Source organism: Pyrus communis, chromosome 17, assembly GCF_041283825.1.
Source record: "Pyrus communis isolate YQ-2024b chromosome 17, ASM4128382v1, whole genome shotgun sequence".
In the NCBI taxonomy this organism is placed as follows: domain Eukaryota; kingdom Viridiplantae; phylum Streptophyta; class Magnoliopsida; order Rosales; family Rosaceae; genus Pyrus; species Pyrus communis.
The window spans coordinates 11,833,764-11,905,852 of NC_142581.1; the positions used below are offsets into that span (position 1 = coordinate 11,833,764).

A 72,089-nucleotide genomic window follows, 5' to 3' on the forward strand; every position below is an offset into this window, starting at 1 on the left:
CGGCCCATCGACAGCAAGAGCTATTAGTTAACTTTGATTAGGACTCGACTCAAGACACACCCATTCTTAGAGTACGGGACATGACAAATGTTTGGGCAAGGCCCATTTTCATTTTTGGTTTTGATTTTTGGTACAAATATTTTAAATTGCATTATTTTATTTATATATGTATTTTTACCATTACAAATTTTGGGGTGAGTTATTTCCACTTTCTAATTTTTTAACTCATTACAAGTGTTTGAATCGTATGTTTTCATTATCTATTTTATCATCGTCTTAATATACGTAGACATATATTTTTGGACTTTATGTTATTACGTAATCATATATGTATTTTCAACTTTATATTTTTATATAAGTTTTATATTATACTATTATATTAAGGAAGGAAGAAGGTATGAGAATCATTGCAATCCGATCGCAACGGAATGGCATTCTCTTTTTTGCAACCGCTCTAACTGGATTTCTTCCTTATATATATACATACTTTCTCCCTATTTTCGAGTATTGTACATATAGCAAGTTATTTCAAATTTTGGGGACAAAATTTTTTTAATGGGGTAGATTGTAACGACCTGTCCTCAATTATCACGGTTTTTATAAATGTATAGCGTGAATTTACAAAAATGCCCTTCGAGACAAAAAAACATTGACTTTGATTGACCACCTTGTCATGTCATGTAAGATCCATTTTCTTGGCGTATCCTTGTAGCACTCGTTGCTACGAGCATGTAGACGAAAATGGAATCGGATTTGGAGTTATGAGGAACATTTTACGGAACTTCGAAGTCGAGGGGCAAAATAATCATTTTACTATTCGAGAAATTAGGATTAGATATTTTTACTATTTAATTCATTTTTAGCATGTGGGGCCCACACCTCATTTGTCCTTCTGTCACGTGTCTTATTCTCCCTCAATCTCTAGGACTCTCTCGAGCCACGGTGAGTTCTCACCCTCCCTAATGTAGATAAGTGTCTAGAATCCTTTAGGTAGTGTTTTAAGGTTAGATTAGGGTAGTTTTTAAGTTATACTTGCTTGTTGGACACAGTGATGGTGTGGGGGAATTCCCCAGTTTTCCAACGAGAACCCGGCGGATTTCGAGTCATTTTCCTATCAACTCCAACCATTTCACGGCCTCTAATAGGTATATTTCAAATCTTTGTTCCCTGGGCTTCATTTTGGTATATTAGGTTTAGTGTTGAGTGGGAGATGACCGGAGCTTAGAAGCTCCGGCTTTCTTCTTCGTGAAGTTAGGTAACCCATAATCCGGACCAAGTCAACCCGACCCGCAACAAACCGGCCCATCAACCCAGCTATCAGGCCCAATCCAATAACCCGGCCCAACCCTTGACCCATGTGACCTAAAACCCATAACCCCTTACCTTCAGCCCAGTAACCTAGGCCCAATAACTAGCTCAGCCTAACCCAATCAGATCCAACTAAACCTAGTCCACTAACCCAGCTGATCCACTAACCCGGCCCATTAACCCATTAACCCGTGGTCCAAACAACCCAAACCTTGGACCAGTAACCCTAACCGAACCCAACCCGTTGACTGTGACCCATTGACTTGTTGACTCGTTGACCCGACCCCATTAACTTCTGTTGACTGCTGACTTATTAATATTGACTTTTGGGTTAACTTTTTCAAATTTCGACAGGGACCCCTCCTACGATAATTTTGACGTCCTGATTCCAAATCCGCTATCTATTTTTCCAAATTCTAACTTCTTGGTAAAGTTTTGCCAAATGACCTCTATATGTGCTTAGGTGCATCAGAAAATTATATAATAAATCAAAATATTACCCAAGATAAGATTAGGTCATCGTTCACCGGACCTTGATATATATATATATATAATCTAATTGGCAAGCCTCATTCAGTCTCCTTACTCTATAAAAGAGGAACTCATCTTCAGAAGAAATATAAGTTTTTAACTCAGCAAGATATCTCTCTGCTCATCTGCAAAGGACAGAGATTATTTTCCAAACACTTGTAATACATATATTATTCAGGATGCCTGCGAGCTCCACCTTGTTTACTTGTTTCATTTGCCATTAGGCAACATCAGTTTGTAATCTGCATTGCAGTAAGTTTTCAATAAAACTTATTTTCAAAATATATTTGCATCATTACATTAAATTCATTATTTTGATATGCTACTCTGTTTTTATATGTTTTACTTCCGCACTTTAAATTCTATGGACGGCTTTGCCGCCTGCTGTTGTTAGTTCCGCCCCATTTGGTATCAGAGCCAAGTGGTTGGTAATTGCATTAGCATTTATTTAATCTGTTCATTGCTATCCACATACTTGTATCTTATCTACATTTCTTAATCGTCGGTCCTCAGTTCTTCTTTCTTCCAGCCAAACAGTAAGACGTGGTCCAAACAATAAGCCCCAGGAGAGGCATGAGCGAAGCGCATGAGCGGGGGAAGAGTCTAGACATACGAGGAAGGTGAATCTTTTAAGTCTTGCATATAGTATACTTGTTTTGTGCATATCATGAGTAGATTATTTAGATCTAATTCAATAGCCAGCACTAGCTCTAGATCCAACTTAGGAACTATACCTGACATTGTCAATGAAGAACAAAAACTGGATTTTCAAACAGACGAAAGAATTGATTTTTCCGACTGGAATATTCCAAAAGTTTCAACCCAAAATATTTACAAGAAAAAATGGTCTTTGACCTCTTTTAAATCCGAACATCACATCAAAACAGTTGAGAAGGCTTATGCTCTTAGCAAAGAACATGAGACTTGTCAATTATTTTCTCCAGAACAAATCAAAGCGCATCGCAAAAATGGTCATAACTATCTTCATATTGGTTTAGTTCAAATCGCAGTTAAACCATTAACGCGAAAAGGTCTTAACACTTCTATCCTTTTATGTTTACGCGACGCTCGATTTACTGATTTCAATGATAGTATACTAGGAATGATCAAATCAAATCTTTACAACGGACCTATCCATTTTGATTGCTTTCCCGATCTCACAATAAGTCTTTCAGATCCACATGTTTTAAAAGCTCTTACTCTTAATATCAAAACCTTCGGGTACCAAGTCCTGGAAGGAACACAACCTTTGACACTTATTTTTAGAATTTATTACAAAGTCACTGGCACAAACATGAATTTTCAAGCTTTAAACAAAAGTCCTCGCGACCACACTCTTTTGATCCAAACAACCCAAGAAAGCGCAAACATAAGAGTACCAAGAACCATTAGGTGGTCAGACATCAGTCTCCCCTCAGATTGGTGTTTAATTAATGAAAGTAAGCCGGTTTCCGTTCAAAACAACCTCGTTAATCTCGACAACATTGAACAATATTTTGACGGCACAGTTAAAATCAATTTTGATCGTCCAGCAAGAAAATCTTATGAATCAGTTTTTTCACACAAATCTTTTGCTCCTAGCAAACAGTCTTTTTCTGGATCCACGTCAACCGATAGACTGGGTCGAGATCAAGATTTGATCAAATCGTTAGTAAACAAAAAATTAAAAGAGCAGGAAACTGCACAACAAGAATTAATCAATGATTTACTCAAATTAAAGTCTGTCGACACTTCTTCACAAGTTGCCCATCCTGTTTATCATCCTCCAAACCAAGAAGAACCAACTTCTCCAACTGCTTCTGATTTTGAAGCAACATCGGTGAATCACCAATTACTTGTTTTAAACAAACCACACAAAATCCGATGGAGGAAGCTTAAAGCTGACATCGCTTATGAGGAAAACATCCCCAGAAGAAATATTTTTAGAAAAAAGTATTGTGATGAAGAAAAGCTAGTCATTTATGCTGAATGGAAAGCTTTTGTATAACAATACCAATTTGAAATATCTTTCTTTGATTTTATTGAAAAACATTATGAAACAAAAAATAAAGTTACGGTTGTTACCAAAGAAAATTGGGTTAAGGAAGACAAAACTTTGATTTCCTCCAGTCATCCTCCCAAAGAAACTATTTTAATTTCCACTGGTAATACCAGCATTCCCGCAACTCCTTTCAAAATTCCAAAAGAAGATTCTGGTTTTAAACCTGTCATTGAACAAAATAATTTTACAAACCAAAGTCTTCACACTATTGGAAAACAGCTAGATAAAATTGAAACAAAAATTGACAAATTGTCCCAACCAAAATCTTCTCAAAAAGAAAAACCATTAGTGAACTTTACTGATGTTTCTTCAAGTTCTACTGCTTTAAAGTCTATGACTACTTTACAAAAAATTGATCATATGCTCACTGAGCTCAAAAAAGAGAAAGTTGTTAATGTTTTGCAAAACAATGATGTTTCTGTTGAAGAAGAAAATACATCTGATCCAGATACTTCTCAGGACACGAAAACTAGTTCTGCTATTCAAAATATTGAAAATGCTTTTCAAAACATTGATCTTCAACCAACTTTTGATTTAAAACGTATTCGTACTCATTTGGTCAACCCTACTTCTCTTACAAAAAACTGGTATCCTAGGCCAACTCCTCCTGACCTACAATTTGAAGAACGAAATATCCAAAATCAATTTTCGGTTTCAGTTGACAAACTCTATAAATGGAATATAGACGGCTTGTCAGAACAAGAACTTTTGAACAAACTTCAACACATGTCCATGGTTGCTAATAGCTATATTTCAAATCACAATTTTACACAAACACAAATCGTTGATCTTCTCGTCACTGGTTTCACTGGAATGCTTCATTCTTGGTGGGAGAAGCACTTAACTTCTCAGTCCAGAGATGAAATACGTTTTGCGGTAAAAAAAGATGAGGAAGGATTTCCCATTTTTGACGAAACGATAGGACAGGGAATACCCGACGGAGTAATACTTTACTTTATATCATTATAGAACACTTTATAGGAACACCCAGCAACGTTACTACGCGTATTCACGACCAACTGAGTAATTTAAGGTGTCCAACCTTAAGTGATTTCAGATGGTATAAAGATGTTTTCATATCCAGAGTTATGCTTCGGGAAGATAGTAATCAACCTTTTTGGAAAGAAAAATTTGTCAATGGTTTACCAAATCTTTTTGCTCACAAAATTCGAAATGTTTTAGTAAATGAAGAAGGTGTCATACCTTATCATACCCTTACTTATGGTAACATAGTTAATGTTATTCAAAAGGAAGGATTGAAAATGTGTATCGACATGAAGATTTCAAAACAAATTCATAAAGATAAATCTATTGCTAAATACGAACTTGGAACATTTTGTGAACAATATGGTTTACCTCCAATCGCTCCTTCGAGTAAAAAGAAAAAAGCCCAACAAACCAGCAAGTTTTCTAAACATCAATCCAGATTTTATAAAAACAAAAGATCTTCCAACAAACCTTTTCAAACAAATAAATTTTATGAAAAACCATCTTCAAACAAAAAACCTTTTCGAAAGTCTAAAAAGGATTTTCAAAATAAAAAGGGAAAATGTTACAAGTGTGGTAAATTTGGTCATTATGCAAATGAATGCAAGGTTAAAAAGGTTATTAACCAACTAAAAATCTCTGAAGAAGAGAAAGTTCAACTTATTCAGGCTTTAGAAATTAGAAATACCGACTCTAGTCAATCTGATAAAAATCCCGATTTTTCCGTCTCTGACTCTAGCAGTTCTAGCGACGTCTCCTCGCCAAACATTAAGTTTGGGTGCACGGACATTTGTTGTAATAAAATTTCAGTGCTTAATAAGCAAGAAGAACAAGAAGAGTTTTTAATGGAATTAATTAGTAAAGTCGATGACCCTGATTTAAAATCTTTTTATTTGAAAAAACTCAAAAATTTGATTTCTTCTCATGAACCTGGCACTAGTCAAACTTCTTCTCAAAAGATTTCTCTCAGCATCACTTTGGAACGGTTTAATAAACCAAAAAAGGATTTAACCATCAAGGATTTACAAAAAGAAATTAATCAAATTAAATCAGAAATTAAGTTTTTAAAATTTGAAAATACCGAAATTCGTTCACAACTCAGTAGAGTACGTACGCAAGAACTCGTCCAAGAACAAAATGGTTCTTCCTCAAATTCCGATTCCGACGCTCACTCGGCTAAATCTTCTTCTTCAAAAGAACTTGTTTTAAGTCTTTTAGACAAAATAAGAAATCGAAAATGGTATTCTAAAGTTACGATAGTAATCGAAGATTTTCATTTAGAAACCATCGCTTTAATTGATTCAGGTGCAGATTTAAATTGTATTCAAGAAGGGTTAATACCTACTAAATATTTTCACAAGTCTACGGAAACACTTAGCGCTGCAAATCAATCCCCGATGAAATTAAACTATGAAATTCCCAAAGCTCACGTTTGTCAACAAAATGTTTGTTTTAAAACTCCATTTGTTTTGATCAATAATATTTCTGATCCATTCATTTTGGGACTCCCTTTCATTGCATTAATCTATCCTTTCAAAGTTCATCATAACTGCATTTCTACCAAGGTTTTTGGCCAAAACATTACTTTTGAATTTTGCATGGAAACAGATCTTAAAAAGTTAAAACAACTTCAAAAAGATAATGTTTCAAAAACCCTCAACCAGATTACTGCAAAATCCCAGCAAATTGCGTTTTTACAAGACGAAATTAGACACAAAAGAGTTGAAGAACATCTCACAAATAAAGTTTTATTAGATTCTATTTCCCAGTTTTCTGATAAGCTTACTAAAGAAATCTGTTCAGATCTCCCCAATGCTTTTTGGCATAGAAAACAGCATATTGTTAAATTACCTTATATTAAAGATTTTGTTGAATCAAAAATCCCCACAAAAGTATGACCAATTCAAATGAATCAAGAAGTTTTAGAGTTTTGTAAAACTAAAATTAATCAACTTTTAGAAAAAGGAATTATCCGTAAAAGCAAATCTCCATGGTCATGCCCTGCTTTTTATGTCCAGAAAAACGCAAAATTAGAACGCGACGCTCCACGACTGGTTATTAACTACAAACCTTTGAATGATGTTTTAGAATGGATCCGATATCCAATTCCTAACAAAAGAGACTTGATAAAGAGACTTTCTCAGGCAACTGTTTTTTCTAAATTTGATATGAAATCAGGCTTTTGGCAAATTCAAATTCATGAATCTGATAAATACATAACTGCTTTTGTAACTCCTTTCAGACATTACGAGTGGAATGTGATGCCTTTCGGCTTGAAAAATGCACCAAGTGAATTTCAAAATATCATGAATGAAATTTTTAATCAATACAGCCATTTTTCGATTGTTTATATTGATGATGTATTAATTTTCTCAAAATCAATGGATGAGCATTGGAAGCATTTGTATGCATTTGTTAGGATCATTAGGTCCAATGAGTTAGTTGTTTCGGCATCTAATATTAAGTTATTTCAAACCAAAGTTAGATTTTTAGGTTACCATATTTACAGGTCTACCATCCAACCAATTGATCGAGTCATCCAGTTTGCTAATAAATTTCCAGATCAAATTATTGATAAAACCCAGCTTCAAAGATTCCTTGGATCTCTCAATTATGTTTCAGAATTTTATCCTCATCTGCGTCAACAATGTAAGCCCTTCTTTGATCGTCCCAAGGAAAATCCTCCATCATGGTTACAAAATCATACTTCCATTGTCAAACAGATCAAAAATCATGTCAAGACTTTGCCTTGCCTTGGCATTCCAACTCCCGGCTCTCTCAAAATAGTCGAAACCGACGCATCTGAAATCGGTTATGGAGGTATCCTTAAACAGAAAAATTTCTTCCGAAGCTCCTGAACAAATTGTTCGTTTCCATTCAGGAGTTTGGAATTCTGCTCAACCTAATTATAGTACTATTAAAAAAGAGATATTATCTATTGTATTATGTATTAGCAAGTTCCAAGATGATTTATTAAATCAAAAATTTTTGATTCGTGTCGATTGTGAATCTGCAAAACATGTTTTACAAAAAGATGTTCAAAATATTGCATCAAAACAGATTTTTGCACGCTGGCAAGCCATATTAAGTATTTTTTATTTTGATATTGAATACATTAAAGGCAGCCAGAATTGCATCCCAAATTTTCTAACCAGAGAATTTTTGCAGGGGAAGAATGGGTACTAATCCTAACCAGCAAAGAAGGCTTCCAGCCACCCTTACCCAAACCCCAGTACCAGTAAAACAAGAGTCTATTCCCGACTCTTCATCGGCCCTCGCCATTACAAACAGATTTACTCCCTTAGGATCAACAGTAGGAAATATCCGACCAAATTACCAAACGGCCTTAGCCACCCCTTATGATCCCTACTCTTCAATTCGTTCTCCAACACTTTCACAGCCTAAAACACCTAGCTATGCTAAAACATCTCCAAATGTCCAAAATCCCAATTCAGAAAAGCTTTTTAGCATCCCTCTTCACATTGACAAAAACCAACCCCCAGAGCGCATTGCCAAATTACTCCTTCCACCAAATTTTCATTTCTTACCAACTGAATCCTATAAAAGCCTAAAATATTACCAGGCTATCCTTTCAGAAACAGAAAGCATTGCTATTAAGCCAATTTACAGTACCACTCATCAAAACAAAATATTGTATCATTCACTCCATATTGGAAAATTCCTTACCGAACTCGAATGGGGAATTCCCCTTTATCACACAAAACCCCTTCATACTCAGCATGTTCTCATCCCAAACAACCATTACAATTACTATGATTGTATCCAAGCATGGACCAACATTTTTCTCCACCAGACAGAAGACTTTAGTCGTTCATGGTTCATAACCTTTGATAAGAATATTTAGGTTGCGGTTTCCTGCATGGTTTCCAGATTGGTGAGCTTCCCATGGCCCAAGCTCTTCTATCATTCCAGATGACCTTCGTCATATACTCACAAACAATTTCCAGCCCAGTTTTGACAGAAGTCGTTTCGACAACAGAGTTACTATTTTTTCACTACTCATGGCCAAGTATAAAATCCCATTGATTCTCAAATGGAACTTTGAAGTAGACACTGGTGGTATTTACAGAACCCAATGGGTAAAATGGTGGAATAAATTCAATCACCAAAAAATTATTGATCTTGTAAAAATGAAATTTCCCCAGGCATCTTTTCAGGCACTGCCAATCAAAGTTTCAACTTCGTCCTCACAAGCTTTGCCAGTTTATCAGCAATTTCCTGAGTTGCTAAAAACCCAGGAGCCAATTCAATCCCTATCAGACATTAGTCCGTCTTCTTCCCTCAAAGGAAAACCTTCTAAGTCCTCTAGCTCAAAGAAAAAGGAGAAATCTGATAAGTCCTCCCAGCTTCTGGACTTGGCTCAACAGCTCATGGCTGAAGCAGCAATGCTACAGAAAAGAAAAGGTTCAGGTTCAGACTCTAACGCTTCTGATGCAGGGTCTCAGCCTCCCGCCAATTGGGTTGATCAGGTGGATCTTCAAGACGCACAAGATCCGTTCGATTTTTGAAACTGCTTTATTTGCCCATGTGATTGTGTCAGCCCAACAACATCATCAGCAGTAGCTGCTGTCATCTCTTCCACAAAAGACAAGGCATTATTCTTCAATAATGAAAAACAAAAAGGTCACTATTCATTTAACTTTTGTAAAAGAATCAAAGCATCTTCACTATTCATTTAACTTTTGTAAAAGAATCAAAGCATCTTCAATATTCATTCAACTTTTGGAAGAGAAACAACTTTACACAGTCACCTTTCATCATTCAGCCAGCTTTGCCAGCTTTCTTCAGAGAACAGCGGGATTCCAGGATCTATTTTTACAAGCCTCAATCATTCTCCTGGCTCTATATAAGAAGGACTCATCTTCAGAAGAAATATAAGTTTTTAACTCAGCAAGATATCTCTCTGCTCATCCGCAAAGGACAGAGATTATTTTCCAAACACTTGTAATACATATATTATTCAGGATGCCTGCGAGCTCCACCTTGTTTACTTGTTTCATTTGCCATTGGGCAACATCAGTTTGTAATCTGCATTGTAGTAAGTTTTCAATAAAACTTATTTTCAAAATATATTTGCATCATTACATTAAATTCATTATTTTGATATGCTACTTTGTTTTTATATGTTTTACTTCCGCACTTTAAATTCTATGGACGGCTTTGCCGCCTGCACTTTAAATTCTATAGACGGCTTTGCCGTATGCTGTTGTTAGTTCCGACTATTGATGAATAATAACCATGTCTTGCGGAAGAAATGATAACAGCTACTGCTGATGATGCTGTTTGGCTGACATAATCACATGGGCAAATAATGCAGTTCAAAAGTCGAACGGATCTTGTGCGTCTTGAAGGTCCACTTGATCAGCCCAATTGGCGGGAGGCTGAGTCCCTGCATCGGAAGCATCAGAGTCCGAACCTGAACCTTTTCTTTTTTGTAGCATTGCTGCTTCAGCCATGAGCTGTTGAGCCAAGTCCAGAAGCTGGGAGGACTTATCAGATTTCTCCTTTTTCTTTGAGTTGGAGGACTTAGAAGGTTTTCCTTTGAGGGAAGATAACGAACTAATGTCTGATAGGGATTGAATTAGCTCCTGATTTTTTAGCAACTCAGGAAATTGCTGATAAACTGGCAAAGCTTGTGAGGTCGAAGTTGAAACTTTGATTGGCAGTGCCTGAGAAGATGCCTGGGGAAATTCCATTTAGACCGACGATTAAGAAATGCAGATAAGATACAAGTATGTGGATAGCAATGAACAGATTAGATAGATGCTAATGCAATTACCAACCACTTGGCTCTGATACCAAATGGGGTGGGACTAACAACAGCAGGCGGCAAAGCCGTCCATAGAATTTAAAGTGCAGGCGGCAAAGCCGTCCATAGAATTTAAAGTGCGGAAGTAAAACATATAAAAACAGAGTAGCATATCAAAATAATGAATTAAATGTAATGATGCAAATATATTTTGAAAATAAGTTTTATTGAAAACTTACTGCAATGCAGATTACAAACAGATATTGCCTAATGACAGATGAAACAAGTAAACAAGGTGGAGCTCGCAGGCATCCTGAATAATATATGTATTACAAGTGTTTGGAAAATAATCTCTGTCCTTTGCGGATGAGCAGAGAGATATCTTGCTGAGTTAAAAACTTATTCTTCTTCTGAAGATGAGTTCCTCTTTTATAGAGCAAGAAGAGTGAATGAGGCTTGCCAATTAGATCCGGGAATCCCGCTGTCCTCTGAAGAAAGCTGGCAAAGCTGTGTAATCACGTTGTTTCTTCTTCAAAAGTTGAATGAATAGTGAAGATGCTTTGATTCTTTTACAAAAGTTAAATAAATAGTGACTTTTTTGTTTTTCACTATTGATGAATAGTGACTTTTTTGTTTTTCACTATTGATGAATAATGACCATGTCTTGCGGAAGAAATGATAACAGCTACTGCTGATGATGCTGTTTGGCTGACACAATCACATGGGCAAATAATGCAGTTCAAAAGTCGAACGGATCTTGTGTGTCTTGAAGGTCCACTTGATCAGCCCAATTGGCGGGAGGCTGAGACCCTGCATCAGAAGCATCAGAGTCCGAACCTGAACCTTTTCTTTTTTGTAGCATTGCTGCTTCAGCCATGAGCTGTTGAGCCAAGTCCAGAAGCTGGGAGAACTTATCAGATTTCTCCTTTTTCTTTGAGCTAGAGGACTTAGAAGGTTTTCCTTTGAGGGAAGATGACGGACTAATGTCTGATAGGGATTGAATTGGCTCTTGGTTTTTTAGCAACTCAGGAAATTATTGATGAACTGGCAAAGCTTGTGAGGACGAAGTTGAAACTTTGATTGGCAGTGCCTGAGAAGATGCCTGGGGAAATTCCATTTTTACAAGATCAATAATTTTTTGGTGATTGAATTTATCCCACCATTTTACCCATCGGGTTCTGTAAATACCACCAGTGTCTACTTCAAAGTTCCATTTGAGAATCCATGGGATTTTATACTTGGCCATGAGCAGTGAAAAAATAGTAACTCTGTTGTCGAAACGACTTCTGTCAAAACTGGGCTGGAAATTGTTTGTGAGTACATGACGAAGGTCATCTGGAATGATAGAATAGCTTGGGCCATGGGAAGTCCACCAATCTGGAAACCATGCAGGAAACCGCAATCTGAAATTCTTATCAAAGGTTATGAACCATGAATGACTAAAATCTTCTGTCTGGTGGAGAAAAATGTTGGTCCATGCTTGGATATAATCATAGTAATTGTAATGGTTGTTTGGGATGAGAACATGCTGAGTATGAAGGGGTTTTGTGTGATAAAGGGGAATTCCCCATTCGAGTTCGGTAAGGAATTTTCCAATATGGAGTGAATGATACAATATTTTGTTTTGATGAGTGGTACTGTAAATTGGCTTAATAGCAATGCTTTCTGTTTCTGAAAGGATAACCTGGTAATATTTTAGGCTTTTATAGGATTCAGTTGGTAAGAAATGAAAATTTGGTGGAATGAGTAATTTGGCAATGCGCTCTGGGGGTTTGTTTTTGTCAATGTGAAGAGGGATGCTAAAAAGCTTTTCTGAATTGGGATTTTGGACATATGGAGATGTTTTAGCATAGCTAGGTGTTTTGGGTTGTGAAGGTGTTGGAGAACGTACTGAATAGTAAGGATCATAAGGGGTGGCTAAGGCCGTTTGGTAATTTGGTCGGATATTTCCTACTGTTGATCCTAAAGGAGTAAATTTGTTTGTAATGGCGAGGACCGATGAAGAGTCGGGAATAGACTCTTGTTTTACTGGTGCTGGGGTTTGGGTAAGGGTGGCTGGAAGCCTTCTTTGCTGGTTAAGATTAGTAAGCATTCTTCCCCTGCAAAAATTCTCTGGTTAGAAAATCTGGGATGCAATTCTGGCTGCCTTTAATGTATTCAATATCAAAATCAAAAATACTTAATATGGCTTGCCAGCGTGCGAAAATCTGTTTTGATGCAATATTTTGAACATCTTTTTGTAAAACATGTTTTGCAGATTTGCAATCGACTCGAATAAAAAAATTTTGATTTAATAAATCATCTTGGAATTTGCTAATACATAATAGAATAGATAATATCTCTTTTTTAATAGTACTATAATTAGCTTGAGCAGAATTCCAAATTCCTGAATGGAAACGAACAATTTGTTCAGGAGTTTCGGAAGAAATTTTCTGTTTAAGGATACCTCCATAACCGATTTTAGATGCGTCGGTTTCGACTATTTTGAGAGAGCCGAGAGTTGGAATGCCAAGGCAAGGCAAAGTCTTGACATGATTTTTCATCTGTTTGACAATGGAAGTATGATTTTGTGACCATGATGGAGGATTTTCCTTGAGACGATCAAACAAGGGCTTACATTGTTGACGCAGATGAGGATAAAATTCTGAAACATAATTGAGAGATCCAAGGAATCTTTGAAGCTAGGTTTTATCAATAATTTAATCTGGAAATTTATCAGCAAACTGGATGACTCGATCAATTGGTTGGATGGTAGACCTGTAAATATGGTAACCTAAAAATCTAACTTTGGTTTGAAATAACTTAATCTTAGATGCCGAAACAACTAACCCATTGGACCTAATGATCCTAACAAATGCATGCAAATGCTTCCAATGCTTATCTATTGATTTTGAGAAAATTAATACATCATCAATATAAACAATCGAAAAATGGCTGTATTGATTAAAAATTTCATTCATGATATTTTGAAATTCACTTGGTGCATTTTTCAAGCCGAAAGGCATTACATTCCACTCGTAATGTCCGAAAGGAGTTACAAAAGCAGTTTTGTATTTATCAGATTCATGAATTTGAATTTGCCAAAAGCCTGATTTCATATCAAATTCATTATTTTGATATGCTACTCTGTTTTTATATGTTTTACTTCCGCACTTTAAATTCTATGGACGGCTTTGCCGCCTGCTGTTGATATATATATATATATATATATATATATATATATTATTAATTCATAATTATCAAATAGGAGTCCATAAAGTCGCATACAACAAACCTAGTTAGAGTTGTATACCTAATTTCAGTTTATCTTGATGCCCAGGTAAACGTGATAAAAAAATAAAATAAAATAAAAATTGCAAAGAAAAAATTTGCCAAAAACACAACATAGATGACACAATCTTCTCGGCAATACAAGGTTAACATATTCATACAAGAAGAAAAAACGCAGAAGCAAGAAAAACCCCATAATCATATCACAAGAGCGCGATTAGTCGAACCAAAACAAACCCACTCTTAATAATTAAATGAGAGCCAACAAGAAAAATAAATAATTAAATTTCATGAAAACTACTTAAAGGCAGCAGTGTGCATAGTCAATCCATATATTATTAACCACGAAAATCATTGCATACCAACACAAAATTTCGGAAGCATCAAAATAAATTTTCATGACATGGAATAGTAGAAGGCATCCAACCAAAACGATAAGCAAATTTTCCTTAGTATGTGAATCATCTTCAATAAACAAATTTGCTCATACCTTTATATTGGACCCTAAGCTTGTTGTGTGGCTCTGATACTTCATGAAAGACATATTCTGAAATCACAACAACAAGACATTAGGATCACAAATAAATCAAATCAATATGAAATAGAGATCGACTAATTATATTGAACTTATCTGTAGAATTCGGAAGACATAGTTATGAAGATGAAGCCATTGATGAACTCTAGGTTGTCTTCTCCTTCCAATACTCCAAAATATCCCTCTACTCTATGAATAGGTTTTAGTATTATGAAGAATTTAACGTATGGAAGTAGGGACTTAACCTAGTATTTATATACCATTAGGGTTCCTTATTAGCCAGCCTATTAACAGTTAAGAAGGTCAAACCTATCACCTTGATTGAGTCCTATCATGATGCAATATCTTTGTATTTGAACCTCCAAATGATTCTCCTAGATTAGCTCTATGATAAGCTCATATTTATATAAATTTTACATCAAATTCACTTTTCTTTTCTTAGTTAGTTCCTTATATTTTTGAGCTATTTACTTTGTTTTTGTGTTTTGTAGGATTTGTCAAGCAAAGAAAAGAAAAATAGCACAAGTGGAATTTTAAGTAACAAATTCGTCAAAACTGCCTGTGCACGTCAGCTGACTTTGGAAGTAAGTTGCGGACAGATCAAAATGAATTAGAGAATGAGCCTTATATGGTTGGAAAGCTACGGATGTCTATTTTCTGGAGCATTTCACGGATTGTTAATATCATTTTTCTAAAAGAACTTATGGCCGTTTTAACACTAAAAGGTTCCCAAGAGGCTGAGCAGTTTGTAACTAACAAGAAAGCATTGAAAGCAATAAATCCAACAAAACTGATGCAGCCAAGAACAAGCTAGCTGACACCTATTCAAATATCAGAGGAAATGGAATTAAAGATGAGGATTAAGAGGGAGTTATTGGCATAAAGGCTACCCAAGGAGTTACAATTGTTTTACCATTTCCTCTCACTTATTGTCATCACTAAATGGCTATTAGTGGGTGAGTTAAGGAGAAGAAAATGATGCAGCAAGAATTGATTTAAAAGCAGCGTTGGGGAAGGAAGGAAAGGGGAGGAGAGCCTTAGTCGATTTCTTTCGGTTCTATTTTCTCAAACTTATGTCTATCTTTTGTTTTAACTTAACGATTGTGTAACTAAATTTTTAGTAGTTAAGGGCTGTTTGAAGCCCCTAATATGATTGCAAGTTTGTTATGACATTTCGTTTGAATTACTTTTACGAATGGATGAAAATTGGTTCACTACTTGTCTCATTGATGAATTCTTTATGTGTTTTCTATGGATGCATACTTAGTAAGCATATCTAGGATTCTTATGCTATGAATATGTGTGTGCCTGCCCTTGTCGAATGAGGACCTACATATGTTCTAGAGTAGTACTTGTTAATTGTGATTAACATGTGAACCAATTTCTAGGATTAGTAAGACAACGCTAGTACTTACAATGTCTTGTGATGACTCAAACTCTTTTCGTTCTTAATGATTTCTACTTGTTAAATCTATGTACACACCATTCGAGATTGCATGTTAGGGACTAAGTTAAGTTGAAAACGTCATTTTCTTAACATACTACATAAGAAAGAGTAATAGGTTGAGTTCTAACATTGAGCCAACTTGAGCATCTTCATCCAAAAATGAAAGGAATTTGAATGAAACATAACATGTTTGCATGATTATTTGGTGGTGGATAGCAATTCCCCCAACTCGTTTTTCTTAATTTGTGAGCTACTTAAAAATATGTCTCTGTCTTGTTTTTGTTCAATTTAATTTAAATATCAAATCAACTCCAAAAATCCCAAAAATTTGTGTGAGCATAGCTCTGTGTGTCTAGTATATGCATATAAAATTTCGTAGATTTTAGATAAGTGTAAGTTGGTCTAATAATTATTTTTCGGTGGCTGGTCAGTAGGGACAACAGCCCAGTTTTTGTGACATTCTAAGTAGTTAGATAAAACAATCTTCTGCGGGAAAGACCCATATTTTCATATGCTACAATTGATAAATCTTATTGTTAATAAGGAAAATTAATAGGACATTTGTGTGCTACTTTGTGGTGTGCTTTTAATCCTATCACTGTAATGATTGAAGACTCCACAATTCTTACCTAACTAGGACTCTTAATTTACTCAAATTGCACATCACTGAATAATCAAGTGATTTGTTGCTCAAGTAAACCAATTATCACACATTGCCATTCACAGAACTTTACAATATAGGCATCAACTCTCCCAAAACTTATAGGTCAATTCCCGAGCAATGTGAATAATTCTTTAGGGCGAGATCAAGTGATTTCTTGAAATCTAAGGATTGAACTAATGAAAAAAATAGATTGTAATATCTCCATATGCATATTTTTATCCTAAACTCCATAAATAAACTGCCCAAAGCCATATCGTATTTATTTGCTCCATAACCTGGTTTCTTACCATTATCCATACCCACTTACGTAGAGCTGTACTTACCATATTCGCACCAAGATTGCTCAACATTATTTTGGCATTACTCTTCTCTTTAGTTTGCCACCAGATTCCATCCCTCTAGGGTTTTCCAATAGATTCCTTCCCGTCTAGGGTTTTCCATTAGATTCCTTCCCGTCTAGGGTTTGCCATTAGATTCCTCCCCTCTAATGTTTGCCATTAATATCCAACCAAGGCCAGAACTGCTGGGTACCAGATCACAAACAATAATATTATCAGTGGGAAAAAATCTAGCAGAGGGGGAAGAAGGATTGAAATCAAGAGAGTAGAAGATAAGAACAAGCGTCATGTTACCTTCTCCAAGCGCAAAAGGGGTATCTTCAACAAAACGGCCCAACTCAGCATTTTGACCAGTGCAGAGGTAGCGGCGATCATTGTGTCTAGCAACGGCAAGGTACTTTTCTTCGGCAGCCCTGCCCCCGACGCTATCATCAACCGCTACCTTGACAGCAATAATGCCTTCTTATTTCCTGCAGATCAACCAGATCATCCTACTAATGCTTCGAATACTATAATGCATGGTAGTAATAACAAGTAGAGGAGTACATGAAAGCTAGGACCCAAATGGAGGCAGAGAAGATCTAGCGGGGGAATAATAATAACAATAATATTGATTATGGGGAAAGAGGAGGGTTTTGGTTGGAGAAATCGATTGAAACGATTACTAATTTGGAGGAGTTAGAGGAGTACATTGAAGCATTGCACAAGTTGAAACACAATGTGGAGGTTCGAACCAATGAGATGATTAGGAATATCTAGACCAGCCCGACCGGGTGCAACTTCCCCTCCTTGATGACTCTGGATCATGGACTACTTTCTAAGGTTGAACAATTCTCGTATTACTATTAGTATGTAGATTTTCGGATTTCTTCAGAGATGACTCCTGTCGACTGGCCTGTTTTTGTTTTTGGGTTGCCAAGAGCCAATATATTCGGACAATATTATGAGATTTTTTCACTCTTTAGTCTGATGATTACCAACAGTGTCAATTTCTTTAGAGCGCGGAATCACTCATTACAAGCTTATATATTAGGTTTTAGCTCCCGAAATTTTGTGTTAATACGTAAAACTTAGCGAAAGACTGATGATTGGTAAGAGGAAAAAAATGTACAGTCAGTTATATCAAGTAAACATCCAACATGTTTAGGCCAAGCGCCCGTCCATGTTTTTAATCCTCTAGCCATTCATATCATGTGTCAATCAGTAAGCAATAATCCAGATCAAAAAATCATTGTACGCCATGTTTGAAGAACTGCATCAAGAAAAGCACTGAGCAAGAGCAAGAATGAAATAAGTAAAAAGGGCGACTCAAATCCAAAGATTCACCACAAACACGTGATCAAATGGACATATGAAAACCACCCTAATCATCAATGGGAACAAAGATACATGACCAAAAGCATAAAATTGTAAAGAAAACCCCAATAGAAAAACAGGTAATTAAGTAGGCAAGTTTTGATAACATCATGTGAACATGTGACAGTAGGAATGACGTGTGACATCACAAAGTGCACTTACCCACCCATAAACACCTCCTCAGGAATAATTCACTTGCATGATATGACTGTGGCTCCAACTCACCTTTGCAGTTCAAATCTGCTTCACCATTGAAAGGTTTTCCTGAATTTTTGTCCCAACGTCTCCCAATGCAATCAACGCAAAATGTGACGGCAGCCACTGATTCTGAACATTTCTCCGGTTGGTTTGACGTCCATGCAGATGCCTCAAAAACCCTGAGAGGATTGTCCAGTTTCTTTTTCCTTCCCTTTAACTTTTTCATTCGGGTTTCAACATCTTCTTCTTCGATTCTCAGGGGCGGAGTAGTATTTTGGGGGGATTAATGAAGCAATTGCAGAGGACATTAGAGCCTCTTGAAGCTGCAACTCTTGTGCATATTTCTCATCTGAGAAGGGAAATACTTCTTGCTCATCATGGAGAGCTGAAAAGTAGAACTCATCAACCAAAAGAAGAGTAGTATCATCAGAGTTTGGTGTTGATGTTTAACTCGTAAAAGGATTTCGACAGTCTCTCATCAGGTTCCAACAATTTGGAGAGACGCATTACAAATTTTAACGCGTTTGGCTGTTAATTTTTCCTCAATTTCCCAAACGATTGGCACTTTGCTTCATTAGGTGATTATATTCAGAAATATTAAGACTTTCCATGGACTCTTTACCATTTCACAATTTCATGTTAATTATTGTGGCAACAATATAAAATAGTGTATCAAAAATATAAGGTGGCAGATAATCCATAGAAAGTCTCACTTTTGAGTTTTCCCTTAGCATTTCTCTATTATATTACCTTACCGTTATATTTTTTTGTATTTTGTGCTTCTCATATGTAGAAATGTGTGTAAGAAGCAATTATGCCTTTTTTTTTATGAGAAACAATTTTAATAAATAGGTTTTTGTATCAATAATTGTCACTGAGTTTATAAAATCATAAAACATTGCATCAATAATTGTTTGTTTTCCATCCCAAGAAGTTTGCCCAAAAACAGAAAGGGGAAGGAGCAGAATGGGAAAATGGAAGTGTGTGTAGAGGGAGAATACGAGTGAATCACTTCGCCATAAGAAATGGTGGCACGGTCCGGTGTAGGAGTGCAAACCCGCGTATACCCATCTATTGCCACACGATGCAGATCCAACAGTTCACATATCTAAGCCTTCATATGTAAAAGAAAAAAAGGGTAAATTAAATTTTACAGATCTATTGCAACCTCATACAACATTTTCAAAAAATTTTACTTCCATACCTCACCTACTATTTTATTTTATTATAATACATCTGTTACATTTTTCATCCATTGATCCGTTAAGAGATGATGTGACTACCACATTTGTGCTGACATGGCTGCCAAATTTATGCTAAGTGTCAAAAAATTAATTTTTTTATACATTTAAAATATTATAATAATTTAGACTATTTATAAAATATAAAAAAATATAAAATAAAAAAACCCAAGCCCACACCCAGATCCCCTTCCTTCCCCCTCACCTCTCTGCAACCCCCGCCCTCTCTTCCCTTGACCCACTTCTCCCTCCACCTCTCCAATGGCCTTGGCACCAACTCCACCACCGCCTTCGTGGTCTCCAAGCTCGGTGAGGTCCTCAAATCCGACGAATTGAAGGACAGAGTCCCGACTTCCAAGTGCACCGAGGACCAAGCTCGCCAGTTGGGTCGACGACGCCGATGAGGTCAACCCAAATCTCGATTTGGTCAAAGGGCACAGCGAAGCTCTGCTGAGGGAAAAGATGGTGGAGGCGTGGAGAAGTTTATGGTGGGTTTTTTGGGGTTTTGGGTGGGGTGGGGAGGGATGTGGTGTTTAGGCTTGGGGAAGAAAATGGGGGTTTTTTTTTTTTTAATAGGGTAAATTATTATAATATTTCAAATGCATGAAAAATTATTTTTTTATCACATGACACAAATTTAGCAGCCACATCAGCACAAAAGTGGATCTTATATTTGCCACATCATCACTTAACGGTTTACTTAACGGATTTTCTAACGGATGTATAAAATTAAAATAAAATAATAAGTAAATGTATGAAATTGAAATGTTTTATTAATGTTGTACGGAATTGAAATCAACCTCAATCCTGAGAAGGTAAAATGTAATTTACCCAAGAAAAAATCGTACAACAGCGGATTAGAAAGACAGACAGTGTCGATAGGTCAGTATATTCATAATCTTTCATTAAACGCTACATAAAGTCGTATATGTTCACAAAGATAGCGGCATTATGTTACAACGACCCTTCTCAATCATAGGATTTCTTAACTATCAACCCCCACCCCTCCCAAAGGGAAAACATAAACAGAGACTGAAATTATAGGGTAAGAGGAGATACAAACAGAACATAAATTTCCCACCCGGACCGAAATGCGTACGCTAACTAGTATGCTCTACTACACTTGCTGTTTTCTAACTTTGTCCTCCCCCCTTCTTTCGTCTCCTAGTTTTCCATTGACATGATTAAGGCCTAATCAGCCGTACAAATCAACAATTTCTCGTGCCGGATTGGGGAGGGAAGCAACCTCCAAATCAGAGAGCCAAAAGGAAAGTAATATTAATTATGATTTTGTAGGAGCAAAATTGAATTACAGCGGCCGTGATACTGTTGAGCCTTGCGAAAATCCATTTGCAATTTTCTGTGGTTTCTTCTTGAAGTTGCTGATGCTGCAATGTGGACATATGTACTCCAGTCCATCTGTTTTTGCATAATCCTGCAAAGTCGAAACAAAACTTTAACAAACACAAGCGGAGGGATTTGTTTCCACTGCAACAAGGTGCTTACGGATTTTGCAATATGATACCTTAAAAGCACCAAGACCCTGCCTTCTGTCACAGCCAAAGTGGGCCCACTCGCCGCATATTCCACAGTTTACCCAATCCCCTGCTGCGCTACTGTAGAACAATATCCAATATCACGTAAGCAAACATTTAGCTAATACAATCATTTTTCACCAAAGGAGAAGTAAGACGGGGTAAATACGAACCTGTGACACAATAAGCAGCACTCCCCATCTACATCATCATGAGCCAATTCGTATTCTAGAAGGTAAGTTTCGTAGTGTCGTTTAAGTGTATTTCCAACACCCTGTGAAAACAAGAATCATACTCGCCTGTATCAATTGAGTGTTCCAATCTACTGAATCTTACACATAAAGAATGAGTGATTAAGTCCCTATTCATCCTTTCGTAATCATATACTATTTAGGGTTTAGAATATGTATGTGGAAGCCATCCCAACTATTCTTAGGTGTGACTGCTATTCTCTCGTAAGCATAAACTGTCTCACAATTTTGGTCCTACCTTTTCATTCTCCCTTACCTCTTTGCGGATGTTGCAGCATAAAATATTTCAAAATTGGAAAACAAAACCAAAGGGAGATTATAAACATACAGTCATTCTATTGGTCATTGTGTAATTGCTCATTTTTGAGAAGATCTGTCCTTTCCAGTTGATGCCATTGCCAACATGAAAGCCTCCTCTGGTGACCACCTGACAAACACCTCAACTTTTCAATAACATATGTCACAAAATTCCAGTGGTTAATTATTTTAGTCGCAACTTCAGCAAGTGAAAATCCTGGCAAAGGAATTTAATGAGTTCACCTCTTTATACAAGTTGTAGAGGTCAAGTCGCTTTCCATTGAGAATGGCATCTGGAAACTCAGTGAGTCCACCTTGAGGAATGAGCCGATTATGTCCCCGGAGAATTAGAAACTGCATTACATCCTTCAAAAACTCCTCCTGCTCAAGGGAGAACTAAAAAGTAAATAGAAGTGAATGCAAAACAAGAAAGTAAAACCCCAAAGGTTAAGTATATTGTGGGAGTAACATTAAAAAAAATTCATATTCCTTGTCTATTACTATTATAATATTGGAACTTCTCTCATGTCCGCACTTTACCTTTATTCCACAACATCCCTCTTGTATCTTTACTAATTCTTATTTTTCAAAGAAAACTGCATCTTTTGATACAATTTGGAAAAAAATAAATAAAAAAACAGGGAAGAAAATTCCCGCTACCTATTTCCCTGTTTTGACTTCCCCATTTACTAACCTACGTACTTTCTTGATGGCTATTACTCTATGACCAGCATGTATATTATTTTCTTATCACATAGTTACAACCTCCATGTGACAAAAGGTATCTCCAGCGCATCGAGAGTGCATGGTAGTTGTGCATTTAGTATGTTCGTTCCAAGGGCTTATATTATAGTTGTGCATGTGTGTGTATAGTATATAGACTTGATCAACACTTACAAATTGATTTAACACTTTGAGCAAAACATAGCTCACCTCTAAGCAAGAATGTATTGGGCTTCTACCGCAACCATGTTTCTTTAAAGGCAAAGGATTCAATGAAATAATCTGCTTAGCCTGAGAAGAGCTTGAGTACGATTTTCGTTGTGTTGTAGGAGTTAATCCCACAATACTGAGCTTTGTGGGTGGAGGAGGAGGCATATGAACCTTCACTTGGCCTCCATCATGTCCATCTCCCTCAGAAATTCCAGAAAAGGGTGTCATTTTAGGACGACGAACATGAGGAATGGGCCTCATTGCAGCTATTTTCAATCTTCGCCTGGTTGGAAGTAAAGCTGTGCTAACCCCATTCATTGCTCCAGCCACTTTATTGTCTTCATCTATTTTAGAAGCAGCTAAACATGGAAGCCCTTGGCCGTCAAGAGAAACCAGTCTTGTGTCTTGGCATGGTTGAGATCTCTTCCTACTAGGAGGAGGTGGTCTCAACCAAGTAGGAAGGCTGCTGGGAACCAAGCCGTTTGATCTATCATCTTTCTCTGGACTGGAACTGAAGAAAAGAAGGCGCCCAGCATCATCTTTGTCAAAAGATGCCACAGGTAATCCCTGAATACTGGCAATGCCCAGTGCAACTAAACTGTGATAGGAGACATCAGGTGCGAGCTGCCTCAAAACCTGAATTTGTAGCCACAACAAAACTAAAAGTTACATAAAATATTGGAAAAAAATTGATCCATTTTTGTTCAACCTAAAAAAATTTACACTGAAGATTCCAAGCCAACAAGGTAAATTTAATTTTTCCAAAAAAGATGCTCCTGAGATAACCTGATTGTAGAACAAACACTGATGTTGTAGCAATAAAATTAGAATCCATTTTAAAACACTGATGTTGCAGCAATAAAATTAGAATCCATTTTAACGAGCCTTGTTCTTGGGCATGAGAATTAGAAGGATCCTATAACAAGTTAGTCTACCCTAATTTCTTGAAATCCCCTCAACTAAGAGGGGAGAATTTGATTACTACTAGCTAAAGATTGGGCAGGTCAGCGGCGACCAGCAGAATCAAAATTAACGAAAGGGGGCATATGGTGTCCTCACAGTTCTTCAATATCATGCTAGCTAAGACCAAGATAGAGGAGGAAGTAGGTAAAAACCTGTGAAGCCCATGCAGGAACCTTCATGCTAACTTCAAATACTGTAGCCCCACATGCAACTGAAGCAGACTTCCGTGGTTCAGATAGAGGTGCTTTGGTTTCCTCATCTTTGGGCAATGCACGTACAAGTTGACTCTCTTCAATAATTTCATGCTTTATATGATTCTCCAAGAGCTGAAGTAAACAGGTAACAAGGTGTAAAAGTTGAACAGCTCCCAATACCAAAATTTTTCCACACAAGTCCTTTAGGATTACCTGATCATCAAAGCAAGTTTGAGCACTGCCCGACACAAGAAGTGATATGTGTGCTGAACTACAAGTTGATACATCACATCGCATGGTCACAACACCACGAGAAAATGTCCCAGCCTGAAGTGGCGGCGGCGGAGCACTAATCACGTAAAAAGCATTCATTAATTAATTTTATTGACTCTGGGGCGTAACTGCTCAAAAAAAAAATATCTAAAAGTAACAGGCAGTTTGAAACATTAATGGAGCGTTGAAGTTGTTTCCTATACCAAAAATGCACATTCAACACCTGATTTTATGAGAGAAAATTACAAAATGGAAACACCAACACATGTAACAAGATCAACAGCATCCTTTCTCCACATGAACAGCTACCATTCAAACCAATGTGATGATGCAAACTTTAACTACTACGCAATTTGCAAATACCCTATCCAGCAACAATAAAAGAGCATCCATCATATGCATAAACTATTTAAAGAATACAACATACCTAAATTTTCCATGAAGCTTGCTCCCACGCATCTGGAGCAACATAGACAATAAAATGAAGAAAAATAAGAACTCCTTGCACCATGATGATACTAAGAGTAGCATGTTAGTTTTTATTTAATTTTCGGATAGATATAAAATTAAGCAAGTTATGTAAGGCAGTGCTAATTATCACTTTTTTCAATAAGTTTAATCAGGAATCCGAAGAACCTTCTAGAAGGGCAAAAAGAAAACTTCCCTTAATTAGAGCTATAGGAAAATAAAACACAAATTGACTAGCCAAACCACACTTACTTCAATGTTTAAGAGGGCATTGAGACCACCCTCCAAAGGTTCTAATAAGCTTGCATCCTGAAAAGAAGTCATCCCATAAGTCTATGGAAAATATGGTAGTGTGTTCATTTCTGCTGGCATCTGTGTGCATGTGTTCTTAATTGAAGATTAAGTATTTAAACGCTGGAAACACAAGTATATACAAGCTTACCAATGTGGATGGCTCGCCACAAACAAGAAACCTCAAGATCACATCATCATCATGTATCTTTATAGCAGGGAGAGTACCCAAGGAACCTTCTTCATCTTCTTCCATATCTGCCTCAGGAAGATCAATGTTGATTTTTACGCGGTCACCAAGAAGACATGGCCCCAGCTCCACACTAGATTTATATATGTTAGCAGGAACGAGATGGTTGTCTTGTACACAGTAAATCCTAAAGGAAGCATATGCAAGTTGGAAGGCATCCCATGTATGAGTTGATGAACTGCAATCAACAAAACTGCAATTGTCAAGCCTATTTGGTGCTTGTATAGAACATAATAGCGTAAAGATGTCTTAACTAACTATGTTAATGCATATTGCACAGACAATGCTTAAATCCAATTCAATGGCATTAGGTGTCTCTAGAGATGCTAACCAAACATCTAGAGATGCTAGCCAAACAGTAATCAAGAATACTACAAATACATACATGTGCACACCAAAATGTCATCTCTTTCCCTGTAACCAATCCAAGATGCTACTAGACACCCTTTATGTGTGTATTCAGATAAATGAATAGAAAGAGAAGTACCTTTGTACCACTGAAAGTAAAGCATGTCGAAAGTGGCAAGCAGCATAAGAAGAAAATTCACTTCTCCAATATATCACATAAGGAATCCCCTGCAGATGAAAGATGCATACTCAACCACAATTTTCAACAAAACCATGTTACAAAAATAACGGGCAGGCTTCCAGTTCTGAAACAAAAGTGAGACACCCTAACTAGCCATTTCTCACTGATCCCTTGGTAGTGTACTCCTGAAAGCATACTTATTAAGCCTTACTAAGATTACCTTAGAGTGAATGGCTGCTGCCAATGTTGCACCATACGGAACCTCCAAATAAACCTGCAAATATTTATTATATGAAGTTGAGTCCCATCCCATGTCAAATAAACTTCAAGCATATTACAAAGAACAAACCAGAATGAACAAAGAAAAGAAACACCAATCATAGATGGGAATGAGCTCCAAACAAAGACGCAGGCCACAAGAAATCATGCAATGCACAAATCACCACACCTCATAACGAATTTCCTGATTACCTACTCCTTGATTTTTCAATGCCTCTTGTTAAATGACTCACGCCAAGTCAAATAATCACATGCTGCCATAATTATAAAATGATAAGAAAGCAATTCACCGACCACATATAATGAAATCTATTTTCCTTAATTCTCCAATGCAAGCAGGAACATGAGCATAAATCATGTACACACAATCCCAAAACATGCCATTTTGCAAGTTCAAGAAATATAATACTTACAGTTGTAGGCAATGTCGCACCAAAGATCTCAGATATAGCTTCAGCAGTTGACAAATCAACATCCTCCCAGACAAGAGAGCCAATTTCACTATTACCAAGCTGTTCCCCTTGCAAGTAAACAAGATTCGGCTTATATGATTCAAGCATTTTACAAAACTCCTCTTTGGTTGGCTTGGTCAGAGTTTGAACCTGCATTTTAAAGAGTCGCACATAGGGCAAACTTAGAAACTATACCAAAACCAGGAATTCACCATATAAGTTAAGAACAAGAAGATACTAGCAATAAAAGTATGCGCAACACATTCGATATTAAATATTCAGAAGATAATGGTAAGAAAGATTTTCACCTCCAAACGCCCAGAGGAAACTAACTCCGGAAACGGGTATCTGAGCTTATCATCTGCGGTGTCCTTGTTAAATTTCTCTTCAGAATTTTTCCCGCAAGTGACCACAAGCAGACTACAAGGGTGCTTTGAAGCTCCCTGAGAATGAAACATTATTTCCTGCAGGCTTCCACACAGTTGGCAAAGCAAAGAAGCTCAAGCTCCTCACAGAAGATTTAAAACCCGAAAACCATTGAAATCCCCTAGACTATAACACTGAAGCCAGGCATCAACTTGGAGTCCAATCACACCATCCTGATCAAATTTCACCTTCTAGCTAGCATTCAAGAAAGCATAAGCAAATCTACTAAGAGGGATCAAAATCCCTTCTCACAAAGAACTATCAGGACCAAAATTCCCCCAGAAAGCCAGCATAACAAGATCCAGGACCCAAAACAAACTAAATGAGAAAATTAACCAACTTTTGCCCAATGATTGAAGCAAATTGGGGAACAAGGCCTCGATTTCAACCCAAAAACTGTTGAAATTGGAAAAATTAGCCGATACCGAAATGAGAAAACGTGGGGAAATCAACGAACCTGGCGAAGAACAACGGAAAAATCACAAAAGCTCACTGACCCAGATGAGGAAATTGAAGAACTCGAACAACCCAGATGAGGAATTTTGAAGAATCGACGACCCAAGTGAGTCCTTTAGCTTCTACAATCACAAAAAAGCACAAAATAGACGAGTAAAGTATGAAAAGAGAACCCTAGGCTCGTAAAATCCAAATCCCCAAAAAGAAATTCGTATAAAAAAAAAACCAATTTCTATCAGGAATTAATTTATTTATCTGTTTCCATCTATCGTAATCTAATTGACCAAAAATAAAATCAAAATTCTCAGTCACCAAAAATTTTATTAAAAATTTGAAGGCAATTAATATTCGCATTTGTTAAATATGGTTGGTGTGTCAGAAATATGCATTCAAATTTCAAAACCACAAAATGGTCAAACCCAACAAAAAACATCGAAACCAATTAAAATTCCTTATGACGAACTTGATAAAGTAACAACCTTTGATTGAACCCATTGCGTTTAGTGTAACATTAAACCCAAAGTAACTTTCGAAGAAATTGAACAGTAAATTTTCATGTCCCATTATGATTTCTTGGACTTTTTGTTGCCCACAAAGATTCGGAATTTGGGGAGGTAAAAGGTAACAACGAACAACAACGTTTTTTTAAAAGCCCAGGATTTCTTTACTATATTTGTTTTTTGAATTTGATTAATTTAATTTTCCTGTTGTGTTGTGGCGGTAATAATAGTAGGGGTCGTGAATGTGGGGGTGTGGTGGTGGAAGGGAGATGGGAGTTTGGTGATGAGGTGATGGGGTGATGAGGTGGCGAGGATGGTGGTAGAGGTGGTAGTCATGGTAATGGTGGTGTTGGTGGTGATCATAGTAGGAGTGGGGATGATGCTTATAAAATAACGATGGCAGAGGCAATGTTAACAATGGTGGTGGTGGTGGTGGTGGTGGTGGTGGGGGTAGAGGAGATGGTCACGGTAAGGTGGTGGCGGCGACTTGGTGGTAGAAGTGGTTATAATCAGGGCTGGCTTAGGCTCAGTGCTGGCAGAGCGACCGTCCAGGGCCCAAAATAATTGGGGACCACCAAAATTATTAGGGTAGTATATTTATATATATTTTCATAAGAGTATAAATTTATAAAATTTGGTTCAATGACAAAGAAATTTAACTAGAATCGGTGGTTTTGTTGTTTGAAATTAATGAGGAGGTCTTGGATTCAAAACACCATGTGTGTTTATTTACTTTTCAATTTTTACAAATTTCTTTTCATAAAAGTATAAATATATAAAATTTGGCTAAATGATCAAGAAATTTAATTAGAATCAATGGTTTTTATTGTTTAAAATTAACGAGAGATCCTAAGTTCAAAATGTTAAGTGCATGTTTATTCTTTTCAATTTTTACGAATTTTTGTTTGGTTGTTAATTTATTTTTAATTAGTAGCTAGTAGCTATGTGGTTTGTTATTTTTAAACATTTGTTTCAATTCAAGTCTAATCTTCAACAAGGAGTAATGCGTTAACCAAATTTGCAAATCATATAACGTGTCATCAAAAAATTTAATTTAGTACCCATTTATTACTTATACATATCAATTAAAAACTCAAAAACATCATTGTTTTTTTCGTTCCATATTGACAAGGTTAGTAAATAAGAAAAAACACCTCACGATTTATACAAAAACACTTTAAAAGTTCGAGATGGAAAACAAAACTCATATTTATCTACTTGTAAACCCAGAGTTTTTTGTTTCCTTCTCACGATACAAAATAAATTAGTTTTTCCATGTTTCTAAATTATTAAGTTTGAAGTGATTTTCTAAGTATAATTTTATCACTGTCTTACATATGAAAACAAATCATTTTCTTATATAAAATGAGGGCACATTTTTTGGCATCACCCCGGGCCTCAAAAATCTCTAGACCGGCCCTGGTAATAATGATAGTTATTACATTATTAGTGGTTGGTAGAATATCAAAGAATGACAAAACAATGAAATGCATGAAAATCTTAGAGGGAGAGGTTGGATTTGTTATGACAAAAACTTACTAAAAACTAAAAAAACAAAACAAAAAAAAAACTTAAAGTTCATCAAAATTCATGACTTTTTAAGATCCATGATTTTTTTAATACACCATGAATTTATGTAGACTCACAAAATGTCATAATTTTTTTTTTGTCAAACACAAAATGTCTTAATTGAATACCACAATATTCTCATATTTTTAAGAAGTAAAAAAAATAGTCTTTATTCAATATAGGGTAACCTCTTTAAATATTTATATTAAATACACTTGGATTTGAGAGTCAACCAAACTTCAACTCCATCTACAATACACTCCTATATTAAAGGAGGGTTGATGATGGTTTGAACCTGAAAAAAGTTGAAGAAGAAGACGCTAAACACCACTTGCAAAATCTTTAGATACATTTGAATCTTCATTTAATATCACTTAAAAGTGTTCAGAATTGATGAGAAATTTTTTTTTGGAGTTAGATCACGATTTTCAATCCAGCTTACACCGTAAGGGAAATTAACCAGAATTTTTTTTTTTCGAGTAAGATCAAGATTTTCAATCCACTAGAGAGGAAAATTACAAAAAAAGTCAAACTCTAAAAGAGAGTAATTAAAGTACCCACCAAAGCTAAATATCTCATAGTCCCTTGTTATATGATACACCTCCCCAAAAAGGTTAGTTGTCATGTCTTCAGATATGTTATATGTACAAAGATTAATAGTATAGATGGTCAAGGGACAGGGTCATTTTATTTGTAAGTGGCAAAAGGATGAAGTCAATCGTTTATGCTTCTGTAAGTCTGGAAAAAATTGAGAAAAATGATGGAGATTATGCACCTTGAGACGGACCGGTTTTTGTTATATTAGGGCTTTTCCCCGGTAGTTAGGCAACATTAATCTCCAACTTTAAATCACAATGCACTAATTAGATGAGCCACAAAACGTAGATAAAGAAGACACGGTAAGGGTTACGTTTTTATTTTTGTGAAGAGTTTTTGAGTTTGGTTGTTTATTGATGCACAAAATCATACAAGAGGTAGGGTTCCGTGTGTCTCGTTAAAATCTAGTCAATGGCGCTTTTCAGTTGTATTGTACAAGTGGGAATTAAATGAAAGAATTTGGGTACGGCAGTATGTTAGGAGTTTCAAAGTGTCAACATACAGAATTCCTAGCCTAAAGATTGCAAAGCAAAATTCAAGAAAAATTGATGCAAAAAACAACAAACAACAAAATACATAATCATGTCGTCCACCCCAAATTGGGCCAAGTCCACGAGCGTTGACTGCAATGCTCTCAAATAATCACCTTCCTCTTAGCCAAAATCTCAGTTTCAAAACCCACGTTGAACACGAGGACTTAATACTAGAGGTCGTGACGTTCTTTGGTTGAAAATCTTTTAAGCAGGCAATGGAACATGTCAGCAACGTTGATTGAATACTATATTTTTACCTAACATATATATAACTGATTATACTAATGCAGAAATCCAAGTGTGGTGAAGTTGAAGTTTCCATAGCATCTTCGGGTTTGAAAAATGTAGATAATCATGATTTGCCATCAGTTGTCTTTCTTTTTAAGGAAAAAAAAAGTTGAAGTTTTCATCGTTTGAGGCCTATAAGTACCTCACACAGATTTGATCACCTTTACCTTCATAAAAAATTTCACTATTTTCATGGCAGCCCTGCATTTTTTTAGCAACCCTTATTACAGATATTAATTAATTCTATTAGCATTATGAGCGTACGTATTATCGATTAATCGTTCAGTGCTTAATTAAAGCCTGTAGTCCAATATTAATCATATGCTCTTAATTTCTAGGATCTTGCAACTCTCGTTGGTTCCTTGATTACCAAAAATAAAAAGGAACTTTTGTGTGGGTTCTTCAATCTGATAAACACATACGTCTTTGAGATCACAAAGCTAAACCATATTCTTGTAATTTTCACAATCAAGGGTAGAAAATTGCTGCAGCGATAAATTGAATATAGACATGTAGTTAAGAAAGACTACAAAGAAAACCATTTTTTTATGTTCAATGGGCGATTACTACATAAAAGAAAGTCCAAACCCACATCGTATATCGATCCTAGGTAGGTTTTAACAAGGACTAGCATACAGACACGATGTCAATTATCCCAACTGAGCATGAATGGTGGTTTCTGCAACATTACATATCATAAGGATTTGACGTAAGATAAGAGTGCCGGCTGTCGATTACCTAACGCCCTTCCTTCCTCCTTTATCCGAACTTGGGACCGGCAATGTAATATAAACTTACACAAGCGGATATTCAAAGAAAGTACTGTAAAGGGACAATTGCTCACCCCAAAAATCTAACCACACAAACATAAGGACTAGCATATAGACACGACATATACAAATACATAAAATAGTACTGTAAGGCCTCGTTTGGCAGCTCGGACTGTACTGACTATTTCTGTCGGATAGGATAAATAGGCACCGGATAGTACTGACTAAATTAGTCGGGTGTTTGGTACAGTATCGGACTAGTGACCGTATTATTTATACTGTGTTTGGTATTATACTAGATAGGAGAAATCAAACTTAAAAAAAAAAAAAAAATTTAAAAAGTGAAATCATTTTTTTGTTCCCAAATCTCTCCGCACCCCCCAAACACCCTCCCTCTCTCTCCCTTCTTCTTCCCCGACTACAGAAGAATCCCAAATAATTGTTCCCCAACTCTCTCCGCCACACCCCCCAAACTCCCTCCCTTTCTCTCCCATATTCTTCTTCCCCGACTAAATAATCTGGGCGTTATGGTTGGTTTTATTAAGCGGGTGTATACCGTGTTATCCTATCCGACCTGTTAAATTAATCCGGTGCTTATTTAGTACGAGTGAACCCAAACACCCGAGTCCGTATAACTAATCCTATCCAATCCTTTATCCGATCTACCAAACAGGGCCTAAAGGGACAATTGCTCACGCCCAAAATCTAACCACACATACAGATATTCAAAGAAAACAGAACATTATCTTCTTCAACTTCAAGTAATCTATTACATAGGTTTGGTTAGTACTGGACAAAGCTGCCGATAGATACCAAAACGTTGATGTCAAATATTTTTGTTTTCGGGCTAATTGAAAAAATTCCGGTATGTAAAATATCATAGGGCGCCAAAGGTATTGTTGTATTATTGCTGCTGCCTCCAATAAGAGTTGTCCATTTATCATAACAGACAAGGAAAGAAAGCGATAATGCAAGAAAGTGAAGTGACATTTATCTGCAAATAGAAAGAGATCCAAATCAAGAAACTGCCCTCAAAATTTATAATAATTCATCTTTATCTTCCTCCTCCTTTTTTCTGTTAAACAATTAACCTCTATCTTGTTCTATAACAAAGTTGAGATGATAACTACAAATAATCCAATTACCACTCATTCCATTAATTTTTCTCCTGCTTTGCTGTTTTGCAGTGTCAATTAACAAGAGGATGAAAAAGATCAAAAGAGAAATTAAACTATATATATATTTGTATATGTCTAAAGTACAAATATCTTTCTTTGATGTCTGGTTTTCTCCTTTTGCAGATGTACATCTTCAAAAACATTAGTGTTGCGAGAGCCACGCCTACTAGTGTTAGCATTACCACTCTTAGTAAGGCTGCAACGATATAGGCCACGCCTATAAGATGTTATCATTTGCTTGGTAGAAGCCTCTAATTCCTTCATGTCATCAATAACAATCTGTCTGTTCCTGCACTCTATGCTGCAAAAACCTAGATCACCTCTGCATTCAAAATTGTAAACAATCTCAGTAACTAATCAACATATATCAGAATCATAATATAAACTCCTAAAAATTAAAATCCTGGTGGTAGAAATATTTTATATGACAAAATATATATGCATCACTCAGCTGAAAACATTTCAGAATCAAATATGAAATTACCAGCTTAAGATGGAGAGTTTTTCCCTTTATTCTTAAAAGAATATAATCATAGAGAAACGATTTCTAGACGCCCTATTTTCTTCTAGCCTTTGGGTTGAATTAATAGTTTCTGTAAATTAATTTTTACCTGTACATGTAGACCTCTTTATCAAGGCTTAATCCCTTGTTGCATAAGTGACATGTTTTAAGAAAGCAAGAGAATTGCTCGAGGGAGCTGCAGGTTGTGGATTGGCTCAGTCTTAATGCAGATTTCTCAATAATATTTGTCCTATTTCTTTGTGAATTCTGTACAAGGATTCCCAATCCAACAGCCACTGAGCTCCCATGGCTGGTTTTATCACTGATGCCCAGCTTATGGGCAGCTGGCTCGATCAAGTTGCAGGGCCTCTTGAACTTGGAAACCATCGTTTGTGGGGGGATTAGAGAGAAGAAGACGAAAACTGAAGAGGGCTGTGAAGAAGAAAACTGAAGAGGGATGTGAAGTTTACAAGGTTGAGATATTAGATATTTAAAAGCACCATACAAACCGATACAGGTCTTCCGTCCACACAGAAGATATATAATATTTATAGGAGATGGATCCCATCCGGATACAAGTTGTGGGGATTGTAAAGATCCTCACATCCTAGCTGTTTATAGTACATCGTGTAGTTAAAAATTATTTTACATTTATTTATTTAAAATTAAACATAAATAATACCTAGTAAAAATTGACCGCACGATATACAATAAACGATCATAACGTGAGGCTTCCTAGAATTCTAATATAAAAAAAGGATCCTAAAAGTATTCTCATCCGTATTTATATATAAACAAAAAAATATACAGACACATGTAAACTGCTTTCTTTTGTTTATGGGATTGTGTCGCTACCTCATGAGCCACGTGCTGCACTTTTGCTTGCTCTATGATGATATGATCTATCTTTTACCGCGTCTGCATTCCCTTGTAGGGTTTAAAGCAATAGTTAAAGTTAGAATTGGGGTTTGAGTTTTGGAGTCGAAATGCATTATTGATACCCTTTGTTTGTTTGGCCCTACCAGAAAACGAGGGAAGTTTTTGTTCGGTGCAACATGAGAAACGTGATAATTGTGAAATACAATGAAAATTTTTCACTTTCCTTGTCCCCCGCTTCTCCCTCACCACCCCCACTCCTACCCCCAACCACAACCCCCCCCCCCCCCCCCCCAATTCATGAAGCATACAACTCAACTACAGAAGTTTAAAAAAATAAAAATTAAGACAACGGTTTAGAGATATGCATTTTTACTTGTAAATGAGAAGTTTTAAATTCAAATCTCATGAATAATAAGTTAAAAACCAATTTATTTCCTCATTCATTAATGTAAATGCATAGTTTGATCAAAAATATATATTATAACATCGGTAGACAACACGGAACACAAACTGTTGGCAGAGGGAAAAAAGTATCAACAAAAAGAAAAGCAAAGCCTATTTCTAGCTAGGAGTTTATATAATAACTAGGGTTGGCACATTGATTTTGAAATTAAATATGAAACATTTTTAAATTGGTTGATGCTGTAGTGAAGAGTTTGTTTGTACTGCTTGTCTGTTTCTTTGTGGTTGTGATTATGTTGGCAGTTAAATATATATATATATATATAGATATATATGCGCCTTTGCCTTTGTGGTTGTGATTATCTTGGCAGGTATGTGCGCGCGCGCGCGCCTTTGCCTCTATGTATTGGCCTTTGGGACTCCACAGATGAGCACTGGAAATGGCAAGTAGTGAGGCTTTATCCAAAAATAAATAAAAAAAATCTCGATATAATTTAGACTGTTGTGATCACTTCTTATTTTCGATCAACAGGGAGTGGTTCAAACTTGAGTCTCGAGAAGTACCAGCAGGCTAGTTAAGAACTTGGATAATTGGTAGTGCTCCTACTTAATATACCTAATTAACCTGAAAACGTATATTATGAACATCTTATATGCACATTTTCTTATGATGAGAGAAATTAACGTATATTGCTCACCATATCACTTAAAATGAAACGAATGAGAGGGACTGACCATCTTGTAGTTGTATATATTTTTTTTTTTTAAACCCTTGTCGTTTCACTAAGAATCTTTTATACATTAAAGTAGTGCAGGCAAATGAGATTTATTCTTGACTTGATCATCTTGATGATTTAATCCACCTTTATTAATGTTATATTTGTTTTTCCCCGATCCAGATAAAATCGCAAGAATAAGATCAATAACTAATCTGGGAGAATCGAATTTATACCTTTTTTATTCTATACCAACCCAGATAGAATCGATCAACTCATGCATATTATTAATTAATTTATTGGGAATGACAATCAACTGCTTTTTTAAGAATCTGGATCCTCTTTGAATTCGAGAGATTCGTGAATTATGTTCGTTCATCGTATATCGCGTGATTAAAAATTATTTTAAATTTTATTTATTTAATATTGAACACAAACAGTAGTCGAAGAAAACTTACTGTACAATATACAATGTACAAATAAGATTTACTGATCTCTTAAATCATAAGGATCCGCAGAGGATTCTGTTGTCCTTTTTTTTAGTCGTGAGACTATTTTTTTTAAATGCAGGCAGCTCCTCTGCCCCTTGATTTTGTTGTACCCTGATCAATTAGCTGTCAATAAATTATTTATTTAAAACAACAGAGTGGGTGGATCGATCGATATCTTTATCTGATACAAAATGTTATTAAGGCAGAAAATAGCAAGACAAATGTCCTCCAGGATCTTTTCTCCCTTTGCACCAAAAGTAAAACAAGAACTTCAATGTTGGTACAATGCAATTAAGTAGATTGTTCATATATATTAGATTTTGCTGTGTTTGTTTTTACGTGGATAAATATATATAATATGAATTTACTAGCGGAATTAAGTAGATTGATCATCCCGCTTAATACTACAGTCTAATAGTATTCTTCTTCACTTGTAAGTGAGAGGTCTTAAATTCGATTCTCGTCAAAGGTGAATTTGAATCACTTTATTACTAGTTTATTATGAGACTTAGCCCGCTCTCCACCCTCTTATTGTGAACAATATTGCTTTTTTTCAAAGAAAAAAAAATGCAAATTGATCATACGTGGAGGAATTAATCACATCAGGTGGTCCAATGGAAATGTGGTTGAAAATTTTGAAAAAATATGTGTCATTTGATTATGGTAAGAAGTAGACTGAAATATTTTTACCATTTTCAGACCCCACTACGAATTGTTCCTGCATTTCAAAGTATAGGATACCTTAGACTTCGGCAAAAAAAAAAAAAAAAAAAAAACGAGGAATCAATATGCATTTCATGAGAGTCAATTGAAGGAGGACGCAAACTTCACATCGCACATAAGCAACACACATGATGCAAAAACATTATTAAGAGAAGCACTACTAGGTGATTTGTCTGTGACTACTAACGTCAAAGGCTATTTACAACCGTGGCCATTAAGTCGTCAGAGCATCTCCACGACTCCACCTATTTCCCAATTGCCCCTTCTGTTGGGTTGAATTGCCTCCAACTCAAAAAAATTTGCTCCTGAAAACTGGAGGGATTGGGCCTAGAGCTACTGCCCTTTCAGCTGCCCCGCTGAAACGGCCTGGGCTTGCGCCCGTTTGGTAACAGAAAAAGCTTGCGTGTGGGCCACCAAGTGCACAATCCAGCGTGCTCTGCCACGCCGTTGGATTTCCAACCGTCCTTTCATCTGGTCCATTGGATTTCCAACGCTAAGAAGAATTGAAAATTTTAGGTTGTGTCACATGGCACAATTTGGTGCATCTGATTTTTAAAACGAATTAAAAATCAACGGTCAAGAAGAATCCAAAGGTAAAAAAATTACCAAAAAATTTATTAAAAAAAAATCAAAATTTTTTTTTTCTTCAACACACTTAAACAAATTAATTAAACATTTTTGTGAATAAAAAAATTATATTTGTGAATAGTAATCGTCATTGTCCTTACTCTTCCTCTTCTCAAACGGATAAACTTGCACGAAGGCAATTACTGTTTAGAGTAAATAGTAAGAACAATTTCACGGCCCTTGCCCATGCCTTGCCCTCCTAAAACGGGTGGAGATGATCTTATGCCAATTATGCTCTTACTTGGATTTCATTAATAAAATCATCCCATATGGTAAAGAACTAATTTAAAAGTTATTATATAAGAAACAAAAATTATCTCATAATTTTCTCTCTCACACTAATTCCCTTTCATACTACTTCTCATCATTTCACTAAATACTACGTTCCTCAAATGCTTTAACATGTATTATATTACTAATATTTGAACACACACATATTGGTTTAAATATTTTAGAAAGATATTTCGGGATTTACTGAAGAGAAAATTGTAGTAATGATCCCTCAATTTTAACTTAATTGGAACAATAGTCTTTTAACTAAAAATTCATGACCATTGCTCCAATTGGGTTAAAATTGAGGGATCATTGCTACAATTTTTCTCATTTGATTTTCATATTTGTCATTTGATTCAGTCTCACGTGCGACACGTGTGACTCCATTGATGGAAGTGTAAACGGAGTTGACAAAAAATGTTATAGCTGCACGTTTTGATGAGTTAAAGAATCAATGATCATGAGTTTTTAGTTGAAAGACTATTGCTTTAATTAAGTTAAAGTTAAGGAACCAATACTAGAATTTTCTCTTTACCAAACACACGAGGTTTCTCAAAAGTGGACAGGTTTGATCACCATCCATGTGCATCTTGCATCCATATATCACTGACAATTAATTCAAGACAAAACTCAAGTGCAAAAGGAAATCTTCTAAGATATGCTCCTAGCTTCCCACCTTACTTTTTCAATTTTGTTTGTTTTGTTTCTTTTTATACGATTGATAAAGGATAGTTTAAAGTGCAATTAACAATATGTATCGTGCATTGTCTCTCCACTTGTGCACTAATTCTATTCTATCATATTTTTGCGTGTTTCGTTTAGGCCCATGGTTAATCAATCTTTTGATTGGAAGGGCATTTATAGAAAATTAATTCAATTAAAATCACGAAAGTCAACTTCAAACGGTACGTTCTGGATTCGATTGTTAAAACTGGTGAATCACATTATGGTGGTTAGAAGGAGGTTGGAATGTCTTTATAAGTTTTTCCGATCCTCGAAAAGGTGGACTGTCGTGATAAATCGCCCAACTAGTTCCTTGTTTTATAAACGAAAAAGAAAGCCAGCCTCAACCATATTTCTCATCAGTTTCAGTTTGGCTAATGCCGCGTCCAAACAAAACTTGCATCAAAATCTTACTCACAGATTCTCTTATCCTCCAATTATATGTGTGTCTGTGTATGTGTGTGTGTATATATATATATAGCTAGTCTCTGCCATTGCCGTATAAATTGTAAAGTTCTCCACTGCACACTTCAGACGTAGCTTTGCATCCTTCATAGTAAAATAAAGAAGGTTAATGATCGTGAAGTGGAAAGAAAGGCATGAAATGATCAAATTAGTTAGTAATTTATAATGAAAAAACAATAAAGGCATATATAATAAGTGTTATTCGCACTCTAAAAATATTAATAATTCTTTATTATTTATAATTTTTTTAACATGAAGAAGTGCAAGATGACTTTCTAAGGAGCAAATCCTCATACTTCATAATGTTGTCTTAAGTCACTTCAAAAAAGGTTAAATTGTAGCAAAGGTTCATTATCTATACTATGATTTTAGTTTTCGTCTCTGAACTCTACTAATAGTTTCTCTCATTCTCGAATTATGTCATTTGTTGCACTAGTACTCCTTTTGTTAACTATGTCAACTTTTTTGTTAAGTTAAGGGACATAATAGAAATTTCATCCAAAAAATAAAAAAATGAATTTTTAAAAGAGAAAGACTTGGCCTCCTCAACGAGTGAGGAGAACTCCTCCTTAAAATACCGTGACGTATTCACTAAACTTTGTGCTTACGATCAAAACTCTTTACGGATTGACTAAACGATATTAGTTTTAATTGAATATTTTGCAAAGATGATCTTTACATGGTGATTTATAATATGAGCGGTTCTGATCATAAGTACAAAAATTTATGAATAGGTCACGAAGTATTTTGAGGAGAAACTCCTCCTTAACCTTAAAAAACCGAGCTCTTTTTATTTATTTATTTATTTATTTTTATATAAATTAGTTTTCTTTCTGTATGAAAAAAAACATAGTCCTTCAATTTGAGGAAAAGAAGACAAATTTGATAAAAGGATTACTCATGCAACGAGAGTTAAGTTAGAAGATTGAAGAAACTAATATGAGAGTTCAGGCACAAAAACTAATCGTGGGGTAAAGTTAAGGGAACTTCGCTACCACGCACCTGGAAGAAAAAAAATGTACATTTCTCCTTTCTCAAATAGTCTTTAGGTATACTATGTAATTGAAGATACTTTGACACCCACAATGATCTTAGTTTTTTTTTATTTTTTTTTATTTTTTATTGTCAAGCCTCGATCCCTAGATACGTCTAGGATCGACACGTGATGTCAGAAAATTACTCATGAAATTACCATGTGTCACTCCCAAGACATGACCCAAGACATGACCAAAAACAACCCAATGGTTTAATAGCGTAGTAACTTTTTCTTTTATTTCATATCTAGGGTTCCAAACCACTCAGCAGATTCAAATATGGAAAGGGATTCCGAACTCCTCAATCGAATCCAACAAAGATTGGGTTCCGGACCTCTTAACGGAACCGATTAAGGAAAGGGATTCCGAACCACTCACATAATCCAACGAAGATAAGGTTTCGAACCACTCAATAGAATCCAACGATGATAATGTTTCGGACCCTCAATGGAATACAACGAAGATAGGGTTTTGGACCACTCAATGGAACCAATTAGGGAAAGGGATTCTAGACTACTCAACAAAATCCATCTCTAAGATATGTGTGATCCCCCAATGTGGATTAACCAAGTAGGACCATAGGCATCCATCTAATAACATGGTCCTCCAATGCAAATTAACCAGGTGGGACCACGTATGGATATAATGTGACCAAGTAGGCAAGGCCCCCATTGCAAATTCACTAGGCAGAGTCAACCCCTAGGATGCGTATGGCCCCCAATGTGGAGTAACCAAGCAGGACGACAAGCAAGCATCCAATAATGTTGTCCCCCAATGCGGATTAACTAGGCGGGACCATCTATGGTAGTAATGTAACCAGGTAGGTAGTGAACCCCCAATGCGTATTAACTAGGCGAGACCACATACATGCCTCTAATAGTGTGGTTTCTCAATGCGAATTAATAGGTGGAACCACCTATGTAAATGATGTAACAAGGTAGGCAGTAACCCCTCAATGCGAATTAACTAGGCGGGACTATATATAGGCATATACATAATAGTATGGTCCCCCAATGCAAATTAACCAGTCGGGACCATCCATTTACCACTGCTACATGGTGCAGTCACATCATCACACATCATACATCCCAATACAACATACATCAATTCAACATGAATCACAATTGTAAACATACACATTATCAAACCAATATTCAATCACATAAACATACAAGTTCAACAAAATATTTCTAATATGGTCCATGATTTACCTACCCACCAGCAATCAACCATTTCCAATACACTCATTTAAAAGTCCAGTAGACACATAAATCTTGGTAAATTACCTTCGCACACAAACCGAGGTGCACAACTTCTGAGATGACACACAAACCAAGGTAGGCTCTCTAGGTTTTATTAGGTATCTAGTAACTCTACTTCAGCATGTAAGAAGGATTAGGGAAATATTGACTAAAAGTCAATCGAAGAAGGAGAGGTTAATGGAGATTTTTTAAGCAAGTGTATTGACCTTAGTTGGATAGGGATGTTGTTTTTGTCAACCTTAGTTGAGGTGGATAATTTTTTAAATTGGACTAGTGCTAGAAAATGAAATGACCATTGACGTATGCCAAAATATAATTATTGGCCTAAATTTTATTTTTATTTCTTTACAACATATTGGGGTGAGGTTTTGGGTAACTCTATACAATGAGCCATTCATTATTAAGTACTAGACTCACAATTTATAGAGTTAAATTTTAAAGCTATTACTTTAGTGAAACAAAAAGTAAGTAGACCATAATATTAGTGACATAATCTCACAATTTCTAATATTTTGGTGAACCAAAATTTTTTTTTTTTTAACAAACGATATTATCTACATTAAAGAGGAGAATGAGATGGGCTTAGCCTCATAATATGCTAGCAATTATGTGGTTCAAATTCGCCTTTGGTGAGAATCGAACCTAAGACCTCTCACTTGCAAGTGAAAAGTAATATCACTAAACGGTAGCACTAAGTAGCTAGTGAACCAAAATCTTAAATCTTCAAGAAACTATAAAGTAAAAATACAGTCCTTACAAGCCCATACACATGGATATATAGTCTTTAATACAAGGAAAGGGCTCATAGATATGGCTCCTCATCCAAAGTCATTGATGGTTTTGCAACATATAATTGTCCATTCTGTTCTTCTGCTGAATAAGTTGTTTGATCATGTCCTTAGTAGTGGCCTCGCCAAACGAAATTGGCCTTGCCATGGGCTTCAAATTCATGGCTTAAGTTTCTAGTTGTGTGGCCTTGATAAAGGTTTAATTCTTACTTCTAGTTTTATTCAGTAAAAGAGAAAAAAAAATCTCATAGGAAAATCATCATTCAGTCTGCCATATGCTACAAGTCTAAAGTCTAGTAGTATTTCTACACTTAGATGTCGAAAGTCTTTCTAATGTCATGTATTTTTATCTATAAATGACTTATTGAGTGATTTAATTCAAATTTTACGTCTTTTAGAGCAAATTATCATGGTATTGATAAAAAATAAAGTAACTCGTTAGCTTCATCACACATGTAGATTACAAGACGTCATAAGTTTGTAGAAAAAGAAGAGGATGCCCATGAACTTTCCATTTCTTTTTTCCCCATATATTTCGGTTATTGCATTGGGAATCAATGGCTTTTGCAATTTTATTAGAATAATCGGCTTGAAAAGGTAAAAATAGTATCCCGAATATATGTGTCGAGTGTGGACCAATATTCTAGTACCCTATTGAAAAATTATTCGAAGAGGGTGTGATTAACGAGAGTATAAATAAAAAGCCGTTTGATGGAAGCTGTGCTCTACTTAGGAGCTATTTGATAATTATTTTGTTTTTTATTTTTTATTTTTTATTTTTTTAAAAAAGAGAAAATTAGAATGTTTTACATCTTTTCTATATTTGTTAGATTAAACATTCATCTCTTTTAAAGATTTGATTAAGATGCTTTGATCAATTGCCACTTGAATAATTTTCTATTTATTTAATTTCCATGTCATTAATTTAAATGCATTTATATAGAGGCATAAGGTAGCTTAGCAACTAATTGCCTATAAGATAGGAATTTAATTTCGTCAATCCCCTTCTATGCATTAAATGACATTTTTTTAAATAAAATAAAATAAAAAATTAATTAACTAATTCCTCATTACCTTATTATCAGTATTTAAAAAAAAAATTCTCTTTCTATTAAAAATGTCTCAATAAAAAGTCTTCAATACATATTTTTTTCACGTATAGATATATAAAAAAATATACTTAAAACTTATGGTACATTTGAGAACAAAAGGATCAACTTTTGGTATGTTTAGATTTCAAATGTACCGAGAAACCAAATGCACAAAAAATCCAAATGTACCATAAAACCAAATGTACCCATTATTATGTAACCCTTTTGGTACATTTAGATTTCAAATGTACAGAGAAATCAAATGTACCAAAATTTCAAATGTACCTGTTGACCCTAAAAATCACAAAGCCTACGTGGCGCGTAAGCCGAGTAACTAATAATCTAACTACGCCCTTTGGTTGAATGCGGGGCGTGCCAACTCATCGACCGAGCTCAGCTGAGAAGTAAAATTTGTTGATGTTGCGTTGAGCGCATTGCTGACTTCTTTACCTTGCGACTGCAGCTGAGGAAGGAACAAATCTCGGCCTTTGGATTCTCGAACCTGAAGACAAGGCTGCTAGTTCTACGAAGTTCACGAATCGTAGGTGCCGGATTCGGTCATAGTGATTATATTCATGAGAATATAAGCACATCGAATCGACACCAGACTATATGGACACAAGTACTCGAAGGAGATGTATGTCTTGATGGTAATTGTGGTTCGACCGTTAGAATGCTGAACTCTGAAACTCACTTGTGAATATCCAATCATAAAATCACTCAGCTTTCGATGTGCCGAATGTCGTAACTCGTAACACCTTACTTCGCCAAGAAGGCTAATAAGATGACCTCCGCCAATAAGAATTCAGAAACCCTTCTCGACCAAGACTTGGATAGGTAACCAGTCAACCTCGACGCAGTGCTGTTTATCCAAACTGAAGGTGCTTATTGGTCGTCTTATTCTACGGTAATAGTGATGTTTATCCAAACTAAAGGTGTTCGCCGATTGCCTTCACAGTGCTGTTTATCCAAACTGAAGATGTGTCGGCGGAAAAAGAAAATAAAAAAAATCTCAAGATGTTTGAGAGGTTTACGCAGGGCAATTGTGTGTGGAATTCGGGCCTTTGAATTGCACACTCTGTTCTTTATTTATAGCAGCAAGAACAAATCCTAACCATACTCGAACTACGACTCCTCACCCCAATCCGTCTTATCTCGCCCAATCCTACTTCTATTAGGATTTTGAATTTAACCTCTTATTAGGCCACATTCACTTCCACTTTCCAGTATCTTTATCTAGCCGAGAATCCTTACTGCATCAAGACTTAACCACTTCATTCATCTGCTTCACAATAGGGCCCACCTACTTCCTATTCATCTGGAATATTCTTTTCCAAATAGGGCTTGGTTGACTTTAGTTAGGTGGCCCATAAATCGGATGGTTTCTAGAAATCCTCGAGCAGAGCTTCTGGGCCGAGAACAATTCCATACTCGGCCCAACCCAATAATTTTAGGTCCAAACATTGCCCCCTCGCTTCTGAGGTTGTGGACCGCCAATCCTCGATTGAGTCTCGACCTTGAAACAGCGAAAACGTCCTTTGCCATTAGACTTAATCGTCTCGATAACCACCACTATGCGCATTTATGAAATATGATTGCATGATCTCTGTTTTTCCCGATGTCCTGCCACATGTCGATTCTCTGATAAACCTAACAGCCCTTAATCATAGCCCTTGAAAACGTGCGCTCGCCGAAGCGTCTCTTCGTCATCAATGCATTAAATCAGCCGTCACACGCAATCGTGCGTCCTAAAACCTCGAGAACCTCGATCCTATCCTTGGAGATTTCTGAGATATCCGCAATGATTGGCCATTTCCCGGTCGATTTTTCCCTCAAATTTGAAAATCAAAACGCCTTAAATCATCAAACGTTTGACATTCCTCTCGAAATGCCTATAAATATCTGAATGTCTTTTACCTGTATTTCACGCTTCTAGAAACCTTTGAAAAATCTCTTCGCCATTTTGCTTTCGAAATCCCAGACAACAAACTTTCATCCCAGAAATCCTTCCAAGCATTCCTCCAAAATGACTTCCAACGCCTTTATTTCCAAGCTCAACGATGAATGCAGCAAATGCAAAAGCTTCATCGATCAGAGCGCTATCAAAACCTTGCGCTTCAAGAGTGACCTGATCACTACTCATCAAATCCTGGGGCCACTCTTCAAGGATGCAGTACCTTCATCCATCACCACACTCTTCAAGGTTCATTTCCTGACACCCTTACTGCAAAGGTTCGACTAGTCAAAGTGGTACCTAACGAGGCCCCAAGAAGCTTGGCCTACGACTAATGCCAACTGGGCGGCCTGGGTCGTTCGAATGGAAAACTTCTTTGGTCAAGAGTGGAAAGCTTTTGGCATTTATGATGCCATTAAACTCTCGACCATGGAGTTAGTCATGGACAGGGAACTTCTCATGTCAGCGCTGAGTCTCTTGTGCTCGGCCACCAATACTATGGTCATTACTTTTGGCCATATCGGCCCCATCATCCTCAATATCATGGCTATTCTTCGGACTTCTTCTTCTGGCATCCCAATCGACGCCACCCTCTCTGGATGCTTGTTAAATCTCAACCTCAAGGCGTTTTTTGATGATCGAGCCATCGAGACACTAAGTCGAGATGGCCAAGAGCCTTCAAAGGAAGAGGTTCAGAAATTACACAAGAATTTCTTCAACTACAACATCCTTATCCTCCACTTCGTTGGCCGAAAAGAGGCAAGTCTTCAGAAGAGAGAACACGAAGCCTTCCTATTCTACTGGTATAACAAATTTATTTGTTGTACCCAGTCAAACAAATGCCTGGTTGAGAATATGTCAGTGGCCGAAGCCTTGGCTAGTGGTCATACCCTGGCGCTCAGCTCGGCCGTTCTTGCTAATCTTCTTCGCTACTTGGTCGAGGCGACCATTGGCAAAATTGACCCAAATCAGAATGGTCCCTTCTGGGTCTTCTAACTCTGGCTGCAGGTCCATTTTGCCACACTCCGGCCAGAAATCTCCAACTTTCAACCCACTATTTCACTCGATCTTCAGTTGGCATCTCGGTCGGCGCTTCCTTACCAGGCCGAAGAGGTCTTCAAATATCTCTTCGGCCTAGATGTCATTTCTGAAGATGAATTTTTAGTATGTTGTTGTTAAGAGCACCTTTGCTCCCTCAAGCTTTCAACGTCAACATGAAGTAAAAGTGAAGAGGCTGCCCTTCGTCAGAATTAGGGGTTGATCGTGTTAGTACGCGACCTTCCCCTCGGTTGTGACTCTCGCCAAGCGAGTTGGGAAGTTTACCACCCCCATTTCACTGCCCGACAGCTCGGATACCTCCAAGGTTGTCTGGTACCTCTACTCATTTCCCTTTCCCTCATCAGTCGAGAACGTCTTTCTAGCTCGTCAGAGAAGGAGTGCAGAGACTCCGAGAAAGAATTTCAAGATCGGTGCAAAACATTTCGCTTTCGACTAACTCTTCCCGAATCTCTTGGCACTGACACTTTCGGCGACTGGTGGGAAGAATATACCCAAACCTTTTTTGGGGTTCCGGTCAAAGAGGTTGTTAACAAAATCTTCGACGATCGGCCCAGGAAAACCTCTGCCCCCCAATCCAAAGAGCCGACCAGAGGTATACGGCCTTCCTTCCTTCTATTTTTCTTTTCTACTGTCGCTGAACTTTGCTAATTTAATCTCGTTTTCTCAGATAGTCGAGCATCGAAGAAAACGGACTTGATTGCTACGGTTGCAGCTAAGAAGAAATTTGCTCTCACTAAGAGAAGCAAACCCATCGCGCAGTCTTCGCAAGGCAAACGGCCTCGTCCGAAAGCCGAGATGGCCGGTTAAGCTCCCCGACCTTCGAAACGTGTCAAGAAATTGGTGAAGAAGGGGGAACAGAAGATCTAGGTGATTTCCAGCTACACTACTGGAACAATCGCACCTAGCAACTCTCCCCCTGCCCTAGTCGTACAAGCCTCAACGGAAGAACGGCCAACAGTATCCTGCCAAGCAGCCCAGGCCGTCCCTAGGGTTATGGCTTATCTAGGGACTGCTTCATTGGTCGAGGGACCTGTAGTCCTTGGGCCAATAGTTGCACCTACCCTGGCAAAAATGGCCCCATTCGTCGGGACAAATCTCTCTAAAAAACATCGACGATCATCGTGAAAGAGGTATGATTATGTCGCTAGTGATCCTCTTCATTTTATCAGATTTACAAATATTAACAGCTTTTTATTTTAGGATGATGAGAGCGACGAGGGTGACGAGATCCCGCTGGTGAGTCGCGCTCAACCAACCAAACTTCCTTTCGTGGTCGAGGCGGCTGTTCAACCGGATCCTCCTACGGTCGATCATGGGAAAAGACCCCTGGTCGAGCCTGAAGCAACGGCAAAAACGTCGCTCCATCCACAAGATGAAAACCTCGACATTCCTCCACAAGAAGTTACCTCAGCTTTTGTAAGGCTCGATCCCCTTTCTTTATTAATTTTACTATAACGCGTCTGAACCCAGGAAAATATTAAATGTCAGGTGCCCGATCGTTCATTTCACTGACAATTTTATGCGCCGAAGGGTGTTATCTACATTTCCTTGCCACCTCAATGGCCATCAAATATAGATAAACTTCATCGGCCGTGTGAATTAAGAAGCAGTCTTAGACACTGGGCTTGGCCATTAAACTTTGTAGGTTCGAGCAATGAACCAGAGGACATGGCCAAAGTCTTCTCTCTGCAAGTTTAAAAACAAATTCCCTCTGTTATGCATGCCATATAATTTTCCTTTTCCTTACAAATTTTCTTTTTCTTGTGCAGCCTTCGTGGGAGGTCGAGCTTGATGTTTTTCTTCAGAGCACCACTGGCGTAGCTGGTTCTTTTGTTGTCTCGGCCGAACCAGCAGAGACCGTGGCTAAATCCTAAGCTTTTGTCAAGCTGCAGGAGCTTTTGTCCCTTTCTGCCTAATTAGGTCCTCCAGTGCAAGGGTCTTGACTCCGTAGGGGAGTGCCTGAACGACTTTGCAAACGGCAGTTTCTTGAGCACGGAGAATGTCGCTTATTTGTCTGATCTTCTGGAGTGCTCGGCAACATTTCACCACTTTTGAACAAGCTTTCTGGGCCGAAGACAACTTGAAGACGATAAAGATTGCGCATGAAACCAGCTGGTCAGAGGTTGAAGCCATAAAAGCGAAGAAGGTGCAGCTGACCGGGTTTGATCACCAGATTTCCAAGCTTCAATGTCAAATCGCTAAGCTTCAACAACAAAGGTCAATTGCTACTTCAGAGCTTAAGAGGAATTTCAAGGCGAATAAGTCTCAACTTACAACCTTCACAGTCGGCATAAAGAAAATCCAGCAACTTCAACTTAATAAGAAAATGAGGCAGGTTGAGATCATTTTGAGCGAAGTAAGGTGGCTGGAGTTAAAGACTGCTCTTAAAATCTTCTTCCCCTCAACCCCCTAGATTTTAGAAGCTCTTTTATGAATGTACCTGTATGGCCTTTTGTGAATTTAATAAAACGATATTCATTCTCGCATCTCCTATGTAACCGGATAATATTTTTTCAAAAATTTCCCATTGATTGGCAATTTGTGAATTAAACCAGTTCATTCCTTGAGATGGTAGGCCCTTTTCCGAGGACTTTATGGACTACGAATGGTCCTTCTTAATTCGGCGACTACTTGCCGAACTTAGGGTCTTTAATTCCAATTGATAGTATGGTATGCCATATTAACTCTCATTCACTGAACTTTTTTTATCTGACATGCCTATTATAAGCTCGATCGGCAATCTTTTTCTATGCTATTAACAAGTTGTAAGCGTCAAGCCGAACTTCTATCACTATTTCAGCTACGTCCACATTGGCGTATTGGTGATCCTCGCTTTCGGCCAATGCGTAGCTGATCGTGGGATTCTTGTATATCGTTCCCTAGGATGGGGACTTTGATATTTTTTCCACTCGGAGCAAATAATCATACTGCTCAACGTACTGAGTAAGTTCATACATATCTCGAATATTTGCCCCCAGGAATTTCTTTTTGTATTCCACGTTTAGGCCGTTTAGAGCAATTCTGATAAATTCAACTTCAGGAAGAGATACTCGGCACCAATTCCTGGCCGACTTGAACCTTGTTAAGTATTCCATTGGCGATTTGTTTGAAGCTTGAGCAATCCTAGCCAACGATGAAACAGGCATTTCCATCCCTGGTCGATAGAATTGTTCATGGAATTTCCCGACCAATTCCTCCCAACTCTGAACGGAGTTCGGTTGGAGATTGATGTACCAAGCAAAGGCTGAACCTGTTAGTGAAAAGTTGAATAGTCGTAGTTTATGGAAGTCGTTATTAACGTCTCCACATTGCGCAATGAACCAAGCTACATGTTCCAACGAAGATAAGGACGATTCTCCAGCGAAAAGACTAAAATTGAGGATCTTGAAGCCTTTAGGGTATTCGAACTTTTCCACATAAGCCAGGTATGGATGAATGAACTTTGGGAACTTCGGCCCTTTTTTTATGGCTGAGTTGATCATTCTTTGGACCTTAATCGTATTGACAAATGCTGTTTCTATTCCCTAGTCAGGCCCATCAGATCTACTGCTTGATCCGCCTCTTTTTTTCCAAGTCAATTGGTTGGAGCCGAGTAGATCATTTCTCGGCTTGTAATGGAACATTCTTAAGTGGAGTCTGTCGAAGTTGGCCGACGTGGCCATCTTCGAAGGCTTTACTGACCAATAGTTCAAGCATCATGGTCTGTGTATCATTATTAGTTCGTATTGCGTCAAGCAAATCATTCATTTTCTAGCCAATCGACTGCTCGACCTACCGAGATTGTTCATCAAGTCATCTTCGAAGAAACGACCTAGTCGACGAATTAGAACCTTCCCTACCATCTTCGTCCCAATCTTCTACTATCCATTCGACGAAAATGCCTGCCGTTTGGTTGGGAATTTCTGGGTTGCGAGGCTGTCTACCGAGACAAATTTCCTTCTCTCGGCGTGTCGCACTTATAACCACGGGTGGCCCAACAATGAGAAGATTTTGTACCTGAGTCTAATCTTGTCCAGGGCCTTGTATTGGTAAGTCGGTTGTTGACTTTCCCATGATTGTTTTTTTCTTTACGGACCGTGTCTCAATGGTCATGAACTCCGAAGGTCTAGCACAAGGTCCCACTAGGCGTGCTAAAATGTTGACCCTAAAAATCACAAAGCCTACGTGCCGCGCAGGCCAAGTAACTAATAATCTAACTATGTCTTTCTGTTGAATGTGGGGCATGCCAACTCATTGGCCGAGCTCGGTCTAGAAGTAAAATTTGTTAATGTTGCGTTGAGCGTGTTGCTGACTTCTTTACCTTGCGACTACAGCCAAGGAATGAACAAATCTCGGCCTTTGGATTCTCGAACCTGAAGACAAGGCTGTTAGTTCTGCGAAGTTCACGAATCGTTGGTGCCAGATTCGGTCACAGTGATTATATTCGTGAGAGTATAAGCACGTCGAATCGACACCAGACTATATGGACACAAGTACTCGAATGAAATGTATGTCTTGATGGTAAATGTGGTTCAGCCGTCATAATGCCGAACTCTGAAACTCACTTGTGAGTATCTAATCATAAAATCACTCAGCGTTCGATGTGTCAAATGTTGTAACTCGTAACATCTTACTTCGCCGAGAAGGCTAATAAGATAACCTCTGCCAATAAGGATTCGGAAACCCTTGTCGGCCGAGACTTGGATAGGTAACCAGTTGGCCTCGACGCAGTGCTGTTTATCCAAACTGAAGGTGCTCATTGGTCGACTGATTTTACGGCAACAATGTTATTTATCCAAACTAAAGGTGTTCGCTGGTTGCCTTCAAAGTGCTGTTTATCCAAACTGAAGATGTGTCGGCGGAAAAAGAAAATAAAAAAAAATCTCAAGATGTTTGAGAGGTTTACGCAGAATTATTGTGTATTGAATTCAGACCTTTGAATTACACACTCCGTTCTCTATTTATAGCAGCAAGAACAAATCCTAACTATACTCGAACTAGGACTCCTCACCCTAATCCATCTTATCTCGGCCAATCCTACTTCTATTAGGATTTTGAATTCAACCTCTTATTAGGCCACGTTCACTTCCACTTTTCGGTATCCTTATCTGGCTGAGAATCCTTACTGCATCATGACTTAACAACTTCATTCATCCGCTTCGCAATAGGGCCCACCTACTTCCTATTCATCTGGAATATTCTTTTCCAAACAGGGCTTGGCCAACTTTAGTTAGGCGGCCTATGAACCGACTGGTTTGTAGAAATCCGCAAGCAGAGCTTCTGGGCCGAGAACAATTTCATACTCGGCCCAACCCAATAATTTTAGGTCCAAACAGTACCATAAAACCAAATGTGCCCATTGTTAGGTAACCCTTTTGGTACGTTTAGATTCCAAATGTACCAAAAGACCAAATGAACAAAAAATCACAAATGTACCACAAAACCATATGTCTCTATCAGATAACCATTTTGGTACATTTACATTCCAAATGGACCGAGAAATATAAAAAATCAAATCCACTATAAAACTAAATGTGTCAATACTATAGGTAACTAGATGTAGCTATATAATCAAACAAATCTTTATTATGTGTTGGGTCTTCTAAATAATCAAATCTGACTTTTTTTTTATATAAATATTCTACTATATTCACACAAAAAAAAAAAAATTATAACGAACAATAAAAAATGCATAGAGATGAATAATAAATGCATAAATATAGGAATAAGAGGAAAAGAAAGAAAAAAAAATGTCCAGGAAAAGTCGTGAAAAACTAAAATTCTAAACAAAATTGAACTTATGTGAAAAACTAAAATTAATAACCAAAATTTTAGGAAAATGTTTGACCAAATTTTCAAAAAGAGTGTATATTTAGTCTAAAAAATTAAAAGAACGAGGCGCCTATATCAAAACGCCCCAAACCTAAAATACTATTTGGTAACTATTTTCAGTTTTTAAAAATGAAATCTAAAACTGAAAACTCAATGCAAAATTTTGAAAACTCAATAAAGTAATTTTTAGTTTTTATTTTTTATTTTAAAAAAAAATGAAAATAGTTACTAACAAGAATTCAGTTTAAAGTGAAAACTTAAAAACAGTGGTTATTAAAAACAGTGGTTATCAAACGGCCCCTTAAGGATGAAAATAGTACTTAAGGGACAATCAATCATCCAATCAAACTTCATAATCAAAACTGAGATGTGATCAATATGGTGTTAAGATTTTATCGCTATATATAGTGTTAAAGAAGATCATAACACAGTTATAAAATGTTTCAATGTAAATTGAGACCAGTGATAAACGATTATCGTCAATATATTTTATACAAATTCACAGTCATAACATGATAGCAATTTTTGTTACTTGATCGTACTGCAAGAAAACAAGACTCAAACATGCATTGAAAAATCCTCATAACTTGACTTATTTCGTTCGAGATCATTATATGTATTGATTCATCCATTTTGTTAGGCCCTTCACTAGGTCAGTTATAATTTAAATGTGGAACATCATTAAAGGATAACTAGAATTATACCCTTGTGTTAACCATAATTGTAAACAATAATTAAGGTTCGTCATTCAGACCAATACTTGCCATGCAAGACAACATTAGTTCTACATGCATGATACGGTTTATATGAATCTGCCACTCAGTGTTTCCCAATATTAGAAGAATAAGATGCATTGTGTTTGTGTAACAAGTCCTTGCCCCCCAATTAAGGCGTGGCAGTACTACTCGATTCCACTTTCTCATGGCGTAGTTGTATGGTCAAAAGCATATAATCCCAAAACTTGGACGTGTAAGAGTGTCTGTGTATCAACATATTGCAGGAAAACATATAAAATTCTATGTGATTGATAGAGGCACAATCGCTATCGAATCCTAATACTTTTCTACCACAATCAATCGCATCTCTTTCTCAAATTAGAAAAAAAAGTCATAATTCAATTGAGAGTCGAGATATATAAGTATTACCATCACAGTCTGCGCCCCTATATGTTTTCCCTTCATCCCCATAAAACCCTACGCCTACGTATACATACTGGAGCTTCTTCCAAAATCTATCCCAACCAAACCCTACGTATATATATATAAGTTTGTTTAATCATATGGCTAAGGTTCCTACAATCCCTTTTCTCCTTCTCAGGTTGGTATTTGTTTCTTTAGTTCACACAGATATGAGTTATGGTCGACAGTATATCTTTGTTTAATTTCGCATAGTTTCTTATCAAGTGTGATATTTTAAATTATTTTATATTATAAGATTTGTGTCTGATGTTATTTAGGATTTTGTTTATAATTGTTACAGGCGATGGTACAAGGCTGCAGCTGAGAGTGTAAGAGGGCAGAAGGCGGCGGCGACCACGGTGAGGACAGGCACAACAGAATCCGGCAGTAGAACTGTTAATAATACTGCAGCAAATTATGACGAGCTGAAGGAAGCGTTTTGGATGAGAAACCTGAACACGGGGAACTGGATTCCGGAGACTCATTTTGAAGAGCTTGATGTTGCAGCGAGGGAGAAGCTCCTCCGTAATCCCAATAACAAAAACAAACTTTGAAATGTGACATATTTGCTGTGGCATATATACATATATTGCTGTACTGTACTTGGAAAAGAAGTTACAAGTTTGTTTGGTCTCTCTCTCTTCAGAGTGATCAATCTCATCGTCAGATGACTAAACTTTCCTTATAACCCTTTATATCTATATATCTTTCAATAGGACTACTCCTATTCCTAAGAAAACCACTACTGAGACAAAAGAAGGTGGCGTTAAGAGACGCTCATGGCCCAACCCTAGACACTAGAAGATACTTTTTTCAAACCTACTCTCATTTCAAGTCAAGAGATAACTAAATAAACACATCTCATTGCAATGATTGAGGGTGTTCGTAGTGATTGAGGGGGTCAAAAAAAAAAAAACAGATAAAAATAAAAGCAATGAGAACCAATTAAAACTGACTTTGGGTTTTAGCTATTTTTTGTAGTCCATTATTCTTCATCGTTTGTTATTTAACAACTAAAAGAAACCTTTTTTTTTTTAAATGAGAAAAAGTTTGAACTCGAAATGCAGTAGGTTGAAGAATTGTTAGCTTTTGATCATGGTTAACAAATGACATGTATACTTCGGGAGTCCTAAATTAGAAATATACGATACCTGATCGTTAAGCATGAGAAAAACTACCATTTCCAAGTTGATCTAATACCAATTCAGGATGAGCAAAACGATAATAACAAAAGGCTGATTGTGCCTCCTACCCAAGTTGACTTGAAATTCCTAAAATGGAATTTGCACAAGTCATGAACCGATGATGAGTTATCATGTTTCTCAAATATCACTTAAATACTTGAATTTTGACATCGTAAATCAAACAATTAAACGATTTCCAATTTAGTTGACCTTTTTGCAACATTGATCTTTAATAGGTGACTTGGAAACTAGATGGTTTCAACCATGAAGTAACATTGCAAAATAAAAAAGAAAGCCAAGAAGATCCAAGTGAGAAGATTGCCAATCTCTTAACAACGTGAAGGACCAGGGCCTATAGATGCAACTATTACTTGCAAGTCGCAACAACATAACCAGTAACTACAAAATATTAACACCTGCATCATATCACATAATGGTACAAATTTAACAAAATTCTACCTCTCATTTGAATTTCAGGGAAAAGTTACAAACTGGGAAAATATCACAAGTATAGCTGAATAAGCTCATCGCTGACCACTGACGGAGTTAGTACCCCCAAATCCGTGAAGAGCAGAGTAAGATATTGCGGAGGAGTATAATCACGGGCAGACCTTTCAACTTCAACCTTGGATGGGATGGGTACCCCAAAATCAATGGGATGTAATGCAGGGGCCATGTCTTTCTGGTCCAATGGATAAAGGCGAGCAAACTGGAAAACAACAAATCAAATGTATGATGTTTTGGGGAGAGTAAATTGTAGCAACCCTTAACTTAACTCAATTGGAGCAATGGTCCCTCAACTAAAAATCCATTACCATTGGTCCTTCATCTTTAATTCAACTGGAGAAATGGTCCCTCAACTTTAACTAGTTGGAGCAATGGTCCCTCAAACTTTAACCCAATTGTAACAATGGTCCTTCCAAAATAACTCATTTTGAAAAAATTCTGATGAAGTTGACCAAAAGGACCATAACTACACGTTTTGATGAGTTGAGCGATCAATGGTAATGGATTTTTAGTTGAGGGACCATTGCTCCAATTTAATTAAAGTTGAGGGACCACTGCTACAATTTACTCTTTGGGGAACTAATAAACAAACATTGATATTTGAATCTGCAAATACCTCCGCGAAACTGCAATTTGCTACTCTTAAATCTACTACAAATTTGTACTCCTAAATCACACCACCAATTAGTAAGGCACATCAAGTGCCAGATCATGGATAAAAGGATTATCTAATATCTTTATAGGTATCGCATTATTTGCTAACTATCACGTTTCCTAATATATGATTTAGTTCACTAGATATAGTGTAGAAAACATTTTGGCATACCTTGTAGCTTTCAGCAGCCACATAAACCGGTTTGTTCATGCTGTGTGCCACTAAGGCAATTTGAAATGTTCCCATCATATTGATGATACCTCCACTTTCAACCACTCCATCTGCCCCAACAAATACCATGTCGACCTCATCCATGGTATATGCCGCTGCAGAGTCTATTAGAAGCTTCACAGGAACATCAAGCTTGGCCAGCTCGTTCGACAATCGTAATCCTGTTCTGTCTGGTCTTCCCTCTGCAGTTTACAGCATAAAGATTGAATCATATGGGAGACAAGTACAGCAGAACCGCCCATAAGGCAAACATTTCATACTAATCCTACCTGTTAGAAACAATTTGAAAGCAAAGATGCAAAGAAACATAATTCAAAGCAAGAATAAAGACTGGTGTTCTATCTGGTCAATCTGTGTGTTGATGTAAAAGAAAAAACAGACCAAGAATCCGAAATCTCTCTATCCCATATAAGAGGTGCCAAGTGGATACAGATTTTGACTTATGTTGTTAAACCTGTTTTGCTCCAGTTTATGTGCACACAAACTATAATCTACTGCATGATAAAGAAGAAAACCTGTACAGAAAACTCGAAAGAGTTTGTTGCTCTGTGCCGCAGTCTTTAATACTTCTAGAACAACTCTAGAGAAACCGTGAACCAATATGGTGCAACCATCAAATATAAAGTCTTGACTAAGCACAGCAATGATTCTGCGGGCCTGCAATCTTAGACGAGTGAGACTGAATAACTGGAAGATGACACTGTTAAAGATACATAAAAGAGTTGTGTATTACATCAAAGAGCTACATATTACGTCGTGTACCTTCATAGATATCTCCCCAAACTTCTCTGCACGTTCAATCAAACGAGACTTGGCTGAGTTGAAGTCCTCATACTCTAAAGCTGAAGTTCGAGTAACATACCGGATGAACAGGTCGCATCCAGCAGTCAAAGAAATAGAGGTCGTGTCCCATGACTGAAGTAAAGGGTAAATCACATTAATCCTAAAAATCCAGAGTTCTACCTTTCTGCTTGGAAAATACACCAAAGATCATAACTTTTCTTTTGTTTCAAGAGGTATGAACATTATAACTTGAAAATCTCATACGATGCGGCAACTTGATTTAACGAAGTAACACTTCATGCAAGCTAGATTTACTGCGCAAATTAAGTTTAAACAATAATATCGTGGTAATACCTACAACGAATGAATTCACAATCCAGACGACAAGACAAGCAAGTTCGCAAATCACCAAATCAGAAAATTGTGTGTACCAAATTCAACTGCCCCAAAAAACTAACAGACAATTTAATTCTAATTAACATAATTTAATTCTGATTAAGATAACAGCATTTATCATAGGACAAACCCTAAAACACTGTAATTTTAAACAAACCCTAAGCATTTATCTATAGGTTCTTGATTCAGTAAGGCAGGGCTAATTTTCCACAATCCATTCACAAAAGCACAAATTCTGAAAACTGCTTTTCAGTGAAACAAACAGGGCATAGTGGACTCACTTTAAGAGACTCGGAGGCCTTCTTAAGCTCAATTTCGAGCTCCATCATAGTGGTGGCCTCACTGGACCGAATCACAGACGCCAACGCCCGAATGGCCGCCACGGCCTCCGCCAAATCGGGCTGCTTTCGCCAGCTATTGAACTCCTCGATGACGCTGAAGGCCTTGCCGGAATTAGACCCAGGCTTGGCTTCAGCCTCGGCGCCTATTGGCCCTTGGTCGTCGGGGTTTCTGCCCACGGCAGCTTGGGCCTGGGCCAGCCAGTCGCTGGTGACGACGCCGTGGTGGGCCGCCCGGGTCTGGTAGTAGGCTGATATTTTAGGGTTAGGGCTCTGCAGAGCGTCGGCCATGGATGAAGGCGGCGGTGGCGGGGAGAGAGTGAGGGAGTCGGGTTTCGAGGCCAACACGGCGTCGTGTCGCTCCTGGTCTTGCTTGTCGAGAATGAAAGAGGCTGATCTCCACCACATTAATGCCTACGCGGAGGGTTTGGGTTCACTTTCTCGGGAAAATAGGTGAGAGAATAACAGGAGAATCTGCCGGGTACTGTTGTGATGAGATTCCGGTAGCACTTTTTTTTTAAGAGTAAAATAGAATTTATTTATACATAACCAAGTCATACAACGACGGCGTGATTCCGGTGGCACTAATTAGGGTGACGTTACCATCTCGTATTTTTACAAAAACGACATCGGCTAAGGGATGTAAAGTAAATGACGGCTCCTTATAAGGGTTTGTTTTAAGGGTGGGTTCGAAAACCAAAAATAAAAAAAAAGGAGCTGAATGTTGAATCTAACCCTAGAAACCAAAAAAACAACCGAATCAAATTAGAAAAATTGAATTGAACCGAAGTCTTTTGGTTCATTTCGTTTCAGTGGTTTGAAAACCAAATCAAATCAAATTGAACCGAATTTTCTTACAACGACGTCGTTTTGCAAGTTTTCCTATAAAACCTTATTCATAAACCCAAAATTAATAAATATTTTCATCCAAGGCCCGGTCTATAAGCCCAAAGTCAATATACTTTTTCACTTTATTTCTTAAAGGCCCACATTCAAATATCCAACTACTCTGTATAACTCATCCCATCCATTCTCTCCTTCCCCCAACCCTTGCCGCACACTCCCTTTCTCTCTATCATTTGTCTTTTCTCTCTCTAATCAATTCTCTCCCCCCACTATCCCCAGCTGCACACCTCTCTCTCTCTCTCACCCCCTTTCTCGCTCCCCTCTCTAATTCTAAGGTCTGAATCAGAAACTAAAACTCCTAAATCAAACATACATAATATGCTAAATTTTCATTCAAAATTTGGGAGCAAAGCACCTTAGAATACGAGCTTGGTGGCGCTAGTGCCTATGTTTTGCATTGTACCTGATTGTGTTTTCGGCCCTCATATGGAACCAGTGGGGGATGGGTCTAGTCTATCTCATTTTCTTGGTCAGCTTCTTGATCAGGAAACTCTTGTGTGACTGTATTTTTAAGAGCTTGAAGATCTGTAGCGCCATTTTTGAGAGCTTAAACATCGTTGCGAGCCACTTATTACTACAGTTAGTGATATTTCTTTTCATTTGCAATTGAGAGGTTTATATTTGATTCTCGTTAAAGGTGAATTTGAACCACATTATTGCTAGCTCATTATGAGGTTTAGCCCACTCTTCCACCCTTTTAATGTAGATAATATCATTTGTTCAAAAAAAAAAAAACATAGATCTACCACAAATTTCTCTCTTACTCCTTACTAGGATTTTTTAGATTCTTTTTTATACCAATTTTTAGATTTTATTAAAAAAACTCAAATGGACCATTTTTGTTTGATTTTCAATTTTAGTAAACAATCGAATCGAATGAAACTGAACCTACCAATTGTTCGTTTTGAAACACATTTGGAATGGGATACAAATACTTAATGACATGCAAAATTGTTTCCATTGAGCATAGAAAGGGTTTTAGCTCATATAAGCGTATTTTTTGAAAAAAACACATGTCAAGTGTTTTGTTAAAAAAATAAAAATAAATAAAAACAAAAATAAAAATCTCCACGTGTGTTTTATGAGAAAACACTTGTAACTGTTTATCCAATACACTTTTTAATTTTTTTTATCTATATATATAAAGTGAGAAGGATTAAAAGGTGAAACATTCAAAATACCAAAAATTGTCCTTTAAGAATTCTTAAAATTACAATTGAACCATAAGAATTTAAAGTAATTCACCACATTTTAATTTTGAATGAATTTTAAATTTGAAACTTTAATTAAAAAAAAACTCCCATGTTAGTGGGCAGTTTTATGGTTTTGCTTCATTTTTTTTTATGAATAATTTTTTAATAAAAATATAAAATAGTTATTTAAAAAAAATTAAAAGACATAACCTAATATAAAAAGGTCAATTGCCACACGCGTGTAGTATCCCACATCGCCCGTGAGGGCATGGTCTTTGGGCCTTATATATCCATGCCCAGAGCTTTAACTTCAGAGAGGCCTTTTGTGGACTACGGTCCACAAGAACAAAACCGTGCGGTAGCTGGGTGGCTGCGACATAGTCCAGGCCCAGAATGCCAAAGCAGACAATATCCGAGAGGTTGGAGTCTGGGATGTGACAATTTGGTATCAGAGCCAATCCCTGGCCGGAAATGTGCCGACGAGGACGTCGGGCCCCTAAAGGGGGTGGATTGTAGTATCCCACATCGCCCGTGAGGGCATGGTCTTTGGGCCTTATATATCCATGCCCAGAGCTTTAACTTCAGAGAGGCCTTTTGTGGACTACAGTCCACAAGAACAAAACCGTGCGGTAGCTGGGTGGCTGCGACATAGTCTAGGCCCAGAATGCCAAAGCAGACAATATCCGAGAGGTTGAAGTCTGGGATGTGACACGAGCAACTTCCCAGTGGGTCACCCATCATGGGATTGCTCAAGCCCTCTTCTCGCTTAACTTCGGAGTTCCCAAAAACAAAACCGTGAGGGAATGGTAAGCCCAAAGCGGACAATATCGTGCTACGGTAGTGGAGCGAGCCCGGGATGTGACACGCGTATGTGTGTGGCAAGAGGCTAGTAAATTTATTAAATGTTTATAATAAAAACACTTTTTAACTTAAGTTCTTTTTGAAGAAGTAATTCTAAACAACTAATTATGCATTCTAGTGCATGTTTGGTCCGGACTGATTTCTCTCTCTTTTCCAACAATTAACTATTTAACACATTAACGCTCTTGTTGTAAAAAAAAAAAAAAAATGTACTTCCAAACATTGTTGTTTACAAGTTTGCCCATCCTTAATTAGACTAGTCCTTTTTTTATATGTAACAATATATAATTACACTAAAGGGAGGAGGAGTAGCACCTAATTCGATATTCATGAGATTTTGACTTGAAACTGTTCACTTGCAAGTGAAAAGAAAAACTACTAGACTGTAGCATTAAGTGGTGACCCTTTCATGTTTTGGAACTTCAACGATAATTTGAATTTGACACAAATTGAGCTGAACAATATAATTAAGTGATATAGTTGATGACATAATAGTGTCTTAGGCCTCATTTGGAGGGCTAAAATTGTATTGAGATTAGATTTAGTCTAGCTAGATCTGACAAAATCATGTATGAGATGAGTATGTACGAAAGATTTAGGATTTAGGTCAAATCATGTTCGGTCGGGATCATAAGAGATTTATACAATGTGAGCACGAACTTTAAGGGGCCAAGTTACTATGTACTAGCAAAACATGATAAGATTATAGCACGACACGTTGTCAAGTCTATCTTTAGTTCCATCCTTTATTGAAGTACCAAATGCGAGAAATTACAATAAAGCATTTTAATTGGAATAGTCCTATATACCAAAGAAGGCCAAAGAAGTGGATATGACACTTTGTCATTGGATTTGGTGTTAATAAGGCAAGGGCAGCTCAATTTAGGGTCTGTGTGTCATTCTATTTAGAAATTTGGACTTGAAATTTTTTATTTGTTTCAAGAACATATTTCCAACTATGATTCATAAGACCCAAAACTTCATGTGGTTTGAGAACTTGAAACTTGTGTTTATATCTCTGTCATATATTCAAAGACAAAAAAATGCATATTTGAGAGGCAATAGTGAATCTTCAAAGCTTGAGAAGAAATAAACCCAGATTGACAACCGGTTCGTAAAATCGAACGAATCTAGTGGTGAAATCGAACAAATCTTTGAGCAAAATGGAATGAATATCGAGTGAAATCGAATAGAGCTCGGGGCGAAATTGAACGGCGTTTGCAATGGAGATCGTCCTCTTAATTTTTTTTATTTACCAGTGAGGGAGAGAGAATGAGAGAAAAGAGACGACAGAGAAATTTGTTTTAGTTACCAGTGAGAGGAGTGAGGGAGAAAGAAGGAAAGAGATAAGAGAGAGAGGACAAGGAGAGAGAAATGTGAGAAAAAGCGGAGAGAGGTTCTCTAAAAACTGTAAATTCTCACTTTTCTGTTTTGAGGAAGTAAGGCTATTTATTAAGTTAGTTTTGAATTGTGTTTTCTTAACTTGACACTCAAAACCTGTGTTTTGAGTTTAAAAAGTTGAATACCAAACAAGCCCTTAAGCTTTCTCTAAATTTGACAAAAATTGTGGTTAACAAAAACCGATCGAAGTAATTGATCAATTTTCACCAACTACAATTTGAGCATCGTTCTTCTCTTCACTATTTTGGATCATTTACAATATACAATCCTAATTCAATCCTTGATTTTCAAGGAAGAATAAGGTGGAAAAACTAAAAGATCTTCAATATGCATATGGACATTACGACTTGAATTGCTTGATACTGTCGTTGACTTGCTTCCACACTTTCACATTTTACGGTTGATGAGGCCGCACACAACAAGGAGCCCTACGATGAGACTGTGATCTACGAGCGGTTCTACAACCACTGTCAAAACATCTTCTCCTAGAACCACTCCACATGTTGATTGTTTCCTTTTTACCTGTTAAATAAAATACCATTAATTAGTCTCTACATGATATATCATTAACTTATTTCAGTTATATCATTCAGGCATGAAGCTAGTATTGGGTTACTCCAATATTGATATCAGGCACTCATCGCAGGGAGGGAGAGAGAGAGAGAGAGATGAGCACACGATGAACGATATTCAACAATTCCCAAAATATAAAGATGAGACAGAATTTACCTCTGCAACTGGTCTTCCAAAATTTTCAAGTATCTTGTAGGATGACTTGCTGCTCAAGCTTTCTATTCTGTATTGTTGTGGTTGGTTCTTGTCTAGCCCTACAACAACCTTACACAGTGACCTTCCTCTACACAACCTAGAACTTTTTCTTACTTGAAATCCAGGTTTCTTAGGGTTGATCTCTTTACCTGTGGATCTGTAGCCCTCCCAAATCCCAGGTAAAATGAATTTCTGCATACCAAAAGCACCAGTGTCATCAGCAAAATTAAGTCTAGTCTCCAACTCAATGGTGTTATAACTTATAACTATGTAGCTACTATTAGATTATACCTTTCTCCGTATGGTGAATAAGGTTTTGCCTTTCAGATCCATAAGATAAACTCCACCTCTACATTTGCAGTCATAGTTATCTACGCGATACACAATTTTTCCATTAGAATCAAAGACGGTGCAGCCATTGCTATTCAGTATGAGAGACTTCATCCATATGGTGAATGTTTCTTGTTTGGAAGTGCAGTATTCGGCAAGCGAGGAGGAGAGTGGTGCCTCAGGGTGAACCTTTGTCATGAACATCACAGAGAAGTTATGTTTTGATGTTTTATTCAGCACCAAGAGGTTTTATATGCTCAACTGCGCATGGATGTACTTAAGAAGCTATTAAGAAGCTACAGAGAAAAGAAACTAAAATAACTAATTAATTAATGTCTGATGTAAAAAATATTCACTCATTTATTTGGTGATAATTTGGCTTATGACATTAATTTACTGATTGAGTTTGAAGATATGCATGACAGAATAAAAATTATAATATCAATTGTATTATATCTTGTGCACTTTTCATCAAGAAATTACTAAAGCACACCCAAAAAGGGTAAATATTATCATCTTTAATACCCCAGTTGTGTTGAGGTCATATGATTAATATTAATCTGATAGAAAGGGTAACTCTACCATTTTTAATAATAAATAATATGAATCTTATCACTAACTAATCTGCAGCGCGCAGTTTGCCCCATGTCATAAATTAGCAGCTTTCACCGTAGCCGGATGGAGTTCTGTTCATCAGATCACCTACCAAGTGCATGGTTCAATACACACACACACACACACACACACGTATACATATATATATACACATATATATATATATGGTTTGCCAAGAAAAACAATGATAGGTTGACTCTTTTTTATCTAATGCATGCTCACAGATTGGTGGTTTACAGGAAAAATCAAATTAATTTTCCTGAAGTTTTGCTTTCTTGATCTAGATCAATGATCATGACCCTCTTACTTTTTGCATATAAAACCATATGTATATGACGGTTTGGCCGAGGGAGTAGGTATGAAATAATCACTAGAATTTCATAGCTAGAAGGTTGGATTTGGCCTGTAATTTGTACTTTTTGTGTGTAATTGGCTGCCTGCAGCCTGCAAGAAGATGACAAACATGAGTGTCGAACGAGTCTGCAGCTTGGAGAAACCTACAATATATGGCATTTATAGCATGCTGCTTAGAACTGTTAATACAAAGAAAAGGGGATACCCGTCCACTAAATTAATCATGTGGAAATGTAGAAACACCCTTCGCATCGGTAACTAATTCAGGCTATAATACATGATAAATCATGCGTTATAAGATACATACATACATATATATATATACACACATACATACATACGTATATATATACACACACACATACATACATACATACATACATATATATATAGTATTGTCAATAAAACACGTCTTCGAACATGTGTTATAAACAAATGAATTAATTATCACACTAAGTAACACTAAGACATGCATGTGTTATATAAACGAGTAAATTATTACAATTTCACCAAAAAACTACTCTCGTGTAGTGAAAGCGTATGCAGGAGGTTGAGGTTTTGAGCATTCATTCTATATATTTAATTCAGAGATGTATAACAAGTGGTGGATTGCCCCCTCCTCTATGTCCCTTCGTATATATACAATCTCTCTATCTATACAAGGCGGCTTTAATTAGTACATAACAATTTTCTGATTATTTTAAATCTGAGGAGAGCAAAATGTTATAGTACTCTAAATATTAGTGGCACGAAATTAACGGATAAGTTTGAGCCAGTCAGAGATTAGAGAAGAAAATATAAAATTGAGTGGCTGACTTATCTGATTATATACAATACATAGTTCTTTGCTTGAGTGCTTCTTTAGTAGTGATCAACTCACAGTGTAATGTAAACAAACCTTATCTCTGTATCTAATGGTAACTGGGTTTGATTTCAAAACATTCGAAGCCACCGTTGGATTCTCATCCATTGATTTGTCAGCTCCTTCAATATTATAACTCCATACTAATTAATTAATTAATTAATAAAAAGGCAAGTTTTATTCATTCATAAATTTGGCTTTACATTATAGTGATATATATATACACACACACACACACTATTAATGAGTATATAAGATTTAAGGTATAACAACAATGTCTTAAATGAGATTGTGGCAAGGAGATTTGTATTCCATTCCATAGTGACTTAATTCTTAAATAAAGTTCCTAGCTGTTTGGGAAGTCAACTAGACATTGACTATCTAGAAAAGCCGGTGTATATCGCATAAAGGTTAGCATGTTCTCATGCTACACATGTTAGACACGTGATGGATATATATGTGCTTGTCTATTGAAGAAGTTCACTAAACATTGACCATCTAAGAAGCTTAAGAGTATGTATGCTTCCTACATGTCAAGCATTACAATGCTTCTTGTTGTAGTATGCAAATAATTCTTAGACCTGAGACATCATATGTATCTTATATTTGTAAATATGAGCTTTGATTTTATCCTAAAGCCCTCAATGAGATTGCAAGGCCCGATAGTGTGATATTCGGGTTCATATGTATAAGTATGAAGGTACATGAATGTGCAATAAGGAATCTATCTTCTTCTGGTAAATATCCCTCAAAACCACTTGAAAACCCATTTCAAAAATCTCTGGCCAAAGTAATTGTTGATCAAGCTATGTTTGTAAGAATTGCTTCAACATGAGATGCATCATGACAACAATAGATGACTGAATGTGATTTTGTCACAATTCAATATCACATAAATCTTCATCGGATTATGGATGATAGAAGAACCGAATTGCATTGTAACTACAATCAAGATTCGAAAGAGTACCATGATTAGTTAGCGTATACTTCTACTAATCTGTGTAGTTATAACATGCTGCTAAGTGACACTCATGGTTTGTGGAATTAAATTAATTCATTTTAATTTCAATGCTGGCTTTAGTTAGAACCTAAGAGGTCACACACACATTATAAGTTCTAATATCGTTATATGGATGATGATTAGATATAATTGATTGTTAATTATATTAGATTGAGTATTTGGGTTTATTGGACATGGTTTTAATTAAATAAGCATTGAGCTTTATTTAATTAAAAGGGGTCCAAGTCACCAACCCAAAGTGGGTATGTGAATGGGCTTGGTGTGTGGGATAAAACCCTAAGAGGGTGTGGCAAGGAGTATATAAATACTCCTTATGTTTCTTTCAATACACACAATGCAAAGTTATTCAGTTTTTCTCTCAAAGAAAAGAGAGAAAAACTCTAAGCCAAAACACCATAATGTCGCCCATTCTATGTTGATCCAAATGAGAGATATTGCTAGCACATTTGAATCAATACTCCATCATCCGTTTCTAGATTTATCAGTGTGGATACTCTTAGAGATTTAAACTTGGGGACCTTCGCGTGATCAATTATGAAGAGAAAAATTGCAATTATAGGGATGATCCAATCATGTGGCATGCATGTGGTTAGAGATTCAAGTAAGTTAATTTCTTCTACTTCTTTGTTTGTTGCTTTATCTATATAACAAATTGGATGTATAATGGGGACATATTGCATCTTGTTTATTATTTTATACCGCGTCTTTAATTATTCAAATTAAATTAATCTCAATAATATGCTTGGAAACCCAACAGTGTGGTGGTTGGGGTGTAGATGTAACAATGGTGGTAAGGGTGGTGGTTGTGGTGGCAATAGTGGCGGGTGTGATGGAGGCGATGATGGTTATGGTGGCAGTGGTGGCAATAGTGGTGATGATAAGAGTGATGATGAGGTTGTTGTTGTGGTTGGGTTGCCAATGGTGGCAATTATGGTTGTGGTGGTAATGGTGATGGTGGTGGTGGCGGCAGTGATGACGATTATGTCGGTGTTGGTGGTGGCAACGATAGTTGTGCTATAAGGTTGTTATAGTGGTAGGTAGTGGTGGTTATAGTGATAGGCAGTGGTGGTTATAGTGATAGGCAGTGGCGGTCAATTTGGGTTTGTAAAGGATGTGGGAGCTAGTAAAGGATGTGGCGGTTGAGAGCATTTCCGTTTACAAAACAATATGAATATGTTTTACGTTTGTGCAACAAAGCAGCCTATTCGGTGGCTTCACATGTAACCAATTATGAAGATTCTTTTTATTGAGACTTTGTTAGCCCTGGATTTTTATTTAATAGTCTAGCAAAAAATGTAAACATTTCTATTTGAATTAAATCGGATTTGTATCGTTCATTGGCGGAAAAAAAAAAAAAAACCACTAATTAAAAGATTAATGAAATACGGTGAGAAAGCAATAATTATTTTCGAGGTTACCTTGCTTTCACCTTTCAGACGTAGACCTAGTTTGGTACTGAGGTGATTCTGAAAAAAATTGCTATAAAAAAAAGCTGGGAGCTGTTTTTGTGTTTGGTAAACACTCAGCTTCATCTTTTTTTCACAGTTTTGGGTGAAAAAAAGCCAAAAACAAGAAGCTGCAAAACCCAACTTTGAAAAACCGGTTTTTTTTTCACATCTGTTTTACATAAAAGTTTACCAAACACTCTAATACTGTTTTTTTTTTTTTTTTTTTTTTTTTCAAAAGCACTTTTACAAAAAAGTTTACCAAACACTCTGCTGCTTTATTTCACAGCTGCTTATTCTCACAGCACAGCAGAAATAGTTTTTTTTCAAAGCACAGCAATACCAAACCAACCCGTAATGCGGTACAGAATATTACTTGAGTGAAGCAGCATGCTGTCAATACGCATTTATTGCTTGAGACTAGCATAGGACTAATATAATCTGGCTTAAGCTGATAATTATCCACTACTTAATTATGCTATCATCCTTGTTGAAGACTTGAAGTAAACCATTGCTTCCATTGACTTTCTTACTTGCTTCGATCTTAAACAAAATAATACGACCATGTTTGCTTGCCAAAGTTTAAGGCAATTCGATCAAAATTGTCAACATTGTCCCCTTATACTGATATCATCTCAATATATTATCAACGTCATCGATAATAAGTAGTTTCAAGTAATCTTTGATATGTCATAAATAAATTATCAATACGTTATCTAGACTAAATATTTTTCGATTGATACAATAATTATAGGATAGGTCATATTTTTTAGTCTCTTATAATCCCATTTTTAATTTTGAATGTTGATTTCGTTTGATTTATTTGATCTAATAATCATAAATGAAAAATGATATATGAGAAGCTAAATATCACATGTTAAAATCACTTTCCTTGATAACGTTATTTGAGAACAATATTGTAGTGATTGTGTTATTAACAAGTATGCAGATGACCTGCCAAAATATGGGCTCATTCACATAGAAAGGGACTTTGGGCCTCAAAGTGGGTTGAGGATTTGCTGGGTATTTCTTCGCCTGTGGGCTTCACCCCTTGTTGCATACAATGTTTAAAATTTCTTCGATACGGTAGAAATATCCACAAAATCAAAGAAAGATAGGAAAATGAAGGCTGAAGTGTAAACTTTACCTCATATCGGAGAAACTCTTACGTTTAGACTAAATTAAAATTGACTCATATCATCTATATTTCTGACACAATTGTCAAATATTAGAGAAACTCTTATATTTCGTCCAAATTAATGCTTGACAATCCTTAAAATTTCATTTAAATTTACATTATTTCCATTGAAAGCAATAGATATCGATGATATTCGATGTTTCCACAAATTTTTATATCGATATCGAAACACTGGTTGCATGCACACGCTACTGCACATACTGCTGAAAAGGACTTGATATAAGCAATTTGCATGGATTAGGTTGGCATAAATAAATGCTAGTGGTACAAATTTCAACCTAAATTTTTTACATTTTACAATGAAGACGGATACATGAATTATATTTAGCTTAGAATATAATAGAGGATAAATGTTTGCATATCACAATCACATTTTATTTATTTATTTTTTTTTCATATCACAATCATAATGTTTAATCTTCTAATTTCATTATCGCGGAGGTAAAAAATTATTAAGTAGACTCTGACTAAATTACATTATGTAAAGAAAGAAGGGCGACTATTTTGAATAATTAGAGTGCCGATATGATCTTTTCTAAAAATTGCTTTCACTACTTAAGTCGAAAGATAAGAAGGTTTGAACTTAAATTCTCTAAAGTTAAAACTTAAAATATATTTTAAATTGAAATGTAAAAGAAACGTACAATTAAATCTCTTTCAAGTTTGAAAAGAGATACGCTGTTAATTACTAAGAGTTGGTTGGTGGGTGCTCCAATAGTAGGCCTGGTTTGGTACTAATGTGATTCTAAAAAAAGCTGGTATCAAAAAAAGCTGGGAGATGTTTTTGTGTTTGGTAAACATTCAACTTCAGCTTTTTTTCACAGTTTTGGGTGAAAAAAAACCAAAAACAAGAAGCTACAAAAACCGGCTTTTTTTCACATCTGTTTTATATAAAAGTTTACCAAACATTATAATACTGTTTTTTTTTTTTCAAAAGCACTTTTACAAAAAAGTTTACCAAACACTCTGCTGCTTTATTTCACAGCTGCTTATTCTCACAGTACAGCAGAAACAACTTTTTTTCAAAGCACAGCAATATCAAACCAGCCCGTAGAAGATGGCTTCGTGTTTCTTTTTAGAAAGACTTGGATATAAATATAAATCTGTACTCTAAATCCCAATTTGACACGGTTTCCTACACACATTACTTCTCAACAACTATTAATAAAATGTGAAAATGTATGATAGTGATAGATTATGCATCTGTAATTAGGAACAACTAATCATAAATAAAGAACCTCTGAATGTTGTCCTGTATGGCTATGAGTAGTGTGTGAGCTGTGAAGCTGCTACTTAAAAAATTAAAAACGGTGTCACCGAACACCAAAGAACCAAACTTACACCGCCAAATATACTAATACAATAGTTCCTTTTTTTTTTTTTTTTGAAAAGTAGGATATTTTATTCATTGAAAAAAAGACATTACAAATACACATTATGAACCCTTATTTCCAAAAAGGTCATTGTGAACTAACTCTAAAAATATTACAATAAAACAGCACCAATTGCAAAACAATGAGTAAATATCAAGCACTCGTTCGAGCTCATAGCCACCAATGGAAGAGAGGTTTTCACCACTGGACCCTCTGGCAAACGTAATCGAAACTCCGGCGACCATTGATGCAACCCTTCACTCTTTCTTGTTTCTCTATACGAATTTGGATCCAATCAATCGGCAATTAGAGAGGCCTTTGTGAAGTGGGGTTGACATGAGCATAGCCATGTTCGACGTAGTACCGTGAGGGAAGGGTGAAAAGAACCCCCATCGGGGAGTGAAATAGAACATGAAATCGTAAGCTCCCAAGTAATGGAAGGAGCCTAGGGCTCTAACTGATTTTAAAGAATCAGCGGATGAGTTGTGGTTAGGGATGAAATGTCACGACGCTGACACTGACGCATATAGAGTATGGTGATTCGTAATCTTCTCAAGGGTATGAGAAGAGGTGGAAGAGAAAGAAAAGAAAAATAATGAATGGAGATAGTAGTCGTTGACGAATTCACATAATTTTTTTGTTGACGTTTGATTTGAGTTCGCCGAAAATATAGAGAAGTGTAATGTTGTGATGGGTTCTAGGGTTATTGGGTGTTGGGATAAAATCACCAATCTCTATTTTTTTTTTTTTCGTTTTTTTATTTATTCAAAGGCAATTTTGGGAGTTTGGGGGAGAAAGTTGTTTGGTTGAGTGAAGATAACAATGGGTCCAAATAAATTTCTCTGGCAAAACAACTATCAAAATAATTAAATTGAAAAAATATAGAAATATTTAATAGAATTTAGGATTTCTTGCCCTTGAAATCCGCATGTTTTGAGTATAAATGTCAATGGGGGGCTCACGCGTTTGTTAATAAAAATCCATTTGGATAGGTTTTTATTTTTCAAACAAATAATAGCTTTAGCATATTAAATTGTTAATTGTCAAGGAAGAAAAGAATCAATTAACATTTTTGAAAAAAACGATGTTATCTAAATGAAGAGGGTGATTTAGCCTCATACTAGTAATACTATGATAAAAATTTATTTTTGGAAAAAATCGAACCTAAGATCTATTATTTACCGATTAGGAGAAATATTACTAGACTATAATACTAAATAATAAAAAAAATTAATGAATATTATTTTGCATTAAAGTTCATAAACATAATTAATTTTTGTGACGGTAGTAAACGACCATGTGCTCCGCTCTATTCTCCATTTGAATAGTTGGATTGGACACAACAACAGAACAAAGTTACCAACAATTGCTTGTCAATTGGGCGGCGACGTTAAATGACGAAAGTGCACACAGGTGTCCGTCAAAGTCAAAACGTAACACGCACACAAAATCTATGTTGGCCGGAGAACACCTGCGAGGGTACTCTCGGTATTTGAATTCTGAATTTTGCCTCTCTGACTTTCTGGGCCTGTTGTTCGTTCGTCATAAAAGCGACGTCGTTTGCCCACTAACACAGGGAAAATTAAAAGAAAAAAAGACCAAAATTACATATATGCAACCACGTTAATAGGAGCCATCTTTGTCTCTGCCACAAGAAAGAATAAAAAGTGAAAAAATATTGAGAGAAAGGTACAGAAAATTTAACGAAATACGACGAACGAACGGGATTCAGAGAATTAATTTTCAAAGATCGACGGAGATGGTTGCTGTTGCATTGATACTCTAAAACTTTTCTGGCTCAAAAATGGCGGATTGGTCTGTTGGGTTCCAGAGTTGAAGCGCAGGGGGCATTGAATTGGGGACGAATCGGTTGCTGGGAACGAGGGGTTTCGCAGTTTTTTGTACCCCCTCTGTAATTTTTCTTGGAGCTTTCGGATCGTCAAGGATTCTTGAGGGCACGTGGCGGCAATCTACGGGTGCCACCTGTTGGCTTTTTCACTGGAGGGAAACGGTTTCTGTTTCCGTTTTACTTGAATCGCAAGGTATTTTTTTTAAAATTTTTTTATCCCAATTGTATTGAAAAAATAGAGACTCTGGTTTTGAATTTGTTGGTGTTTTTGAAATTGGTGTTGTTTTTGGAACGTTTGGGTTTGTATTTGCATGTGGGAACTTACTGGAGACAGATGGGTCTGAGTTGGTACATGCATAGAAGCTTTCTGGGTTTTCTGAATTTTCAATGGCAGTGGTTGGGAGGTGGTTGTGGGGGGTTTTTAAGATTCTGGGTTTGCTGAATCCAGTGTTCCTCTTTGTTTTCATTCGATTTCGGAGCTTGGGTTAGTTTTGTTTGGTGAATTGAGCTGTAGTTTGATATTTGTTTTTGGTGGGCAAGTAGGATCTTGGTTTACTAGTTTGAATTTAAGATTAACCCAAATTATACCTTTTGTTTTTCGATTCGTGCCAGGTTGTTGAATCGACATAGACAAAGAGGATTTACTGATGGGGGTGCCTTTAGTGTTTTGTATGGTTAGTTTTTGTTCGTATGGGGTGAATTTGGCGCGGTTGTAATCAAGAATATGCTTGAAAATAGTTTAGTGTTTCGGTTTTAGTATTCGGGTGAATTGGTGAAGGTTTCCCATCTAGAATTTGGCGTGTTAAGAGTGGTAATTGGCAAATGAGCGGGGCAGCAGAATCGTTTGTCGATGGCTGCGCCCAGCAAGATATTCTCCCATTTTATTTCCATGGTTAAATCATGGATCCCTTGGCGATCAGAGCCTGCTAATGTTTCGAGGGATTTTTGGATGCCTGATCATACCTGTAGGGTATGCTACGAGTGTGATTCACAGTTTACCGTCTTTAACCGTAAACATCATTGTCGACTTTGTGGACGAGTTTTCTGTGCTAAGTGTACAGAGAACTCAATACCTGCCCCCTCTGGTGACCCAAGGAAAGATCAGGAAGAGTGGGAGAAGATT

General features: G+C 36.7%; 5 protein-coding genes and 1 pseudogene across 6 annotated transcripts in view; 2 read left to right on the top strand and 4 right to left on the bottom strand.

Moving 5' to 3' along the window:
- Positions 1–12,622: 12,622 nt before the first annotated feature.
- Positions 12,623–17,650, top strand: LOC148689474 (agamous-like MADS-box protein AGL29; annotated as a pseudogene).
- Positions 17,651–20,543: 2,893 nt separating this feature from the next.
- LOC137708051 (AT-rich interactive domain-containing protein 4) lies at positions 20,544–28,146 on the bottom strand. 2 transcript variants are annotated; one of them, XM_068447030.2, is made up of 16 exons: positions 27,763–28,146; positions 26,710–27,405; positions 26,363–26,551; positions 25,891–25,944; positions 25,629–25,717; positions 25,043–25,319; positions 24,853–24,909; positions 24,560–24,591; positions 24,073–24,208; positions 23,818–23,991; positions 22,703–23,338; positions 22,013–22,150; positions 21,801–21,899; positions 21,395–21,495; positions 21,212–21,302; positions 20,544–21,121 (listed from the first exon to the last, which is right to left on the bottom strand). In XM_068447030.2, the coding sequence occupies exons 2-16, from the start codon at positions 26,857–26,859 to the stop codon at positions 20,996–20,998; spliced, it is 2,349 nt and encodes a 782-aa protein (XP_068303131.2). In that variant the 5' UTR covers positions 26,860–27,405; positions 27,763–28,146; the 3' UTR covers positions 20,544–20,995. The 2 variants fall into 2 exon arrangements, with proteins under 2 accessions (XP_068303131.2, XP_088544858.1); XM_088688732.1 differs by lacking the exon at positions 27,763–28,146 and having other exon boundaries at positions 25,891–26,203; positions 26,710–27,445.
- A 4,431-nt stretch (positions 28,147–32,577) lies between these two features.
- On the bottom strand, positions 32,578–33,820 carry LOC137709423 (FCS-Like Zinc finger 17). Its single transcript, XM_068448513.2, has 2 exons — positions 33,330–33,820; positions 32,578–33,040 (listed from the first exon to the last, which is right to left on the bottom strand). The coding sequence occupies exons 1-2, from the start codon at positions 33,605–33,607 to the stop codon at positions 32,794–32,796; spliced, it is 525 nt and encodes a 174-aa protein (XP_068304614.2). The 5' UTR covers positions 33,608–33,820; the 3' UTR covers positions 32,578–32,793.
- A 20,370-nt stretch (positions 33,821–54,190) lies between these two features.
- LOC137708000 (uncharacterized) lies at positions 54,191–57,591 on the bottom strand. The gene is made up of 5 exons (XM_068446960.2): positions 56,734–57,591; positions 56,036–56,188; positions 55,789–55,930; positions 55,214–55,455; positions 54,191–54,589 (listed from the first exon to the last, which is right to left on the bottom strand). Exons 1-5 carry the CDS (start codon positions 57,196–57,198, stop codon positions 54,383–54,385), a joined length of 1,209 nt encoding a protein of 402 aa, XP_068303061.2. The 5' UTR covers positions 57,199–57,591; the 3' UTR covers positions 54,191–54,382.
- Positions 57,592–61,272: 3,681 nt separating this feature from the next.
- LOC137709066 (protein LURP-one-related 11-like) lies at positions 61,273–62,476 on the bottom strand. The gene is made up of 3 exons (XM_068448207.2): positions 62,211–62,476; positions 61,881–62,111; positions 61,273–61,673 (listed from the first exon to the last, which is right to left on the bottom strand). The coding sequence occupies exons 1-3, from the start codon at positions 62,451–62,453 to the stop codon at positions 61,539–61,541; spliced, it is 609 nt and encodes a 202-aa protein (XP_068304308.2). The 5' UTR covers positions 62,454–62,476; the 3' UTR covers positions 61,273–61,538.
- An 8,216-nt stretch (positions 62,477–70,692) lies between these two features.
- Positions 70,693–72,089, top strand: part of LOC137709526 (1-phosphatidylinositol-3-phosphate 5-kinase FAB1B-like) — a 9,380-nt gene continuing 7,983 nt past the window's right edge. Inside the window, exons 1-2 of the mRNA XM_088689501.1 lie at positions 70,693–71,159; positions 71,579–72,089. The exon at positions 71,579–72,089 is cut by the window's right edge and continues 335 nt beyond it. Coding sequence (XP_088545627.1) covers positions 71,817–72,089 — 273 coding nt within the window. The 5' untranslated portion in view covers positions 70,693–71,159; positions 71,579–71,816. The remainder of the gene's footprint in view (positions 71,160–71,578) is intronic.

Bases quoted from the DNA above. Each gene is read 5' to 3' on its own strand.
- LOC137709066 (XM_068448207.2), bottom strand. From the start codon at position 62,453: ATGTTCATGACAAAGGTTCACCCTGAGGCACCACTCTCCTCCTCGCTT. The intron at 62,112-62,210 runs GTATAATCTAAT...TTTGGTATGCAG, and splicing joins TATTCACCATACGGAGAAAG to AAATTCATTTTACCTGGGAT. The intron at 61,674-61,880 runs GTAAATTCTGTC...TTTATTTAACAG, and splicing joins TTGGAAGACCAGTTGCAGAG to GTAAAAAGGAAACAATCAAC.
- LOC137709423 (XM_068448513.2), bottom strand. From the start codon at position 33,607: ATGGTTTCCAAGTTCAAGAGGCCCTGCAACTTGATCGAGCCAGCTGCC. The intron at 33,041-33,329 runs GTAAAAATTAAT...TTTTGAATGCAG, and splicing joins AAAGAGGTCTACATGTACAG to AGGTGATCTAGGTTTTTGCA.
- LOC137708000 (XM_068446960.2), bottom strand. From the start codon at position 57,198: ATGTGGTGGAGATCAGCCTCTTTCATTCTCGACAAGCAAGACCAGGAG. The intron at 55,456-55,788 runs GTTTTCTTCTTT...TGTAAACTGCAG, and splicing joins CTTTCGAGTTTTCTGTACAG to AGGGAAGACCAGACAGAACA. The intron at 54,590-55,213 runs GTATGCCAAAAT...GTTGTTTTCCAG, and splicing joins TGGCTGCTGAAAGCTACAAG to TTTGCTCGCCTTTATCCATT.
- LOC137708051 (XM_068447030.2), bottom strand. From the start codon at position 26,859: ATGTTTCATTCTCAGGGAGCTTCAAAGCACCCTTGTAGTCTGCTTGTG. The intron at 24,910-25,042 runs GTAAGCTTGTAT...ACTTCTTTTCAG, and splicing joins GTGGCGAGCCATCCACATTG to GATGCAAGCTTATTAGAACC. The intron at 23,992-24,072 runs GTAATCCTAAAG...TGTTTACTTCAG, and splicing joins AAACTTGCTTTGATGATCAG to CTCTTGGAGAATCATATAAA.